General features: G+C 36.8%; 2 protein-coding genes across 2 annotated transcripts; one reads left to right on the top strand and one right to left on the bottom strand.

Annotated features, from left to right (window-relative positions):
* Positions 1-34,389: 34,389 nt before the first annotated feature.
* LOC140981208 (chloride channel protein CLC-f-like) lies at positions 34,390-43,593 on the top strand. The gene is made up of 9 exons (XM_073447540.1): positions 34,390-34,896; positions 38,322-38,724; positions 39,022-39,216; positions 40,218-40,672; positions 40,780-40,884; positions 41,499-41,732; positions 41,861-42,067; positions 42,250-42,482; positions 43,255-43,593. The coding sequence occupies exons 1-9, from the start codon at positions 34,507-34,509 to the stop codon at positions 43,328-43,330; spliced, it is 2,298 nt and encodes a 765-aa protein (XP_073303641.1). The 5' UTR covers positions 34,390-34,506; the 3' UTR covers positions 43,331-43,593.
* Positions 43,594-59,656: 16,063 nt separating this feature from the next.
* On the bottom strand, positions 59,657-63,754 carry LOC140981204 (probable WRKY transcription factor 2). Its single transcript, XM_073447527.1, has 6 exons — positions 63,574-63,754; positions 62,452-62,918; positions 62,001-62,189; positions 61,026-61,810; positions 60,775-60,933; positions 59,657-60,367 (listed from the first exon to the last, which is right to left on the bottom strand). The coding sequence occupies exons 2-6, from the start codon at positions 62,875-62,877 to the stop codon at positions 59,800-59,802; spliced, it is 2,127 nt and encodes a 708-aa protein (XP_073303628.1). The 5' UTR covers positions 62,878-62,918; positions 63,574-63,754; the 3' UTR covers positions 59,657-59,799.
* Positions 63,755-72,089: the final 8,335 nt, after the last annotated feature.

The raw sequence follows: 72,089 nt of genomic DNA, 5'->3' as shown, positions 1-72,089 counted from the left end.
TACGCTACATCTAGCCCAATGGTCTTGACCTTGCGGAAATTCGCAAAGATCTCTGAAATGAACGAATGAGTAGCCCATGAATCTATCAAGGCATTCGTAGCTGAACCAGCTATCAAAATTCTCCCTGAAAGATTGGAACACCATGCTGAACCCAATAGTTATAAGAACTAAACTTATAGACATGCGAAGGTCAAAGTTATTCTAACCTAAATTCTCAAAAATAACACTGATTAGAGCATGCAATCCTATCACAAATTCTAAGTTCAAAATCTTAACCCAGACTCCCAAAACATTGAATTTCAAATGCAAACTTGAATCTTTACGATACCTGTCATGAGCATTGTCTCCGGGTTCACCTCCGCTGCATGGAGAGCAAAAACTCTGCCTTGGGTAGGCAGACTCCCCTGAGAGCAATTCTTCAGCAAGTGGTCAGGACTACCACACTTGTAGCACTTCCCTGAGCCATACATACAAGCTCCAGCTTGACGGCGTGTGCAATTAGCACAGACTGGATACTTTGAGGTCCTCGGGACTATCCGTCCCTGCTGCTGCTGTCCTCTGTTTCTGGATGAGCCGTGGAAAGACTTCTTACTCTGATGCTGTTGATGAGGAGGGCAATGCAGCACTTGGACTGGTCGCTTGCCCTGGCATTCTCTCTCAATATCATTCTGATCCTGCTCTGCAGCTAGAGCTCTTGAGACAACGACATCATAGGTAGTAGGGCCAGCCACCCTAACATCACGGTGCAAGATCGGCCGCAGACCATCCAAAAAGTGTCTCATCTTGGCACCAACATCATTGGCAATTAGGGGCACAAAATGGCAACCCCTCTTGAACTTACGGATAAACTCCGTAACAGTCATGCCTCCCTGCCTCAGGGTCATAAACTCCCTGGTCAACCTGGAACGCACCTCGTCAGTAAAATATTTAGAGTAGAATACCTCTGTAAAGCGCGTCCAGCTCGAAGTGGCCAATTCAAGGCTACAGATGCTCCTTCCCACCACAAAAGAGCGTCTCCTCCAAATAGATAGGTCGCACAACGAACCCTATCCTCATCTCCAAGCCTCATGAATTCCATCATAACTTCAAGGGACTTAATCCAGCCCTCGGCAATCATAGGATCTGTCGTCCCTGAGAACTCCTTCGGCCTCATCTTCATGAATCTTTCACAAATAGCCTCGGGCCTCGTCTGCCTGGTTGCCACAGGGTTGTCCCCCGCAAACTGTGCGAAGAACCGAGTCATCCCAGCTAACATCTGGGCGTTCATGTCCGGTGGAAGGGGTGGAGATACATTTCTCTCTTGCCTATGATCCTCACCGTCCCCCTGGCGATGTTCATCACCTCCCGCGCGATCGTGAATGCGTCTAGGAGGCATACTGTTCCATACATAACCCACATGTAACCAACATGCATAATTCTATTATTTCTTTAAATTTAAATAAATGGGTACCGCATAATCAAAAGCTTGGCACAAAACATTTTATGAAAACATGCTGTTAAAATATTTTATGCTTTAAACAAAATGCGTAAACGTAAAACTTACAGACCGAAGACGTGACTTCATGAGCTTCTCGAGATCAGTAGTAGTACAACCCTTTACAAGAACATAGGCTCTGATACCAACAGTAACGGGTCTGTATGTCGTACTCGTAATTTTGCTGAATTATTTAAAATTTTTCTCTTTAAATATATAGCATGCATCATTCATCAAATAAACTGATAAATGGATTTAGTTTTAAAATAACAGCGGAAGTAAATATTGTGTTTCAAAACAACAACTTAAAAATCATTCAACATATTAAAACTGAGTTTCAACATAAAAAGGTGAATAAACTAAAACATGAGGTCCTCGGGTTCCTACTACTGCTGACCCAAGCTAGCTCACTGGTTGTCGCCCTCAGTCTCGACCTCAACAGTACCTACAACAATCAAGTCTAGTGAGTCTAAAGACTCAGTATGCATATATCGTGAATAAAGAGTAAAAATATATCATAAAATTTCGTGTAACGGAGAAATATCGTGTCGTAAAGCGTAAGGTGAAAATCATGTCATGAGTAATTATAAATATGTGCATATCTGAAAATCGTACGTAAAATATTTGCTCAATAGAGTCTTGTCATAAAATATCATGATGAGATTTTTCTGGTAGAGATAATGTTTCTACGCAAGTGGTCTGTAACATAACATGAGCGTCTGATCAGACTAAACCAAAGTATACTGAGCGGTAGAGATCACCACAGCCCTTGGACTGGGTGTCCGTGCCCATACATAATCGTAATCCGGTCGTAAGTCACCGGGTAGAGATATCCCATAAGCGTGAGGTGGCCACAAGACATATCGCATATATCTCTAAAATAAACGTTTTATATTTTATGCACGTAATATAATTATAACCTTGTTTTTCTACCGAATGAGTTGGATCGTTCCCAGGCTTGCTGCAACCTACTTCTAACATGAGAAAACATGCAAATAATCCCAACTTGGCAAAAACTTCATATCCGAACCAAAAACGAGACAGACGCGACCAACAAACTAATTTCCAACCATGACTCCGTACCAACCCGAACCAACATTGAACCATCGTTTAGTCATGATTAAAATACACCTAACACGATGAAATAATATTCATAATAACTGTAATACACAAAAATAGTGAATGGAGGCCAACATTGTAAGACGCTCTTTCGAGAGTCACTTTGGCACATTGCACCGTAAATTCTCGTACGACCTCTAAACTCAACTAAATCATGAACGGACAAAAACATGACTTTTCTAACTCGTTGAGGTACTGTCCAGTCTAAGGCCATAGTGAGAATAAAAAGAATGGCCGAGAAGAGGGCCTGCACGGTTTTCTCTATGTTGCTGTCAAAATGCATTTTGTTCCTTGAATCATGAACATATAGTGGTTTAAAAATGTATATAGGAATTGATTGAATAGGAAATAAACAATATGTACATGCCTGAAATTTGTTTGAAGAAGAAAACAAACAATACGACGAACACGGCGCGGCGGAGTCAGAGTTTCTTTCTTATTTTCCTGCTGCTACTTCACGGTTTTTAGCTGCTGATTTCTTTGAGATTCTCGAAGGTGAGGGTGGGGGAAATGTTAAGAAATGAAGGGGAAGGTTACAAGGATGCTTAATGAGTCAAGAAAAGCATTAAGATGGAAGTTTCATGTGTGTAGTTTGAATGGCAACAGGAAATGTTTTCTTTTCCTTCTAGCTTGAACGAAATGTGGGGGAATTGGCATGCTAGGTTGGTAGGTTGAGGGAAATTAGGTGAATAATGGTGCTTGAATTATCACTAATTGTTGAGTTAAAGGTGAGGGAGATTATTATTCCATGACGGTTATTGAGGGATGATTTGAATGGAGAGTTGCCAAACATATGAATTAATTTATGGAGGTGGCCGAAATTTTCCAACAAATTGCAAGGTAAAATATTGCTTAAATCTTGTATTTTAAATTCTTAAAGTTTTAAACTTCCATTATGTATTTTAATAAATTAGTAAATTAAATTAGGGTAATAATTTTCTTGCATGGCATGGCTTGGTCTATAGAATTAATTATTAAAATGTTAGGTTATAATTTCTTAATATATTAGGCCTAGATTAGTTTACCCCAATTGGTTATACATTTCGATTTAGGCTTTTAATAAAATATTGGACATGGGAGAACTTAATTAATAACTTAACCCCAATCAACTTAATAAATCTTAAAACATTCTTTAACATTAAAATAAATTATTCCTTCGGTTAAATTAAATTTAAGAATATTTTCTTATTATTAATTTTATCTCAATACTCCAATTCCAGTCCGGCCTCGCTTATTTAACCGAAAAGATAAAACTAAACCTCTATGTTAAAATAAATCATGACTTAACAAATTTTAAAATAAATTAAACACTCCATAAATATATAAAAATTTATTTTTAATTTAAATAATAGCAATTATGCATGGCTTATACGTAATCTGACTTATCGGGTTCTACACTGATGATATCCAAAATGATATCCCACTATAGATGGGTGACCTCTATCATCATCAATTAATTGCACTTTGACATATTTATTGATAATATATTTTTTGTTATGCATAAATGTGGTTGGTGCATAAGACTTTAATGCTGACAACGATACAATTTTTTTAACTTTATGAATGTTCACTCTTCAAAGACAATGAAACGCAAGTTGAATGGTTCACTCACCAACAAAAAGAAGCGGCTTCAAATTTTGGACCGTAACAACCCATCATTTCAGCAGTGTAGCTCCCAGTCATCTTCATCCCCTCTTTAATTTCCTAGGCAAAAGTTACCGTGAACTAAGTATGTAATAGTGTTTCGAACCTCACTTTTGTCTTTCATATGACCTTGTAATGTAACGCTATCTATGTATTTTGGATGTTTGGGCAGGTTTATAATATATGTATGTTGTTTTTGTATGCCTTAGTGAATAAAAAGCTACTGCCCCTGTAAGAGGTTCAAAAAAAAGTCGAATGGTTCACCTATTATTGCAGTTACATCGTTATGGGTTTGTTATTATCTAACTTTTTGCAAGATACGTCAATTACTTGTTCGTTATTGTTTCACTAATCCAGCTTGTTATTTTGTCAACCCATCAAAGAGTATTTTATTACAGAGTTAATATAAAAAGTTCAATGTAATGAACTTGTTGATAAATTGACGTTTACAAATTATATATATAAACAAAAATGAACACACAAGAAAACACAAAATTGCTAACAAAATACTTACATTTAAGAGTGCATGGCAGGAAATTACAATATTGTGTATTTCAAAAACTATATGGTTTGTTCACCATAAGACATTCACAATCACAATATTGTTCAGTTGCAAAACATTAATGCCTGCAAACCTTACCATAATACTCTGTCGTACTAAGCCGCGGCAAAAACCACATGATCATTCACCATGTCACATTGCCAAAATGATATCTCACACTAACAACAAATCATACTGATTTCAGAATCCAGATTACCAACGAAATTCTAGCCGCATCTAGTAGGCTAAAGAAGAGATCTAAGTTGCTGGGATTGTTGACTAACGTCGATGCAACAACTCTTTCATTCATAGTTAGCTTTTCAATTCTCTCCAAAGCTTCAAACACTTTCTTTCTTCGATTCGAGCCTCCTTCATCAACAGGCTTCATATGCTTCATAAGCTTCGAAAGAGTGTCATTGGTCTTATCTGCGAAATTATTAATGGCCTGAACGATTGTTTCTTCACCCTGTGATTATGCATTCCTCTTTTTTCAATTAGCAGTTTAGTACCAGTACCATTCATCACAGATTGGTTGGCCACAGACATAGATTCACCAATACCCTCTATGTCATGAAAGATATCTTCCATTATGTCGTCCATTTGAGGAGGAATGTCATTATTCATGTTAAGTACACCTTGCACAACATCTGTGAATCTCTCTGCATGTTCTCCCGTTGCACGATCACTTCCAAAGATCTCACAACAATCGTGATGATATGGCCACGAATTGTACCACATCGAACGGGCGTTGTTATCAGTCCGTGTTCATATAAATTTAATAATAAATCAGAAATTTCTTAATTACGAGATTGTCAAAATTTTACAAACAATATTAAATCTCACACAACTTATTACCACATAAAAATTTTTGAAAATATTTAAATCAAGATCAACAAAACCTTCAAATAGGAATCCCAAGTATCGTCAGTGGCCTCAATCATTTTTTGTGTTTCATTCCATTCGATCTCACTTCGGCTTAGCATCGCGACCAGACTACCATATATTTTCTTCCACACATGTATTTTAGAATTTTGGTGTGGCATGACTTGTATATCAGTAGATGAAAATGATTTCTTCATAGCACCTTCAGGAAAACAAAGTATCCAGCTTTGAACTCATTCTCACTTTTAAAATCACGCTGGATGGAGTCTTTCAGTGCTTCAATCAAGACTTCCTCCTCACAAGTACTCCACTCATGCCTACCTTTGTCCGTTTTATTGTTTTTCCACCAACGGTATTGTTAGATGCTCCAATATCCATTGCTCCTGTGTAGTACAAATGTGTTCCCTGAAATGTAAACATGATTGTGTGGGGAAAAAAACAAGTACTTAATATTTATGTGAAATGAATAAATAGAACAACACAACTGCAGTAACCAAAAATAATAAAGAAATCAGTAGTTTTAAACATTCCAAAAAATAGAAAACAATATAAGTTAACATCCTAAACAAATACACAAGGTTTCTCTCATACGTCAGCACATGGTCAAGATATTAAAGTAGATTACAAGCTGCCGAGAATTCATTAATCAATTCTGATACAATGACATCGCTAAATTATCTCTCCAAATGTCCCAAGCAGGTAATGACTCGATATTTTTGATGAACTCAGATTCAATGTCTTCATTAGAAGTATTAGTTCCATCGTCAACTTCCTCCATTGGATCTTCTAGCATTTCAGAACAAATGAAGTTGTGTAGGAGAATGCATGCCATAATCATAGGATTTTAGACTTTTAGGTGGAAGAATGTAGGACTTCGGAGTACAGCCCATCGTTTTTTTAATAGACCAAACGCTCATTCAATAACATTTCGTGCGCGACAATGCTTATAGTTAAAATTTTCCTTATAATTCCTTGGAGTACTGTTGCCAACGGCCCAATCATTTAAATGATAATGCATTCTTTTGTATGGTGTTAAGAATCCCTCGACGTTCCCATAACCATTGTCACATAGATAGTTTCACCATGTCATGTTATTTACTGTGAGTTTAGTATTGATAATAAATAAATAATTATAAAAAACATTAGTTATTAACATTCATAATTTAATTAAGTATGTTTTCAAAATAATGCTTATCACCTCTCGGAATCTTTAAACCATCTTGTCGATTAACAACATCTCACAGAACCCTCGCATCTGCAGCAGAGCCTTCCCATCCCGTTAGAGCGTAAATGAACTTCATCTCAAGGTCACAAGCCCCCAAAACATCAACAGTTGTAGAACCTTTCCTAGTCCTATATTTTACTTTATCCTTGCTAGAAACTTGAACGCTGACATATGTACCATCCAATGCACCGAGGTAGCAATGTTTACAAAGTGTAAATGAAATAGCTTACAAATTATGTGTACAAATCATATATAAATGTGGTTAAGTTGATATGTTGAATAGTAATGTGAAAGAAATAAAATTCCCAATATAATTATAACATACATACCTTGAACCATTTCCATGGTTCTTTTGAGAAATGTTGTCCACCGGAACAGGCTTCACAAGAAATATTGTGTGTAGCTTAAGAATAGCTTTGAGTACCGCATGGTAATAAGTGCTTACACTATGGCCACTTCGTAGATAATCATGTCCAATAATTATATTCTTCTTATGATGAGTCAATATCAACAAAAACATCGCGACCTTTTCCTCAACACAAATATATCTAGAATCTACAACACCACTGACATGTCTAACCAGATGGCCAAGGCTCATTGGATGGTTAATACTGTCGCTGATGTCCCCGCCGCCGGGTACCACGGTTATACGTTGATGGATCAATCGAATAGAGCTGATACGAAAGTCACAACTAATAAACGAAATTCAATTAAAGAAAATGGACAAGTATATGATGATATGTTGAGACATGTTTTGGCACGTTATGCCTTATTACATATTTTTACGTTTATATTTTTAAGATCATGAAATGTAAGTTGATTACAGTACTTTTCAATGTTGCATGTTATGTGTATGTACTTGTTATAACGTTTCTTACTAGGTGTGAATGATGCAGGTGAGCATATTGATGAGGTGATTGAAGGTTCCGAGAACTGAGTAGGCGGGGCTGGATGTGCGCACGCTAACCCGATGATCTTATTTTTCCGCACATCATGTTTACGAGTTAGGAGAGATTATGGATGTTTTCATACTCTGTAATTTTATATGTTGATAGTTGTCAGGATTTTTTAATGTTTGACTTTTGAATCACGATGCTCAACCGTCTAGGGTTTGATGTTTTGGAGTAATTTCAACATCAGTATTTTTACCAGCTTTGGAATCCTCTTATTTTAAAATGTGTGTTTTACAGCATTTATTGCATGCATGCTTATAAATGTTTATTTCAAAATTTAGCTTTTAAAAAAATTAGTAGTAGACGTTTCAAAATATATATAAAAGAATATCTAAAACATCATTTAACGATAAAGTTTAGATTTAACATATAATTATTAATCATCAATAATTGGAGCTGGTCAGATTGGGTATTCAAAAATCCAACGGTTTATCCAGCAAGAAAAAGTTAGGTATGTTACCAAATTCAAACTCTCTACCAACTTGCAGACACACCCGCAACTTTTTTTTTATATGAATCACCTTGCATCGTTTAACCTCCAAAAAATGAAGTGTGGTTTGGATTGAACCAAATATTAGATATATAAGTTCACGTGTATTATAATATGAGGAACACCACCACCTTTTTATTCAACGTGAAAGATGAATATATAATGAGTTGTATAATTACATGTGAATGCAGGTTTTGCGGACATTCTTTCATTTCAGTACATTAAGGTATCAAATCAATGAGTTACATCTATTTTTTATATGCTGTGTGCATGTACATATTAATGAGAAATGAACTAGGCTCATTTGATTTTCCCGCCCTGTCAAAGAGATGAGTTAGGTGGAAATTTCCTAACCCACCTAAATGGTAGGTCGCCCCCTATCTTGCCAAATGTTTGGTTGTAGCAGGTTGCAGTCTGACTCGTTTTGACGATTCTAGTTGGTATGCTGGATCCGAGTACATAATTGTCGTTCCAATAAACTCAAATAGGACTGTACAATTCGTCCATACCACGTAACCAACATGCACTTAAAATTTAAATTACCATGCACATAACCTCCATATCATGCATCATTAAAGTATTAAAAGAATTTTAGCATATAGAATATAAAGCAGTAAAACTCACATACTTGAGGCGTGATTTCTTGAGCTTCTCGGAGTGACAGTATACAACCTTTTGAGGAAAACCTTCGCTCTGTTACCAACTGAAACAACCCTCGCTTCTACTTTTTAACTTTGAATTTCTACTAAATTTTTTTATAAACATTATTTCAAAAATTACTAATTAAAATAACATAACATTCCCATAAACCAAAATGAATTTAACATTTTTTTTCTCAAGTGCATAAAAATCCCTAAATCGTCAATTAACCAAAAATCCTACGTCGACCTTTAACTAGATCAACTAACATCAAAATAAAGCCTGAAAGAATATTTCTAATAAATCATTAACAAAATCTTTTAAATCTTTTAACTATCAAGTTAATGCGGAAATAAATGTCCATCGTGGGTGTCATGTCTGCCTCGATCCAATCAAGTTTCAGCGCCTCCCTCACTATCATCAACTGCAGCATTCAAACCTAGTGAGTCTAATGACTCAGTACGTTCTAAACATGAGTAGCAAATAATACATATACAAGCACATGCATTAAAACATACTTTTATTTAAAATAAGCTTGTAACCATAAATATATCATAAATCGTAAAATCATAGAATCGTAAAGCTGTCAGTCATTTATCATTTTGGTTGAAGTTTGATCCTTGAAAGTGATTAGCCTTTTATCCTCTGGTCGACTGATCAGTCTTAGCTCACCATTGCACATGGGGACGGGCACTAGGCATCGACATAAAAATCGGAAATTCGATCGTTGGGCTCCCTCTGGAGCCTTTTCTCTCACGATATTTCTAAAAATCATATATCTTCTTTTGTCACAATCAATTCACATCTTTCAAAACATTTTTCTATTCTTTTTAATTCATAAAATATCATGACTTTTCAAAACTAGAATTTTTACAGCAAAAATTGTGCAGCTTTACCATAAATCATAAAATATCACATTTCCATCGAAGTCATCATAATATATCATTTAACATGCGTTATGACACTTCGGGACGCTGCCAACCCTTTTCGTACTACTAGGTGTAAATTGACCTTTTTGCCCCTGGACGTATAATTTCTCGATTTTTACTTTTACTTAATTTCATTGACTCTAGACCATCCCGAATAATCATTTAAGATTATTAAATTTTTAATATATTTATTTAGCTTAAATTCGAGGCTTTTGATTTAATTTCCTATTTACTAATTCGTGAAGCGTTTAATTCCCGAATTAATTCAAACTGTTGGAAACTAAATTTCGTTGATTTGACAAACTGAACATTTTTTAAGATCGAACTAACTGATTGAGAAGACTGGCGGTAACTGATCAAAATATGCGAACCGACAGTTGCCTTAACTGAAGATTAATGCGAAGATAATCAAGGGCAACTGAACCAGCTAGACTGAACTACACAGACAACTGACTGATTAGTTGGAGACTGATCAGTTTCAGTTGGAAACTGATCAGTTGCTACAAACAGTTGTAACATTATCAGCTATTGTTTTTCAGCTGATCTTTCAACTGAACATGTCAAGAACAAAGACGTTCAACCGACAAACAGTACAAGCAGACTTCAACATATAGTGAGAGTGCCGTATTTCAGAAAAAGATGCAGTGTACGAATGTTAGAGGAATGTTGACATGGAAAACAACAGATAAATAAAAGATTCAAATTGTATTAATTGTTACCGTTGGAAGGGAAGCCTATAAATAGCAAAGACGAAGCAACAAAACATATTCGACTTACTTGCAATCATTCTGCTGAAATTATACTAAGATTCAAAGTTCACACTTATTGAATTTACTGATAGCAATCATGCTACTTCGAGCTTTCTAGCACAAATCTTTGCTGTTTTAATACTTTATCTTAAAGAGATCAGTTGTGCTAAATCTTTCTCAAGTCCGGTTGAATACTGAAAATTTCATTTGTAAACTAAGAGTTTCAGTTTGGCATTGTTAAGTCCAAGACTGAAGTGGGTCTTTGCAATTGTTTGTATCGATCAAAGTCTTTTAGTAAAAATCATATCCTTGAAAGTGAAATCTCCGAGCATCTATAAAATCTTTGTGTTCTTATTTCAATTTATATTCTATCTTTTTAGTCAGTTTATTTCCGCACACTACTTGTTAACTGACTGATATCGACTGACAAGATTTCCGAGTTTCAGTTTATCACTAAACTGACTCAATATTACAAAAAGCTGTGAAAATCGTTAAATTTTTTTTAAACCCCCCTCTTCTAAACACTCTTTCAGCTCATAACCGATACTATCAAGTGGTATCAGAGCAGTTGAATCTTGTCCTTGAATATCTTTTACACTAAATTGATTACCATGTTTTTTTCAACAAAATTCCTATGTTTCCAGAGAAGACTTCGATGATTGAAAAATCAGAATGCAGGATCATTTAGCTACACAAGACGACGCCATGTGGTACATTATCACTGACGGACCCATGAAAATTTTAAAAGCTAATATAGCTGTTGCCCTAACTGAAGGAGCACCACAACTTATTGAAAATCCCAGAGAAGAATGGACAACTGAAGACAAGAGGAAGGCCAACCTGGACAATGTGGCTAAGGATATCCTATACAAAACGCTGTATAAAGTCACTTTCAGCAAAATCAAAATGTGCAAAATTGCTAAAGAGATATGGGAGAAACTTATCCAGCTATGCGAAGGCAATGAGCAAACCAAGGAGTATAAACTATCAGTTGTTGTTAAAAAATTTGATAATATCAAGATGAAAGTTGGTGAATCCATGCATGAATATCATGAAAGGATCAGTGGCATTGTAAAGGAGCTGAATGCACTTGGAAAGGTGTATTCAATCAAAGAAACGGCACTAAAAGTAGTCAGAGGTCTTTCCAAAGAATGGGATGTCAAGACCATGGCAATACGAGAATCAAAAAACCTTAACAAGGTTGAACTTCATGATTTGTTTGCAGATCTAAAGGCCTACGAGTTTGAACTACAAACCAGAGAAAGAGAACCTTCTACACCAGTTGCCACAACTGCCTTAACTGCTGTCAAACTGGAACCAACTGGTTCAGTTGAAAAATCTGCTGATCAGCTGAGTAATGACGCAATGTCATTGTTTGTCAAAAAGTTTGGAAGATTCATGAGAAGAAGTCAGGGAAATTTCCAAAGACAATACCAGAAGAATCACTCTAAAGAAGAACCTAATGCTTGCTACAACTGTGACAAAACTGGTCTTTTCATTGCTAACTGTCTCAAGCCAAAGAAGACAGCCGAGGCTCAACTGAAAAAGGAAAGAAACCTCATGAGCACAATAGAAGATCAAGAGATGACAAGAAAGCTTACAAAAAGAAGCATGAGGTGCTTCTAGCTAAGGAAAGCAAGTCAAAATGGGCAGAATCTGACAGTGATTCGGAACCTGAAAGCTTGAGCAGCTCCAGTGACGATGATGAAGAAGTCAAGTGTCTGATGGCAGATGACACAGAACTGGAGTCAACTAGTCAACAGGTATTTTATTTTAGCTCAACTGATTTCACACGAGAAGAACTCATTTCCACATTTCACGACATGGTTAATGAGTATCCCAAGCTTGCCTTATCTTTTGAGAAGGCCAGAGCAAAGCAAACTGATCCCAAAGACAATAAAACTGAAACTGATGAATCGGTTGATTTGTTGATCTTAAACGGGAGATTGTTGAACTCAATGCTGAAGGAAGCAAGAATCAGTTAATGATTCAACAGTTGACGCTTGAGAATTCAAAGAAAACTGAGCTGATTAAAGCATAGAATAATTCATCAGCCACGTTAACTGAAATGCAAAGTAAGCAAAAATCAGTTGATGATAAAACTGGCTTAGGGTTCAGCAACCAAGATGAAACATCCACCAGTGATACTCAACCAAAGCTGAACATAAGCAAAGGAAAATACATTCACTTTGTAAAATCAGTTGTGGTACAAGAACAACTTGAGCCAAGTAAACGAGTGGTTCAGCCTACTGTAAATGAGAACAAGGCCAGGAGGTATGATATTGGTTAGAGCCCCCAAACTCCAAATGTTTCATGTAGTTGGTCATCTAAAAGGTACAATAACAAGTTTTCAAATGGCTATTCCTATAACTACAACTCCAAGCCAGTTGAGAAAAGATATCGGCTGAACAACCAGTTGAAAAAGGCTAAAGCTCATATTGTCTCATCTACACACTACACACGAAGCACACACAAGCCAAGGAATACCATTTGGAACACAGCAACTGGAAAGTTAGTTAGACTGATCTAAGTCTGGGTTCCTAAAAGACTAATCAGTTCAGGACCCAAATAGATGTGGGTACCAAAATTATATATTGTATGTGATTGTAGGTGACAGATACACACAAAGAATCAATTTGGTATCTGGACAGTTGATGCTCACGACATATGATAGGGGATGCAAAACTGATATCACAACTGATCAAATATAATGGTCCAAACATCAGTTTCAGAGACAACTCCAAAGGTAAAACTGTGAGTAAGGGTAAGCTTATCCATGGTAATATTACTATCCAAGATGTTTTACTAGTTGAGAATTTGAAGTATAACTCGATTAGCATCAGTCAGTTATGCAACAACAACTTCTCAGTTCAGTTCGACAGACACTTTTGTTCAGTTTGAGACTCAACTGATGAGGTCATACTAACTGGCAATCGTTGTGGAAACACTTACAAAGTCAGTTGGACAGAACAACCTTATGCACCAGTATGTCTTAAAGCTTCCAATTCTTCAAAAACCTGGTTATGGAATAAGAGGTTGAACCATCTAAACTTTAAGTCTATTACCTATCTGAGGAACCATGATCTTGTAACTGGTTTGCCCAAAATAGATTTTTCAAAAGATAAAATTTGTTCAGCATGTCAGTTTGGTAAGAACTGTTACATATGGATTTATTTGGTCCTATACCAGTAATGAGTTTAGGGGGAATGAAATACACTTTGGTGGTCGTGAATGATTTTTCAAGATTTACTTGGGTTATTTTTCTCAAATCCAAATACCAAACTACTGCACAACTGATTAAGCTTTTCAAAAGAATTTTAAATGAAAAATCAGTTGGGATTGATCGAATAAGGTCTGATCGAGGGACTGAATTCATCAATCAAAATCTTTCACAATTTTTAGAAAATATAGAAATCAAGCATGAGCTCTCAGCAGGAAAAACACATCAGCAAAATGATATAGCTGAGAGAAGATATCGAACCCTTAAGGAAGCTGCTAGAACAATGCTTGCCGATTCTGGTATTTAGCAAAAATTTTGGGCAGAAGCAGTAAACACTGCATCTTACACTCAAAACAGATCAATGATTAATAAGAATCATTTGAAAACACCATATGAGATCTGACATGGACGCAAAAGTATGGTTTCATACTTCAAGATATTCGGCTGCAGATGTTTTATTTTTGATAATGACAAAAATCATTTAAAAGACTTTGATACTAAATCTGTAGAGGGAATATCTCTTGGTTATTCTTCAGTTATTAAAGCTTATAGAATTTTTAACAAAAGCACTTTGAATGTTGAAGAGTCTATTCATGTTATTTTTTATGAATCTGTGCTAACTGATAAGCCAACTGATCCAGTTGAACTAGTTGATCGCCTTACAGATATTAGTTTGCAGGATGATAATGAAGAAGAGAATCACATTAATCGAAATATCCTTCAAACACCAGAACCAGAAGTGATGGATCAATCAGTTGAACAGGAAATTGTTACTGATAATCAGTTGGTGGAGCAAAATGAAAATATTCAGTTACCAACCGATACAGCACCAACTGAAACTGAAGAAAACATCAAGTTGCCAACTGAAGCAGTTGACGAAGTGGACACAACAGTTGATGAATACAGATGGAAGAAATCACATCCACCAAAATTTGTGATAGGTAATCCATCTGATCCGGTAAGAACTCGGAATCAAATGCTTAATTTATTTATTCATTCAGCTTTTGTCTCATAACTGGAACCAAAGAAAACTGATGAAGCTCTTGCTAATCCTAACTGGATAAATGCTATACAAGAAGAGTTAAATCAATTTACCCATAACAATGTTTGAAACTTAGTTCCAAGACCAATGTCTAAAACTATTATAGGTACAAAATGGGTATTCGGAAACAAACTGAACGAAGATGGTTCAGTTGTGCGCAACAAAGCAAGACTTGTAGCACAAGAATATAGGCAAGAAGAAGAAATTGACTATGATGAAACTTATGCACTAGTTGCAAGACTGGAAGCAACCAGAACGTTCCTTGCCTATGCATCATTCAAGAAATTTAAAGTCTACCAGATGGACGTGAAGAGTGCATTTCTGAATGGTCAGTTGCAGGAAGAAGTTTATGTTGAACAACCACCAGGTTTTATCAATCATTCTTTTCCTAATCATGTGTATTATTTGAACAAAGCCTTATATAGTCTTAAACAAGCTCCAAGAGCTTGGTATGAAACTTTTTCAAAATTCCTAACTGATCATGATTTTACTGTTGGATCAGTGGACAAGACTTTGTTCAAATTTTATAAGAATGATCACATTTTAATTTTTCAAATTTATGTTGATGATATTATTTTTGGGTCAACTAACCTCAAATTATGCGAGAAATTTGCTAAGTTAATGCAGGAAAAATTTGAGATTAGTATGATGGATGAACTGACATTTTTCCTCGGTCTGAAAGTAAAGCAGCTGGAAACTATTACTTTTATCTGTCAGACCAAATGTAGAGGCCTAAAAATCCTTACTTGAAAATTTGCGGAAAATTTAAAATTTTTCTTTTAAAATAAATGGAGTGCCTCATTCATACCAAAAACTGATAAAATATTTAACGTTCAAAACAGCAGCGGAAGAAATTATTACTTGCCAAAATAACAAGTTAAAGTATTCAATAACTAATAAAATATTTGAGCATCAAAATGGCAAGTGCTGAAACTGAGGTCCTCGGGTGCCACTACTGCCGACTCGAGCTAGCTCACTGGTCCCCGCCCTCGATCCCGACATCATCAGTACCTACAACAATCAAGTCTAGTGAGTCTAAAGACTCAACATGCATATATCGTAAATAACGAGTAAATATAGTAAAATTGCATGGGAGTAAAATTTCATGTCATGAGGCATATCGTAAAATGTCGTGTCATGATTAATTATAATACGTGCATAGCTGAACTGAAAATCATAGTGAAACTGTTTGCTCCTTGGAGCCCTGTACTGAAATAGCATATAATAATTTTCTGTGAGATTATGGTCTACGCAAGTGGTCCCTGAACTGAACTGAACTGAGCTGACCGATACTGGTGACCGGACCGATACTGGGGATCGGATTTACGTCTGATCAGACTACTGCCACAGTACTGGGTGAAACAACTGAACTGACCGGTAACTGGTGACCGGGCCGATACTGGGGACCGGACTTAAGCATGATAGTAAAGTGACCACAAGCAATATCGCATAAATCTCAAAATTTGTATTTTTGCACGTAATATAATTAAATAACTGAATTAAATATCCTGTACCCATTTTACTGCTTGGATTGGATCGCTCCCAGGCTCGCTGCAACCTAAATATGCCATGAAAAATATGCAATAGATTTATGGGACCAAACTATACAATAACCTTCAAAAATGTGACAATTACGCCTACCGACTTCGTATTAAATCATGACTCCGAGCCAACCCGAACCAACACTGAACCATCATGTAGTCATGATTAAAATACGTCTAAAATGATCAAATAATGCTCCTAAAATGGTGAGGGCCGAAATCTAGGTGAATGGAGGCCAAAACATGAAACGCTCTTTCGAGAGTCAATTTGGCACATCGCACCGTAAATTCTCGTACGACCTCAAAAATGATCCGAATCACAAACGGCCAAAAACGTGGCCTTCTTAACTCAATGAGGTACTGTCCAGTCCAAGGCCATAGGCTAAAAGCCAACCAAGAACACGAACGAGCCACCGAACCGACGCAGCAAGTTGCTGTCCAGAAAATTCCAGCAGCTGCGCTTGGTTTCCTTACGTCGTTTTCGAGACTACCGGCCATTGGGGCTTGAACCACCGACCAGAGACTCTTATCAACATCCCAAGGAATGATTCGAATCATGGCTAAGGGCTTTAGACCAGCCACAATTCGAAGTATTCCAGCAACAATCGAAAAGATTCACCCGAGAGCACCTTTGCGCGCGTGAGGGGTGTTTTGCTTCGCTTGCTGTCTCGACTCGTTCCAGTGGCCATTTGATTGACCATGGCACGACCTAGACTTCATGGGGCATGGTGTGAACCGTGGCTAAGGGCCATAGGCCAACCAAGATCCACACCGTTCCACCATACTCGAACCAACACATGCAGTAAAAATCAAAGGGGCCGAGAAGGGGAGGGGCTGTTCTTGCGTTTGATTTAAAAACCGATGCACCATGGACCAAGCCACCAAAATGGCGACTTAGCCACGTCTTATACATGCTAGGGAATTGATCTAACCATGGCTATAGGTCCTTGGGGCAGCCATGATCCGATCCATTCCCTTATGACAGCAACATCAGATTTTTTCGAAACACAAATGGACACAAATGGAGTTGCTGTCATTTTCTTGGTCTCGGCTGACATGGGACTCAAACCACTGGACAAATGTGTTCCTAACATGTCCTAGTACATGCCTAGGATCAGCTTTGGGAGCCTGGAAGTCGAACCAATACCTGCAACAATGAAAACTAGCCAACCCGTGAAGCATCATGAAAACCGAAAAATCTGCATGCTATTTTTCTGAAAATTTCTTTGATGTATTTTCGGTTTTTGACATGGGAAATGATGATCATGTAATGAAAAATAATTGATAATAGGACTTGATTGAAGAGTCAAGGAAGAATATATGCATGCCTGGTTTTGTTTTGATAGAAAACGAAAGAACGAGACGATACAGCGCGGAGGAGGTGGAGTGTTCTTGCTACCTTGTTCTTCACTCGATTTTTCTCTCTTGTTTTTCCCCTAGGACCTCACGACTTTTAGCTCTTAATTTCTCTCAGATTTCGGTGATGGGGAGGGGAAGAAATGGTGGTTAGGGGAATGAGGGAGATAGGTGCAAAATATAGGGAAAAATGCAAGACCAAGTCTACTCTTTTTTGAATTTTGAATTTTGGTTTGATATCAAATATTTGTTGGGTGTTTTGTTAGATGCAAATGACCGAATCCTACATGTTTTACAAGGCTAGGATATTGGTTATTAATTAATTAATTAAGGGTGATTAATAATTAAAAAGTTAGCATGCTAAACTTAACAAAGAATGGGTCAAAGATGATGAGTTGGCAAGGCAATACTTAATCATCTAGGGGGCCGAAATTCAACAATAAAATGAAGGGGAAAATGTTGCTTATTTAGTAAATTTTTATCCCTTAAAAGCCTTACCTATCTTTTAAATAATTTAGTGAATTAACCCCTTAATTATTGGAACTTAAATGAACTAATTTTCTACTCACCTCAAGTAACTTAAATAATTCCTTAAACTCCCTTTTTAACTTAAATGAACTTACTTGCTAGCTAAAATAAATTCTGGAAAAGTTTCGTGAATCTTAAATTTTATCTCTAAACTCCAACTCCAGTCCGGCCTCACTGAAATAACTGAAATGCTAAAAAATTAAACTGCTACGGAAAATAATTAAATTTAAATACTCATGCAATAAAAATCATTTTAATTTAAATAATAGAATTATGCATGGCTTATACGTAGTCTAAGTTACGGGTTCTACAATCCTCCCCCCCTTAAAGAGAATTTCGTCCTCGAAATTAAAACTCACCGAATAACTCGGGGTATCGCCTCCTCTTCTCTGGCTCAGACTCCCATGTTGCTTCCTCCTCTGAATGGTTGAGCCACTTGACTTTCACTCGCTTAACCAGCTTGTTCCGAAGCTTCTTCTCCTGCCTGTCTAGGATCTGCACTGGTCTCTCCTCATAAGATAGGTTTGGAGTAAGTTGCAACGGCTCGAAGTTTAATACATGCGAAGGATTCGCCATGTACTTCCTCAGCATAGAGACGTGAAAGACATTGTGTACTCCGGCCGGATTCGGCGGAAGAGCCACACGATAGGCTAGCGTCCCAACTCTGTCGAGGATCTCAAATGGTCCAATGAATCTCGGACTGAGCTTCCCTTTCTTTCCGAACCTCATGACACCCTTCATGGGTGCCACCTTCACAAAAACATGATTGCCCACTGCAAACTCTAAATCTCTCCTCCGGTGATCGGCATAACTCTTCTGTCGACTCTGAGCAGTCTTCATCCTATCACGGATCCGGGCTACTACATCGACAGTCTGCTGTATAATCTCTGGACCCAACTCTGCTCTCTCTCCTACTTCATCCCAATGAACAGGAGATCTGCACTTGCGACCATATAGTGCTTCATACGGAGCCATTCCTATAGACGACTGAAAGCTGTTGTTATAGGTGAACTCTACCAATGGCAAGTTCGACTCCCAACTCCCTGAGAAGTCAATGACGCAAGCACGGAGAAGATCCTCCAAGATCTGAATAACTCGCTCTGACTGCCCATCTGTCTGCGGATGGAAAGCTGTGCTAAACAGCAACTTCGTACCCATGGTCGAATGCAAACTCTTCCAAAACGAGGAAGTAAATCGGGGATCTCTGTCAGACACGATAGAAACTGGAATGCCGTGAAGTCGGACTATCTCTCGGATATACAACTCCGCATACTGAACCATAGTGAAAGTCGTCTTAATAGGCAAGAAGTGCGCTGATTTGGTAAGACGATCTACAATCACCCAGATAGCATTCGATCCTCTGGCTGACTTCGGCAATCCTGTCACAAAATCCATGGTAACGTTCTCCCACTTCCACTCGGGAATAGGAAGAGGCTTGAGCAAACCTGCTGGTCTCTGATGCTCGGCCTTCACTAACTGGCAAGTCAGACACTCGGATACAAATCGTCTGATGTCTTTCTTCATCCCAGGCCACCAATACAATAGCTGTAGATCTTTGTACATCTTCGTACTCCCTGGATGAATAGAGTACGGCGACATATGGGCCTCTGATAAGATGTCTGCTCGGATAGAATCACTGCTAGGAACCCATATCCTGTCTCGGTATCTCAGTATGCCGTCGCTGACTGAATACAAAACACTGCCCTTGGCCTCATCTCTCTGCTTCCACTTGGCCAACTGCTCATCTGCTGCCTGACCACTGCGAATACGGTCAAGAAGGGAAGACTGAATGGTCAAGGTAGATAGACGGGGAACTCTACCTCGAGGATAAGTCTCAAGATCAAACCTCTGCATCTCAAACTGAAGAGGTCTCGAAACTGCCAAATGAGCCATCACTGCAACTTTTCTGCTCAGTGCATCTGCAACTACATTAGCCTTACCCGGGTGGTAGCTAATGTCACAATCGTAGTCTTTCACAAGCTCCAACCAACGCCTCTGACGCATGTTCAGCTCCTTCTGCGTAAAGAAATACTTGAGGCTCTTGTGGTCGGTAAAGATCTGGCACTTCTCTCCATACAGATAGTGCCTCCAAATCTTCAAGGCAAAAACTACGGCGGCCAACTCTAAATCATGGGTAGGGTAGTTCTTCTCATGAGTTTTCAGCTGTCTAGAAGCATAAGCTATCACCTTCCCATGCTGCATCAATACGGCGCCAAGACCGAGCTTCGAAGCATCGGTATACAGAACAAACTCACCGGGCCCTGACGGCATGGCCAAAACTGGTGCTGAGATAAGAGCTTGCTTCAAAGTGTCGAAGCTCTTCTGACACTCCTCGCTCCAAACAAATTTCACATTCTTCTTTGTCAGTGCTGTGAGTGGAACTGCAATCGAGGAGAATCCCTTGATGAACTTCCGGTAATATCCTGCTAGGCCAAGAAAACTGCGGATCTCGGATGCATTCTGAGGCACTACCCAATCTCTGACTGCTGCAACTTTCGCTGGGTCCACCTCAATGCCACTGCTAGAAACAATGTGGCCTAAGAACGCCACCTTCTCCAACCAGAATTCGCATTTACTGAACTTTGCGAATAGTTTGTGCTTCTGCAATGTCTGCAACACTGTAGTCAGATGCCTGCTGTGATCCTCCCGATTCTTGGAGTAGACGAGGATGTCGTCTATGAATACTATCACGAACTGATCGAGGTACGGCTGAAATACGCGATTCATGAGATCCATGAAGATCGCTGGCGCATTCGTCAAACCGAACGGCATCACAAGGAACTCGTAGTGGCCATAACGAGTCCTGAAAGCTGTCTTCGAAACATCAGCATCTCTCACTCTCAACTGGTGATAACCGGAACGCAGATCTATCTTAGAGAAAATCGAAGCTCCCTGCAACTGGTCAAACAGATCCTCAATCCTCGGAAGTGGGTATTTATTCTTCACTGTAACCCTGTTCAACTCCCGATAGTCAATACAAAGCCTCATCGAGCCATCCTTCTTCTTAACAAACAAGACTGGCGCGCCCCAAGGTGAGAAACTAGGGCGAATGAACTCCTTGTCAAGAAGTTCCTGAATCTGCTTCTTAAGCTCTGCCATCTCTGTCGGGGCTAGTCGATACGGCGCTTTTGAGATCGGAGCCGTACCTGGCATAAGCTCGATGGAAAACTCCACCTCTCTCTCAGGTGGAACACCAGAGACGTCCTCAGGGAAAACGTCTACGAAGTCTCTAACAATCGGAACATCTGAGGCTGACTGACTGGGTGCCTCGGGGACAGATATAAAAGTTGCTAAAAATGCCCGACACCCTCTATGCATGAGCTTTCTAGCCTGAACATATGGAATAATGCGCGGTAAAGGAAAGTACCTGTCCGGCTCAAATAAGAACTGAGTCATCCCAGGCGGTCGAACTAGAATGGATCTCCGCTGAAAGTCGATCAAAACTCTGTTCCGCGATAGCCAGTCCATCCCCAGAATGATGTCAAACTCTGGCATCGGCAATAAGATGAGATCCGCATAAACAAGATTTCCATGCAGCTCAAGGTCTATGTCTCGGATCACGCTGGTGGCGGTTATCTCCTCTCCCGAAGGCAATGACACCGAATAGGCTACATCTAGCCCGATGGTCTTAACTTTGAGAAAGTTTGCAAAGACCTCTGAAATAAATGAGTGGGTAGCCCCTGAATCTATCAGGGCTTTGGTAGCTGAGCCAGCTATGAAAATTCTCCCTGAAAGTTCGGAACACTAAGCTGAACCCAAATAATCACAAGAGCTAAGCTTATAGACATGCAAAGGTCACAGTTCTTCTAACTAAATCCCGAAAATAATACTGAGTAGAGCATGCAATCCTATCGCAATTCTAAGTTCAAAATCTTAATCCCGATTCCCAAAACATTGGAATGCAAATGTAACTTAAAGCTGTAAGGTACCTGTCATCAGCATGGTGTCAGGGTTCGTCTCCGCAGCATGGAGAGCAAAAACTCTGCCTTGGGTAGGCAGATTCTTCCGGGGGCACTGCCGTAGCATGTGGTCCGTGCTGCCACACTTAAAACATTTCCCTGAGCCAAACATGCATGCTCCCGGATGACGGCGTGAGCACTTGGGACAGACTGGGTGCTCAAAGGTCCTCGGGACGACACGTCCCTGCTGCTGCTGCTGCTGCTGCTCCTGCTGAGGTCCTCCTCTGTTCCTGGGCGGGCCGTGATACGGCCTCTTATGCTGATGCTGGTGCTGCTGAGGAGGAGGACGGCGGTGTGGTATCTGAACTGGTCGCTTTCCCAAGCGATCCCTCTCTATATCTCGCTGGTCCTGCTCTGCGGCCAGAGCTCTGGAGACGGCGACCTCGTAAGTAGTAGGGTCAGACACCCTAACATCACGGCGCAAGATCGGCCGTAAACCCACCAAGAAATGCATCAACTTGGCTTTAGCATCGTTCGCGATCAAGGGCACAAAGTGACAACCCCTCTCGAACTTACGGATGAACTCCGTAACCGTCAGATCCCCCTGTCTAAGGCTCATAAACTCCGTGGTCAATCGGGTGCGCACCTCATCCGTAAAATACTTGGAGTAGAATACCTCCGTGAAACGTGTCCATGACAGGGTAGCCAAGTTAAGGGCTACTGAAGCTCCTTCCCACCATAAGCGGGCATCTCCTCCGAACAGATAAGAGGCACAACGAACTCGATCTGCATCTCCAAGCTCCATGAACTCGAAAATAACCTCGAGGGACTTGATCCAGCCCTCGGCAACCATGGGGTCCGTCGTCCCAGAAAACTCCTTTGGACGCATCTTCATGAATCTCTCGTATACTGCCTCAGGCTCTGTCGGCCTGGTCGCCACAGCATTGTTCTCCGCAAACTGCGCGAAGAACCGAGTCATCCCAGCTAGCATCTGGGCATTCATGTCCGGTGGTGGTGGAGGTGGTAAGTCTCTCTCCTGCCTCTGCTCCTCCCTGTCCTCCTGGCGAGGCTCCTCATTTATAGTGCGCTCGAGAATGCGTCTAGGGGGCATACTGTTCCATACATAACCCATACGTAACTAACATGCATAATTCCATAATTTATTTAAATTTAAGTACTTAACAACAACATAAATCTGGAATTAAAACATTTCATGTAAACATGCTGTTAAATAATTCATGCTTTAAATAAAATGCGTAACTGTAAAACTTACAGACCGACGACGTGACTTCATGAGCTTCTCGCGGTCAGTAGTAGTGCAACCCTTTACAGAACCATTGCTCTGATACCAGATGTAGAGGCCTAAAAATCCTTACTTGAAAATTTGCGGAAAATTTAAAATTTTTCTTTTAAAATAAATGGAGTGCCTCATTCATACCAAAAACTGATAAAATATTTAACGTTCAAAACAGCAGCGGAAGAAATTATTACTTGCCAAAATAACAAGTTAAAGTATTCAATAACTAATAAAATATTTGAGCATCAAAATGGCAAGTGCTGAAACTGAGGTCCTCGGGTGCCACTACTGCCGACTCGAGCTAGCTCACTGGTCCCCGCCCTCGATCCCGACATCATCAGTACCTACAACAATCAAGTCTAGTGAGTCTAAAGACTCAACATGCATATATCGTAAATAACGAGTAAATATAGTAAAATTGCATGGGAGTAAAATTTCATGTCATGAGGCATATCGTAAAATGTCGTGTCATGATTAATTATAATACGTGCATAGCTGAACTGAAAATCATAGTGAAACTGTTTGCTCCTTGGAGCCCTGTACTGAAATAGCATATAATAATTTTCTGTGAGATTATGGTCTACGCAAGTGGTCCCTGAACTGAACTGAACTGAGCTGACCGATACTGGTGACCGGACCGATACTGGGGATCGGATTTACGTCTGATCAGACTACTGCCACAGTACTGGGTGAAACAACTGAACTGACCGGTAACTGGTGACCGGGCCGATACTGGGGACCGGACTTAAGCATGATAGTAAAGTGACCACAAGCAATATCGCATAAATCTCAAAATTTGTATTTTTGCACGTAATATAATTAAATAACTGAATTAAATATCCTGTACCCATTTTACTGCTTGGATTGGATCGCTCCCAGGCTCGCTGCAACCTAAATATGCCATGAAAAATATGCAATAGATTTATGGGACCAAACTATACAATAACCTTAAAAAATGTGACAATTACGCCTACCGACTTCGTATTAAATCATGACTCCGAGCCAACCCGAACCAACACTGAACCATCATGTAGTCATGATTAAAATACGTCTAAAATGATCAAATAATGCTCCTAAAATGGTGAGGGCCGAAATCTAGGTGAATGGAGGCCAAAACATGAAACGCTCTTTCGAGAGTCAATTTGGCACATCGCACCGTAAATTCTCGTACGACCTCAAAAATGATCCGAATCACGAACGGCCAAAAACGTGGCCTTCTTAACTCAATGAGGTACTGTCCAGTCCAAGGCCATAGGCTAAAAGCCAACCAAGAACACGAACGAGCCACCGAACCGACGCAGCAAGTTGCTGTCCAGAAAATTCCAGCAGCTGCGCTTGGTTTCCTTACGTCGTTTTCGAGACTACCGGCCATTGGGGCTTGAACCACCGACCAGAGACTCTTATCAACATCCCAAGGAATGATTCGAATCATGGCTAAGGGCTTTAGACCAGCCACAATTCGAAGTATTCCAGCAACAATCGAAAAGATTCACCCTAGAGCACCTTTGCGCGCGTGAGGGGTGTTTTGCTTCGCTTGCTGTCTCGACTCGTTCCAGTGGCCATTTGATTGACCATGGCACGACCTAGACTTCATGGGGCATGGTGTGAACCGTGGCTAAGGGCCATAGGCCAACCAAGATCCACACCGTTCCACCATACTCGAACCAACACATGCAGTAAAAATCAAAGGGGCCGAGAAGGGGAGGGGCTGTTCTTGCGTTTGATTTAAAAACCGATGCACCATGGACCAAGCCACCAAAATGGCGACTTAGCCACGTCTTATACATGCTAGGGAATTGATCTAACCATGGCTATAGGTCCTTGGGGCAGCCATGATCCGATCCATTCCCTTATGACAGCAACATCAGATTTTTTCGAAACACAAATGGACACAAATGGAGTTGCTGTCATTTTCTTGGTCTCGGCTGACATGGGACTCAAACCACTGGACAAATGTGTTCCTAACATGTCCTAGTACATGCCTAGGATCAGCTTTGGGAGCCTGGAAGTCGAACCAATACCTGCAACAATGAAAACTAGCCAACCCGTGAAGCATCATGAAAACCGAAAAATCTGCATGCCATTTTTCTGAAAATTTCTTTGATGTATTTTCGGTTTTTGACATGGGAAATGATGATCATGTAATGAAAAATAATTGATAATAGGACTTGATTGAAGAGTCAAGGAAGAATATATGCATGCCTGGTTTTGTTTTGATAGAAAACGAAAGAACGAGACGATACAGCGCGGAGGAGGTGGAGTGTTCTTGCTACCTTGTTCTTCACTCGATTTTTCTCTCTTGTTTTTCCCCTAGGACCTCACGACTTTTAGCTCTTAATTTCTCTCAGATTTCGGTGATGGGGAGGGGAAGAAATGGTGGTTAGGGGAATGAGGGAGATAGGTGCAAAATATAGGGAAAAATGCAAGACCAAGTCTACTTTTTTTTTGAATTTTGAATTTTGGTTTGATATCAAATATTTGTTGGGTGTTTTGTTAGATGCAAATGACCGAATCCTACATGTTTTACAAGGCTAGGATATTGGTTATTAATTAATTAATTAAGGGTGATTAATAATTAAAAAGTTAGCATGCTAAACTTAACAAAGAATGGGTCAAAGATGATGAGTTGGCAAGGCAATACTTAATCATCTAGGGGGCCGAAATTCAACAATAAAATGAAGGGGAAAATGTTGCTTATTTAGTAAATTTTTATCCCTTAAAAGCCTTACCTATCTTTTAAATAATTTAGTGAATTAACCCCTTAATTATTGGAACTTAAATGAACTAATTTTCTACTCACCTCAAGTAACTTAAATAATTCCTTAAACTCCCTTTTTAACTTAAATGAACTTACTTGCTAGCTAAAATAAATTCTGGAAAAGTTTCGTGAATCTTAAATTTTATCTCTAAACTCCAACTCCAGTCCGGCCTCACTGAAATAACTGAAATGCTAAAAAATTAAACTGCTACGGAAAATAATTAAATTTAAATACTCATGCAATAAAAATAATTTTAATTTAAATAATAGAATTATGCATGGCTTATACGTAGTCTAAGTTACGGGTTCTACACCAAATATACAAAGGAACTGCTGAAGAAATTTGGCATGAAAACATGTTCAGCTGCAAGTACTCCCACGAGTTCATCGATTAAACTAGACAAAGATGAAGGGGGAATATCAGTTGAGACGACACTTTACAGAAGTTTAATAGGTTCATTATTGTACCTAACTGCTAGTCGTCCTGATATAGCAATCGCTATTTGTATGTGTACTAGATTTCAGGCAGATCCTAAGCAATCGCATTTTACTGCTGCCAAAAGCATTTTAAAATATCTTAAAGACACACAAAATGTGGGATTATGCTAAAGATTCTTCTTTCAATTTAGTTTGATATTCAAATGCAGATTATGCAGGATGTAAGCTAGATCGAAAAAGACCCACTTGATCTTGTTAGTTTCTAGGAGACCGACTGATCTCATGGTTCAGCAAGAAGAAAACATCATAGATACTTCCACAACTGAAGCAAAATACATTGCTGCTGGAAGCTGATGTGCCCAACTGTTCTGGATTCTACAACAACTGAAAGATTATGGAATCGATGCAAAAGAATCTCCCATATTTTGTAATAATACCAGCACAATTACGATCACATACAATCCAGTTCTTCACTCAAGGACTAAGCACATTGATATCAGGCATCACTTCATCAGAGATCATGCTTTAAAAAAAGCAATAAGACTGGAATACGTGCCAACTGAACTACAAGTTGGTGACATTTTCACCAAACCATTACCAGAGACTAAGTTTTCTCACTTTCGCAATATACTTGGTTTAATTGACTTATCTTAATTATGTCAGTTTATTGTTGATATGTTAGTTGTTGTTCACTTTTAGTTAGTTAGTCATATATCAGTTTTATTGTTGTTATATCAGTTGATGTTCACTTTTAGCAGTTAGTCTCTTATCAGTTATTATCCATTCAGTTAGTTAACTATTTATCAACTGATGTAAGTTAATCTTGCACATAAATAAAGAGACAACAATGGATTGTAACATCATTTATCTTGAATAAAATCGAAACCAAGTTACACGATTCATTTCCCTTGCAACGTCATCTTGCCAGAGGGATATCCAATTAAAAATATCAAAACAATTTAGTCTTCTAAAGGCGTCTGAAGAGGAGATCTTCTCAAGCATATTCCACTCCTTTCTCAGCATCACATGCAACAGAACTTGATCAGTGGCAAGCTTTGAAACATGGCTGACTTCAAAATGCCGCTTGTATTTCCTTGCAACAGCCTTTTGTCTGCCAGTAGGAACCATTCTGTTAAGATAAACGATCTGGAGTTGTTGCACCTTGATCCAAGAGGACATGACTTTCAACCAGACATATTCTTCTATGGTTTTCTTCAAACTCTCCAATCGAGGGAGTGTTGATGCAGAAACAGGGAAGTTGGAACTGCTTGAACGAGACATTTGTGCTGATTTGTTGTCATCTAATGTCTTTACTCTTATTTATAGTCAAGCTGATATTGGAAAATAGAAGAAGACGAAGAGACTCTCGTCAACTGAAAGCTTTTGACTTATCCAGACTGAGTGTTGATGCAGTGTCATTTGCTGCTCTTACGCTGGAAAAATTTCAAGCTATGACTGCTATAATGGCTGAGAAAAGACTGAACTGGAGAAACATCATCTTCAATATTTTGAAAAATATGTTTCAGTCTTCCATGCAATCCAAGGGATTTGCTGTTCAGCTCAGCTATCTGCTGAAATCAAAGGGGATGATGGGTGATGATTCTGAGAGATCATCCAAGTTCAAGGTCTTTAATGCCAAGAATGTCCTGCCACCAAAAACCAAACTGGACATCTCTCCTGTCAAATTCTTGAAAGTGAAGAAAGAAATCGGGATGTAGGAGACTCAGAAAGCCAAGAAACTACCTCAGAAGAAGACAATCAAGCGTAAACTGATTGTCAGTGACTTAATCTGAGAAGACTCCTTCTCCAAAGATACCCAGGCAGTTGAGGACACCAAAAATCAGACCAGTAGCTGAACTGGTCACTGTTCCAACTGAGAGGCTGATGCAACTTGTAGCTGAACAGCCGATCATGGCCATACCGTTAAGGACTGTGGCAACCAAAACTGCAACTAAGGTTCAATTACCTCCTTCAGCTGCTCAACAACAAAAGAAGTCTATCACCAAATCTGGTGATAAGAAGAAATCTGCTGGAGTTCAAGCTCCACTAATCTCTACCTTTTGCCAGACCCAAGGGGGTAGTGAGCAGAGAAAATATTGATGCAACTTCTTCAGGGCTGAACATCCCTCATACTCTGACTGACACCAAGAGAAAGGGTAAGTTGACAGAAGAGCCCGACCCACTAATGTGATTCAAACTCACATTGATCTTATCTGGACCGAGATCATTGAGTTTTCTGAGAATAAGCTGCAAGCATATGACAAATGGGTCCGATTCAGAACTGATGTGTTTACCAAGCAGTTAGAGAAGAAGTCGGTTCTGAAGAAATTTATCAAACTGGAGACTATTGTTCTGAAGTTGGTCAAAGCTTCTTCGATTCGTCAAGCCTTGCAAAGGAAGAAATATTTCTTTGAACAAATCCGTGCCAAGAAGCTAAATCAGATGATTGTTCAGCTAAGGCAAAACTATGATCCTACCAGTCCAACTGCCTTTAATGACAAAGCAGTTCATGATCAGCTGGACTCGGATCTCATTTCACTACAGATGGCGATTAAACAGTGGGAACTCGACCAAGAACTGACCATTCCAGCATGTTCTCATGATCGCTCATCAGAAGAAAAAGCTGAACCTTCAGTGCAACCTTAAAAGCCATCCCAGGAACCATTTACTGAATCTTCTGAACAAGTAACTGTTCTTTTGACCAAGGTTGCGCAACCAACTACTTCTGCTCCTCAATCTTCAACTGTAGAAATTCAGCTTTACACTGAAGCTCATTTATCATTGACGAATATCGACGAAGTTATACAATCAGTCGCCACTGATATTCAGCTGAATATTTTATCTACAGTCGTCACTGAAGAGCCAAAGGGAACAGAACAACCATCCGAAGAGGCCATTTTGATTTGAACTGAAGAGGCAGTTCAGTCGTCTGCCACGACTGAACAAGTAGCAATCGACAAGCCAGTTCAGTCAACCATCATGACTGAACAGGAGGTGCTCGTAACAACTGAAGAAGTGCCAGTTGATGAACAAAGCCTAACTGAACAACCAATCGCACAGACTGTGTTGATGCAAACTGAAGAAGTAGTTCAGTCGAAGTCGTAACTCAAAATGCTAGTCATCAACTGAAAGGCCAATTATTATATCAGCTGATGAGCTTTTTGAAGAGCCATCTACTATCTCAGCTAATCCTCAAACTGAAGAACCTTCCAATACTGCTGCTGATCCAAATCCTTCTTCTCCTCCACAGCTTCAGGAAGAAATAACAGAATATGTTCCAGAAACAGATAGAATTGAATCAACTGACAGAGCATTGGTGATTTTTTATCAACAAAATAGGGAAGAGGCACCAGAAATCTCTGGAGCCATGTCTCCTGGAATTCATATAAAAACTGAATCAATGTTCGAAGAGATTCAGGCTATTCAAAACAGTCTTGTCAGTATGATGATTTCTCTTTCTGACATCAAATCAACTCAACTGGCGCATACAATGAAGATTGATACCATGAAAGAAAACACATTCAAGAGTCTACAAAAGATCACATCAGATGTTACGAACTTGTTCTTCCATATAGATCAAAAAAGACAGAGCATCAGTTGAAGCACATTTCAACACTCAGGAGATATTCAAGAAACGATTCGATTATTTGCAGAATTTTTTCACCAAGCGAATGGATATAACGCAAGATCTTCTGATGAATGTCATTTCTAACATCAGCTCAGAAGTTCGAACATTATCCAAAAAGATGGAGGCGTTTGACAAAAAAGAGGAAGAAGAAGCTCAGCAAGCTCAACAGAAGGAATCTAAAAAGAGACCAAGTCAACCAACTAATCAACCATCAGCTGATAAAAGAGCTAAGAAATAGAAGATCGGTTAGAAGACAGTCTCTACACTTATTCAGTCGAAGATTATGGCAGATTTTGAGTTATTTTATTCAGTTACAAGATTCTTTATTCTTTTATTCTTTGTAAGAATCTGTACATTGGAAGAGTTGTCAATAAAGAAATTATTTTATCTACAAAGTATTCAGTTAATCAGTTCACTTATTTTAAGTTTTGTCAAACACCTAAAAGGGAAAAAATTTTGGAAACTAAATTTCGATTATTTGACAAACTGAACGTTTATTAAGATCGAACTAACTGATCGAGAAGACTGGCGGTAACTGATCAAAATATGCAAACTGGCAATTGCCTTAACTGAAGATTAATGCGAAGATAATCAAGGACAACTGAACCAGCTGGACTGAACTACACAGACAACTAACTGATCAGTTGGAAACCGATCAGTTGCTACAAACAGTTGTAAGCTTATCAGCTATTGTTTTTCAGCTGATCTTTCAACTGAACATGTCAAGAATAAAGACGTTCAACCGACAAACAGTACAAGCAGAATGCAACTTATAGTGGGAGTGCCACATTTCATATGAAGCTACAGTGTACGTATGTCAGAGGAATGTTGACATGGTAAATAACGGATAAATAAAAGATTCAAATTGTATTAATTGTTATCGTTGGAAGGAAAGCCTATAAATCGCAAAGATGAAGCAACAAAACATATCCGACTTACTTGCAATCATTCTGCCGAAATTATACTAAGATTCAAAGCTCACACTTATTATATTTACTGTTAGCAATAGGCTACTTCGAACTTTCTAGCACAAATCTTTACTGTTGTAATACTTGATCTTAAAGAGATCAGTTGTGCTAAATATTTCTCAAATCCGGTTGAATACTGAGAATTTCATTTGTAAACTAAGAGTTTCAGTTTGGTAGTGTTAAGTCCAAGACTGAAGTGGGTCTTTGCAATTGTTTGTATCGATCAAAGTCTTTTAATAAAAATCCTATCCTTGTGATAGAAGGGGTGACGTAGGAGTGATTGAAATCTCCGAACATCCATAAAATCTTTGTGTTCTTATTTTAGTTTATATTCTATCTTTCAGTCAGTTTATTTCCGCACACTACATGTTAACTAACTGATATCGACTGACAAGATTCCCGAGTTTCAGTTTATCACTAAACTGACTCAATATTACAAAAAGCTATGAAAATCATTAAGTGTTTATTCAACTCCCTTCTAAACACTCTTTCAGCTCATAAACCGATCCTATCACAAACTTTAATATTTTTTTCCCAAATTTTAAACATATAATTTTTATTCTCGTGAACCATGAATCGACCTTCATGGACCATGGTTCGACTCTTTTCTTTTCCTAACCCTAAATTCGAATCCTAGCTCACCCCAAATGAGCCACGACTCAATTTTCTCGGACCATGGTCGAGCCACTTTGGCCCAGACCAGGCCCTGACCTTACTAGACCTTCACCGGACACCCTGGACTCTCCCTGACCCACGCACCAAGCCCCTTGATGAAGGAACCAGCCGCGCGAGTTCCCTATTAGCTTCCTTGCCTCCTTAGGTCTCTACTCGAACTACGACTCTTGTGCTTACTTAACCATCGACTCCATCTAACCCTAGCCAACCCTGGACCACCCTCTAGACCCCCTGGACCAGCCAGCCCCAACTGATCCACACCTCTTTTCCGAAGACACAACAGCCGCGATCATGCATGGAGGAGTCCTTGTACATGTGGACTCTTCTCCCTAGCTGCTGCCACGTCCAGCCCCTCACAGACTCTTCCTAATCTCCCTACCAAGCCACGCACAAGCCCTGACCCAAGCCCCATATGTTTCCTCCCTTTACCCGATCCCTAGGACCCATGGAAAACACTCGAGCGTAAATATTTAATAATAAAATATTTAGCATAAATATTTAACCACGTGCAACCCTATTTCTTACCTTCTAGATCTCGTTTTCACCTTAAATCGTCCTCGTTCTATCTATAAAATGTACCAAGTTGGCAGCGTACCCCTTGGAAATCATAACATTTAATAAACAAGCGTAAAATCGTAAAAACGTTTGAAATAATCGTTCTATCGTTAAACCAATCGATCGTAAATATTTTTCATGTAAAATTAATCAAAACATGCATAATATTGTTTGAATGATGCAGGAAAAGATTTAGAAGCATGCATTTGCGTTTTAAAACGCTCGAAAATACGATCGTCGGCGTGGGGATTGAAGAAGAACGAACGGGCGACTCCTTGTTTTCTTCCCTTATGATTTTCGAAATTTAATGTGTGTATTGTGTGCGTTTTTGGCTGAATGAGGTGCAAAAAGACCTAGGTTTTCTATTTTATATATTTTAATTTGCATGATAATGGGTTTGGGTTTTGGGCCTTTAAGTTTAGGAGCAATTGGGCCTATTCATCGTAGGTAAATTGGACACAATAACACCTATTTTTGTGAAAAATAAAAATTTATAAAAATTAATTTTCAAAAATAATGCATTTGATATTTTAAAAGTATCTCGTTCGCCCAAAACCGGCTTCTCGGATAAAATCGAGATCGTCTCGTAAAATTATTTGAACTCTATCATTTTTAAAAAAATTTAATCATATTTAATCATATTAATAAGCCTTGAAAATATTTATTTTATCTTGGTCATCCCCGGTCTCCTTTCTCCATCCTATTATCGAATATTCGGATAAAATCCTTCAATTTCATGAAATCATGCATTTTTAACATTTAAGCATGTAAAATATATCTATTAATATTTAAAATCAATTAAGAAAAAATAAATATGCAATTTAAATCATGTATGCGGTTTACGTGAGTTGGATTAAATTATTATATAATCAATATCTTAATTATATAAATTAATGGCAATCGCTTTCTCGTAGTGGTGTACACTTGTTATAAATTTGTCATGCGCATTCAAGTCTATCACTAGAATTTGATTAATTTCAGGGTTTAGAATTTGGGTGGTCAAACAATTTTCTACATTTGATTAATTTAATTCAATTAATAAAGTGTTGGTATGAGTATTAGTAGTAAATTCAAGGGGAATCTCATTAGTCATTACATTAGGTGTTTGACTAGATCTGATCTACTTGTAGTTAATTTAATTTCATTTTTTGGCTGAGTTTTCATAACTTAATCTCTAAATTGAATCATTGTTCCAAACTGTAATAACATATGAGCTTTTATAGTTAACTTAATTTGATATTGATTAGTTGCATTTTTTTTAAAATATCTATTTAGTTGTTCCGTTCTTTTGTTTTACACTGATTTAATTAATTATTTAAATGATTGAAATTAATTTTTTAAGGAAAAAAACTTGTGTGAGGCGGTCTCACAGGTCGTATTTTGTGAGACGGATTTCTTATTTGGGTTATTCATGAAAAAGTTATACTTTTTATGCTAAGAGTATTATTTTTTATTGTAAATATCGGTAGAGTTGACCCGTCTCACAGATAAAGATTCGTGAGACCTTCTTATAAGAGACATACTTATTTTTTATTTATTTGATACAAAAATTTGTATGAAAGTTGTCTTAAAATAAATTTTGTGATATTGATTTGTGTGAAAAATATAAATTTTAATGTGGAAAATATTATTAATTTTTATAAATATAATCGATTGAAATTTGTTTTTTTTTTTATTAATGTCAAAAATATTATTATAATTATTTTATAAATATATTCGATTGAAATTTGTCTTCTTTACTGTTTGTCCGTATATCACCGACAAAAACAACTTTTTTAACGCATTTATATATCTAATAATCATAATCATGTATAAACCACATGTTTAAAAATAGAATAATCCCGGTATATGACGTGAAAAGCCAGCAAGATTTCTTCTCACAAATCCCAAACCCCCCGGGTTTATGCATCTAATTCCTTCGATTAATGCTCTTATGAATGTGGGGGAGGTGCAGATATGTCATCGGGAGCCGAATTCGACGATCGAATAGTGTTACTGCGCTCCAATTCACCGGCATCCGATGAAGATTTGGAGCGAGGAGGCAGCCAATCGCCGCTCAGGAAGAATGTTGCGACTAATAATAAAGGGTGCCTTCCATCTGATCTATCGAAGCGGTTGGATCGTGGGTTTTCGGGCTCGGGTCGTAGGTTGAGCGTGAAGCTCCGATTCGATAGGGAACATCAATCTCCTTCCTCCCCTTCGACTTCTAATCCTTGTGTTAGTGCCAATGCCGCTGCCGCCGATGATTTTCTTGGTGATAGCGCGCCGCCGGAATGGGCGCTTCTGCTAATCGGGTGCCTCCTAGGTGTTGCTACTGGGCTTTGCGTCGCCGCTTTTAACCGTGGGGTTAGTTCATCGGATCAAGGTTTTTAAAAATGTTTTCTTCTGAATGCTTTGGCGTTTTTTATGTTCGAAAACTCAGGATTTTGTTTTCTGTTGTAGTTGGATTGATTGACAAAGCTTTTTTGTTTATTATCACATATTGTGCTTCCAACCTTGAATTACTTCGTAGCTAATGCTAGTAAAGAGCTGCGAGGACTTGAAATGCAGTTAGGCTTGCAGAAATGGGTGGTCGTTTATGTGTTAGTCATGGATTATTGGCCAGGACAAGGAATAACATGGTAAACGAGGAGCTTCCAATTAGTCTAATTTGTACGCAAATTAATTGGCACATGTACTGACAAACTTAGAACTTCACTTAGTGATTCACAGCCTTTTCACAAGGTGTAATTTAATTCTAAGTCTTCCAGTGGATCTAATATTGATTGTACAATGAAATTTTTAGCTACCTCTTACTTTTTTTAGGGTTATGGATAATATTTTGGACAAAATAGGAAATGTTGATTTACTTTTATGGTGCTTTTTTTGTGGATCAATCAAAACACGTAACCTAAGTTTTTTTGTCTATTTATTTATTTTTTTTGTCGCTGCTTCAATCGAAGAATTAAGAGTCAACCTGTAACTCTTCTAATGTGGTTTTTGTAGTCATTGTGCTGTAGTTATTCCACTTTGATATGAACTTTGGAAGCATTGCCTAGATATCCGATTTGCTTAATCTCTGAAATAATGATGTGTATTTATTCATGGATTCACCTATCAGTTTTTATGGTAAAGTTGCACTCTATGGCATGCTCATGAAGTTTGATGCGGCCGACATGTTACGATATTATTTTTGTAACGTACCATACTTTCATACTTAAAATTTGCGGAAAAATTAAAAATTTTCTTAAACATAAAATAACCCTCAAAGTTTGCCATAAAATATCTCAACCAAGTCCCCCATAAGACACGATTGTTCAAAATAACTACAATAAAATTTGCTAACAAAAGGTTTGCACAAAGTGTTTCCATCAGAATGTGAAATCAGAGTAATTTAACTTTTGCATAAAACTTAAACATGGCGGTCCTCGGGTTTAGCCTCCCACTCAGTCCAAGCCTGCTCCTCGGTCGCCACCTCCTGTCTCCTCATCAACATACTCACCTGCATCGATCAAGTCTAGTGAGTCTAAAGACTCAACACATATAAACTGGAAGTAGCGAATACTACGTAATAAAACCACATGCAACTTCAAAAGAGAACATACATACTGAAAACTTGAACGCNAACCTCGATCTAACCCGTTCATAATTTAACGGGCGGATTGGTCCCCGTTCATAATTTAACGCTTTCCAATCCTAAACATAATTTGGTCACAAGACATTTAGCATATCTCAAAAACTAAAAATATTTTCTTGCACGTCATACATACTTACTTGGCGTTGAGGGATTCGTTGGATTTCACTTGGGGCCGCTGCTGCACATACTAAATGAATTTCAACACTAATTTGCATAAATTAGACGTAGGTACTCGAGCTCACCACCGAAGTGCATAAATAGCTTATGTCATTCTAGATCACTCGGGACTTGACCTCGTTTAATCATACTAACCATGACATTAAACCCCGAAACAAACTCTAAGGTGTCGTGTGAACATTTCCCAACCATAAAAGACCTGAACTCACTATTAGAACTTGAAAAGGAGAAAGAACGAAAATATTTTTACAGATGGGGCGGCGCTCGGGCGGTAAAACTTTACCGCTCGAGCGCCAGGTCTACTGGAAAGAACACTCAGACAGAAAGGTTGGCGCTCGGGCGGTAAAAAGTTGCCGCTCGGGCGCCGAGCAAACTGGACTCCGCGACTCAGAAACTTGTACTCTCCAATTTCGATTATACATACAGGGAACAACGCCTCGAGACTCATCTTAGGACACTATGATCCAAACTCGACTCCATAAAAATGTCCAAAACGTTCCCAAAGAAGCGACGCACCACACGCAACGCGATAACTCTCATAACTCGAATTTTGACACCAAAATAGTTTTCACGAGTAGTCGTTATCCCAAATGCTTAACGACGCGAACCAAAACGTCAATGACCATCCCAACATCATTAACAACATATCTAACGCAGCAGCGATCACCAGTCAATCCCCAACGAAGCCTGCAACCACAAAACTTTAAGATCGCATCAATAACATAATTTTTCAGAAAAACGCAGTTTGAGCAGTCTCACGAAAAACGCCATAACTCCCTCAATATTTATCCAAATATTTCAAATTTTATATCAAATCGAAGATATCGAAAAGTTCTACGATTTTCATGTTGAAAGTTTTCTCAGATTCACGACGGAAAAATCGCAGTATTTAAAAAAAACAGTAAAAACGAGTTTTCAGATCTAAAATCTATTTCAAAACTGATCCAAATCATTTTCCGCTCAAACGACGAACGTAACACATATATTTTACGCATAAAACAACGCAACACATAATATGACATGATCGATGCAGCAAAAGAAAGATTATACGTGCCTTTGATATTTAAAAATACCGAAATGACGATACCGAAGCGGAGATAGAAGCGAGGTTGATCCGGGACGAACGTGGTGCGATTTTCTTTGAAGAAAATTCGACAAAAATTTGCTGGAATCGAAGGGGATGGGGCGGCTGCAAGAACTTGTAGAACCCTAGGTTTTCTTTTCCAAAAGATGAATGGATGGATGAGTATGTGTTTGTGTGTGTTGTGTGATACGTGTATGTGTGTGTGTAGAATGTGTGCGCGTGTGTTAGAATTATGTAGGGAGTGATTTTTGCTTAGTTAAACCATTAACCATGCTAATCAATATACTAATTAAAATGTTACTCAATTAACCAATTAATTAAAATACTATCCCTACTAACCTTTAAATAAAATCCCCTAATTAAAAATAACACAAACCAAATGCTAACTTTAAAAGTTTTAAACTCTTAAATCACTAAATAAATAAATTAGACTTTAAAATACTAATAACTTAATAAATTGGTTAAAATGCCCCATTCATAATTTAAAATAAAATACCACGTTTAAAATCGCCAAAATCGTCACTGGTCTCTTTTCCTCACTTCCGCCTCGAATAATCGCCTGAAACATGAAACTCGAAAGACATTTTAACGTGCATCACAATAAACATGACTAATTTAAAATAATACATTTAAATAAATTATGCATGGCTAAGAAAATCATTTTAAATTAAATAACTGATTTAACAAATAAATAATGCATGGGTTTTACGCGTACGAATTTGGGCTCTACAATTTTGCACTTCCTTAACTAATCAAATTAAGATATTCAGACTTCCTAATGTGGTTCTTGCCTTTTTGGAAGTTTAACAATGTCTCCAAAATGTTTTATGAGTTACAACCTTTATTGTGTTGAAGCAAGAAAGATTCGGAAGACATAAGATTTGCTTAATTTAGGTCCATGTAATACATGAATGGGCATGGGCTGGTACCCCATATGAAGGTGCCGCTTGGCTTCGGCTACAGAGGCTAGCTGATACATGGCATCGGATACTTTTGATTCCAGTCTCAGGTGGAGTTGTTGTGGGTGTTCTACATGGCCTCCTTGAGATATTGGATCAAATAATGCAGTCCACTTCTTTGCAACGACAAGGCTTTGACATTTTTGCTGCAATATTCCCCACGGTGAAAGCTATCCAGGCTGCTGTAACTTTAGGTACTGGTTGTTCTTTAGGGCCAGAAGGGCCTAGCGTCGATATTGGAAAATCATGCGCCAATGGATTCTCAATGACCATGGAGAATAATAGAGAACGGAGGATCGCTCTGGTTGCTGCTGGTGCAGCTGCGGGAATTGCTTCAGGTAGTCGTCTATTTTTGTTGATGCTTATTACTTCAATATTGGTATATGGCATATGCTTTAGCAAGTCTTTTAGATTATGGATTGTTTTCTTTCCCCCCCTTCATTGTCTTCGGTGGGAGGTGGAGGTCGGGGAAGAAACAGAAAGAGGGTTTTTTCATGAAGGTTTCGTTATTTTCTCATTACTGCTATATCAGCACTATGGATGGATACATTTTCAAGAATTTTTTTTCATATATATCAATTTATTCCTCTTATTTTCTTATAAATCTTTGCGATAATGTTCCTATTGCACTTCAGGTTTCAACGCTGCAGTTGCTGGATGTTTCTTTGCCATTGAAACCGTTCTGAGGCCTCTCCGTGCTGAAAACTCTCCTCCGTTTACAACTGCAATGATAATCTTGGCATCTGTTATATCGTCTACTGTTTCAAATGCCGTGCTTGGTGAGAAACAGGCTTTCACAGTGCCCACGTATGATTTGAAATCTGCTGCTGGTATTTTATCTGATTCTCGTTTGTTAAAACTGAAATCATATTTTAAGGTGTGCTGTCTGATTATCATCATTATTTCAAACATTCTCTGTTCTGTATACGTTAAGTGAGTGGAAAATAGATTTGCAACGCATGATTTAGGGCTTATGTAAATCAATGTAGGTTATCTTCAATTAAACAAACCCATTGTGTTACAAGGTGTAAAATTGCACCCGTGATGTAACGCTTATATGGATCAATCTGATTTGGTTCATAGTTTTTTTTATATAGGAAACGATGATTTGTGCTCGAGTGTTCTGGGGCTTTAAACGCAAAAAAAAAATGAAACATTAGATGTTAAATATTGAAATCATCACCATTTTCAACTTCCAAATATCAAAATTTAAAATGCTAGGACAAAGGGTAGAGGCCACGTGGGGCAGAGACAACCTGATGTTAGGATTTCCTTTGCTTTTTTTAAAATAAAAAAAATAGAGGAGAAATCACACTTTTAAATGATGAAATCTCTTCTGTCAGAGTTTTTTTAAAAAAGGGTATTTTTCTCTGAAGGGCGGTTCGCACGCTTCATGGATGTTGTGCGCTTTGGAGCAATCTTAAGCGTGCACTTTCGTGCGCTTTTGACAACTATGATTTGGTTACTGGAATTACTATGGTCCTGAGTGATTTCAGCAATATTATATTCTCTGTAGAACGGTCATCCATTGGACGTGTTTGAAATGAAATAGAATAGCTGCATATTACTTATGTAAGACAGATGTACTAGCATATTTTATTAAAAACCTAATGAAGAAGTTGGCACATTTTTTGAACAAATACAAAAATTTGACTAATTATACTGTTGAACACAATGAACTCATTTTTCTGCTTTATATTCCACTGAACATTCTCAACTTTGGATCTGTGACACAAACTTGGTCAGAAGTTTGTGCATTTAACTTAATTGTTGTATTTCGCTGAATGAGGGTGTGCATCTAACCATTATATTTGTGATTTCCTTGTCTCAGAGCTTCCTTTGTACCTTATATTGGGAATGCTATGTGGAGTAGTAAGTGTAGCTTTCACTCGCTTGGTATCTTGGTTCACCAAGGCCTTCCAATTAATCAAAGAAAAATTCGGGATCCCAGATGTAGTATGTCCTGCTTTGGGAGGTTTAGGAGCTGGGCTAATAGCTCTCAAGTATCCTGGGATATTGTATTGGGGTTTCACTAATGTTGGTGAGATTTTACACACGGGAAAGACTGCATCAGCGCCTGGAATCTGGCTTCTAGCTCAATTAGCTGCAGCTAAAGTTGTGGCCACTGCTCTATGTAAAGGGTCTGGCCTTGTTGGTGGCCTATATGCTCCAAGTTTAATGATTGGTGCTGCAGTGGGTGCTGTATTCGGGGGCTTTGCTGGAGAGCTAATCAATCCAGCAATTCCGGGAAATGCTGCCATTGCTGAGCCACAGGCATATGCATTGGTAATTTTCCTGTGCTTTAAGCTTACTCATAATTATTTTAACTTTTTCTTAGTTCCGTTTTGATTTTATTGTTGACGATATCTATTCTGCTTCCTGGTGTAATTCAGGTGGGGATGGCTGCAACATTAGCATCTGTTTGTTCGGTACCCTTGACTTCTGTTCTTCTTCTCTTTGAGCTGACCAAAGATTACAGAATATTACTTCCTCTCATGGTGGGTCTTGATCTGAGAACTCTCTCTCTTCGTCATGTTTGAAATCTGATGGTCCTGCTGTGGTTAGGTTGACTTAAAATGTAATTATTGATCATATGTTGATTCTTTAAACGAGTGCTTTTCTTTTTAGTTTAAAATATGTGAATAGGAGGATTAGGTTTATGTGCTGTGGCAACAAAATCTTCTACAACTCAGCCGGTGAAGTAGGCTCACTTGACATATGATATATGTTTCACGCATGATTTTGGGGAATGTAATTATTTATCAGAATTGTCTTACATTTTGTGGCCGATTTTGGGTTGTCCCTATTGACAACATAAACTGCGGCATTGGAGCAGAATATTGCAAGATACTGTGCTAGAATGAGTTTTTGGTGTTCTCTTCCACTAATTAGTTGCGTCATTTTAGCAGCTTCATCTCCAAGATAACAATTGTATTGTTATAGATAGCATATTATTAAAATCTCTACTTTCTTTCGCCAATATCATGAGCAGCACAGACTCTTAAGATGTCTTGAGCCTATTTACATGGCTTCATGATGGGATTTTGATTAAATTTCAAAAATGAACTGGTGAATTGGTTATTTAATCAACTTGTTTGATGTTTTGCAACAGGGGGCCGTTGGATTAGCTATATGGGTCCCCTCTGTGACAGCTCAACCAAAACAAAATGAGGTATCTGATACAAGGCATTCTCCCCGAGGTTATGCGGTTCTTTCACCAGTTGAAGACAAAAACGAGGACATATGGAGACAAAATGGAGAAGGGGATGATATAGAACTCTCGGTTATTGGTAACTCTAGTAGCCATCAGTCAACAGATATTGAAATGTTACTGGAGAATTTGAAGGTCCGTCTTCCGTCCTTCATGGTGGAAACTTAGTGGGAAAAGAAGCCAATTTTAGCATTATATTATTCTCATTATCTGTTGTGTGTTAGCAAAACAAAAATAATGTTGTAATTTACTGCTATAATCAGGTATCTCAGGCCATGTCAAACAACTATTTGAAGGTTTCTCCGATGCAAACTCTCAGAGAGGCACTAAACTGTATGACTGATGGTCAACAGAACTGCGTCCTTGTCGTTGACGCTGAAGATTATTTGGAAGGAATTTTAACATATGGTGACATCAAACGGTGCTTTTACATAAAATCTAGTGTCAATTCCAACTGGAGTGCATCAGATGTATGTTTTTCATTTTTTCCCCTTAATTATTTATCTCAATGGCAATGAGAACTCTATTATATACTCGGTCCATATCCAATATATGTGTCTATAAAATAATTTGTTGGTCCTCATTCACTTGCAATATCTTTGATATGGAAGATATGTCACACACGTTTCAGCAATGATGAATTCCTTTGCAGGCAAACACGTTTACTGTGTCCTCAATGTGCACTCGTGGAATAAGTTATCGTGGACGGGAGCGTGGGCTTTTGGTTTGCTATCCAGATACGGATCTGGAAATTGCTAAGCAGATTATGGAGGCTAAAGGAATCAAACAACTGCCTGTTGTTAGGCGGGCTGGAGATGCTCAAAGAGAAACAAAGCGCCGAATTGAGGCTATTCTGTTTTACGATTCAATATGGCATTGTCTCAGGTACTTACTATTTTTTTTATCATTCCGATGAATGTTTGTGCATTATATTCCGCAGGCAATATACTATATCTTCTCCTTTGTACATGAATGAATGAATTGGACCATATAAAGCCTACTCCATCCTTAAACAAGTAAATAAATGCCTCGAGTGCATAAAATCATATTATAAAATTAGCTACTGCGTGTGATGATAATTCAATGCATGTTGGAGTTGGGAACAAAACTTAGTATTTTACAATTATTCATAGCCCAGTCAAGTATTATATCTCTGAAGATTATGTTGTAGAATGTGACGGATTTGGTTTTAAGCTTTCTTTTCTGGTAAGGGTAACCTTCTTATGCTTACACGGATTAGTTCATCTTTCCGTTCCGTGGGGCTCTTTCGGACTTCAGTATGACAATGTTAAACAATAAATTTCAATTCACATAATAATGTCGGGGTAGTTAATGAAATGTTGTATATTTTTAGTTTTTTAACGATTGGGTGCTTTAAAGATAAACATAGTGAACGTGTTATTCCATGATATGAGGATCTAGTATTTTTGAGAAATTATGAAAATTTTAATTAAGAATTCTGTTTGTGTTGGTTAATGTGAATGGCGTGAAATTTAAAACGAGATAGTAATTCTTGATTTCAGAAGCAAAATCTCCGAAGTTCTTTTTTTTTCCTTTTAATTTAAAGAATGATTGGAGAATGAGTTTATTTGAGAATGATGGTTCATTTGAAAACGTTTCTAAGATGCTTGTTTCTTCCTGCTTCTGGTTTTTTTAGAGATGAATTAAACCGCCGAAAATCGATCGACCAGCAGAAAGACGACTTGGGGACGATCACAACGGGTCATCAATGATTACACGAACCAAACCCTTGATGTCACAGCATAGAGGTGAATTTCTTCTGCAGAAATCGTTTGTGCACTGGGATTCATATAATACTACAGAGGAAATATATTTCTCATTCCCACATTTTTTAGGTAGATTGCATGGTTATATTCTCTAATACCCCTACACTCCCCATTAAATGTAATCTAGCTCCACAATTATTGTACATGTCGATTATTACTGCCTTTATAACTCAATTAATTGAGTTTTTATGCAAGAAAAATTTAAGATATATAGAGATTTACGCTGTGTTTGTTTGTGGATTGTGCCGTTCTTCAAGTAAATTCATGCTACCATCATGATTATGTAACGTAAACAAAGACTTGGTTCTCCTCCTAAAAAAATGTCTTTTCTTGGTATATTAAAAATATTTTTTCTAGGTATATTTTTAATCTATGTATTTTAAAAACATAATCATTTGGGAAATACTTGGATTTGGGATTTTTTTAAAAAAAAATAAGTACTTGGATTTGGGATTTTTTTAAAATAATTTGGCTAAATCTCTTTAACTGTTTTGTACAATAATAATTTTTTAAAACACGCTCAGCTAAAATTTCCAAGTTCGGCTAAGATCTTAGGATATTTACATTTCCCATATCATGAAATTTTTTTTTCCGCTCCTTTTAGCCTTATCTCCCTCAAGGGGAGTGAGTCTTCTTCCTGTGTTTGGAAGTCAAGTAGAGAGTCTATCTATTTTACATATTTCCCAAATTTGTGTTCGAGAATTGAGAAGACATTTCCCTAGTAATTAGCTTTTTCAATTGGGAGATATGGAGGAGTCTTCTGTTAGAATCTTTTCAGTGTACGATGTTATGAATTATCTTATAAAACTGATATTGTGGAATCATATCTACATGGTATTCGGCTCAGTAAATAGTTCATTCGAGATCGTTCGTTATGCTTATCGGCTTGAGCTCGGTCTTGAGCTCAACAATTTTATCGAGCCCGAGCTTAAGGATGATCGGCTCGTAAGCTCTCAAGCCCGAGCTCGAACGGCCTCAAACCTAATCCGAGCCATTTTTGGGTCATGAATTGTCTCACGTTGCTATTTTATTGAAATATAAGTTATTGAAATCTTATAAAATGATAATCATACCCCTTAAATTCTCATATATTAGTTGTTTTTTAATTAAAAATACTCGATGAGCTCTAAAACGATCTTGTTTAATGAGCTCGAAAACTAGCAGTTTAACGAGCAGAAGTCGTGTCAGGCTCGTTAAACATGATAGATGAGCTATTAACGACCCGAATTCGAGCCTAATAATAAAAGCTTGAATCGAGCTCGAGCCTATATATATCTTAAACGAGTGAGCTCGAGCCTATTACTGTTAAGCTAGACTCATATACATCCATATGCACAATGGTGCTCTTTGCACTAGTTTTTTCCTACAAAAAGTTTTAGTAAAGAGCTTGGACTATAATGAGGATCTGAATTTTTTGTTTTTGGGTTTGAGTTATTTTAATTTATGGAGCTGCTCTTTGTAGTAAAAGTAGCCTTACATGATAGCCAGGCTGTTGCGACTTTTTTGGATTTTGAATATTTTATATCTTAGTAATTTTGACAACTGATTGTTGTATTTCAGTAATATTAAAGGTACAATTAATATATCACACAACGATATTTAAACGATTATATCGTGAGATTTTACTATTATCTTATTAGATCTTGTATTAAATTTATCCTGAGATTTTAATAAATAAGATTTTTGTATTGACTATAAATACACAACTCTTGAATCTTTTTGGTAGGAAAATAACTGGATATAATATATACATGCATTATTTTACACAATATGATTATTGAAGATTATATGAATGCAATAGCCGGTTAGATGATGAAAGAAATCCTCATTGAAGGATCGTTTCGGGCACCCTTGAAGGTGCTTCAAACACAATGTTCTCCATGAGCTTCAATAGCTCGTGTTCTAAAAATGTTTACATCGATGAATTAAATCGAGTTTGATTATAAATCAAGCGGAAAACACTCGAAGTAATCCATCGTTAAGAAAAACTTATAAATTTTATATACTGTGCAACTGAATAACTGAAAGTAAAGGGCATCAGTTCTAGCACATTTCAGTTCAGTTATGGTAAAAACTGAACTGACGGATGTTCTAAATGATCTAATCAGTTTGAAAACAATAGTTAAACAGTTAAATAACACATGATATGTTTATGGATGTTCGGAGACTTCAACTGCTCTTACGTCACCCCTTCTACCTCCTTGGGTAGGATACACTAGAAGACTTTGATCTATACAATGTCTTGTACAAACTCACTCAGCTTAGGACTTACTCTACTGCCTAACTGAACTCCTAGCCTAAACTGAAGGCAACACCTTCCAGTCAACACTTGTTTAACTTCTGTGTGTCAAAGACTACATACATAAGTTTATTGTCTTTGTGTAAGACTCACTCAGCTATTCAATAAGCTCAACTCTCTGACTTATGTGAGTGATTGTGTGTGCGTGTGCGAGAAATGAACAATGAATATCACACGAAGATGTTCTCACACACTGAGGGAAATAAGGCTTCTATACTAAGCTGATAACACGTTAAAGTGTTTCCTCTCTTCTTCACACACACTTGTTCTTCTTATTGGTCTTCACCGATCTTTAATTTATAGGCGGGAAACTGATCGTACAGTGAGACTTAATAATTGTATTCGTTGCAGCTTCAATGCGTTCCTTGAAATTTGTGTCTCGACTTTTCCGACATCTATCTTGGAATATTTTGTCTTTAAGTGTTGCTACAACGTCCATTATTGTACCTTGATCGTACAGTTTCTTTTGTATCATTGTGCGTAGATGGAATCCACTTAGGTAAGCTTGTCTTGATCTACAACTAATTGATTCCTAACTGATGCTCATAACTGGTCATCTGAACTGATCTTCAGTTGGGCTGGTGAAACCAGTTGACTCGTCAGTTGAACTGATTTCACTCTTTCAGTTGAACTGATCAGCTGGACTCTTCATCAGTTGAGCACTTCATCAGCACCGGGCTTTTGAAGGTCTTCTGCTGAACTGCATGTCTGTTGGACAATCAGTTGAACTGTTCTTTGATACTTCAGTTGGATTAATTCAGTTTGGGCAATCAGTTGGCACTTTCAGTTAGCGTCTCGATAGCTTCAGTTTTGGCTTGGTAACTGATCAGTTCGAAGCCTGATCAGTTTCAGCATCATGGGCACTTCGATAAATCATTAGCACCAAAATAACAAGTTTTGTTAACATCAAAATCAAGATTGCGAACATGAAATGTTCTAACACTCATGTACAGATATTTTGAGGCTCCATGCAAGAATTCCAAGATTCCCTTCAAAGAAATAAAGAGAGATGTGATAGTCAAGTAAGTAAACAACTTCGAGCCGACTTGGTTCTGCACATCTGAGCATATCACAACATCGATTAGTAAAGGAATAATTGATTAATGTTGAAAATATTAATATCTCATATTTGATATTATGAATTATTTGTAATTATTTCTCACTTTGTATTCCATCTTTTTAAATTTATATAAATTTTCAATTATATTTTTTTGAAAATTATAATTTTCACTAAATGAAAATGATATTTATTCATTTTATGAAATATAAGTAATTTACATTAAATATAAATTATATATTAATTATGTATATGTATATATATGGAATGTATAAATTGATAGTGTGAATAAAATGTCAAATGAGTCGACCTGCCCAGCTCCGCCTCGCCTTGGGCCATTGATAGAGGTCATATTTACATGTTTTAATGCATTGTGTGAGTCGTAGTTTGCATCGTTTTGGGTTGTATGGAGTCTGCATTCGGTCTATTTCACCTTATTTATTACATATGATCACCGCTTACTGAGTTGTATTAATATGCAGAAAAACAACGGAAAATGGAGAAAAGTCAACATGAGTTGAAGCTAGGGACCGAAGACCTCACGCTAGGGTGGTAATGCTTGATCGCCCCAGCGCGAGTGCAACAAGAGAAGATGCCGAGCAGAACACCTCGCGCTAGGGCGGTGAAGTTTGACTGCCCCAGCGCGAGAGGCTGAAGAAAAAAAACATAAGACTTCGCGCTAGGGCGGTAAAGTTTGACCGCCCCAGCGCGAGAGGCATTGGAAGTGACCAACATTACAGAAGACCTCGCGCTGGGGCGGTCAAGTTAAAAAAGGAAATTTTCCAATTTTGGGTTATTTTCAACATGGAAAGAAGAGGGGCTAAAACAAAAGACCTAGGACAAAAATTCAGAGAGAATTCAGCAGCCAAGGAGCCCAGAGAAGGAGAGAAAAGCTTGGAGAAAGTGCGCGGATTGAAGATTTCGAGATTTCCGGGCATCGTTCTTCGTAGATTTCGTCACGTCTAGTATTTCTTATTTAGAATTTATCGTTTAAACATTGTTTTGCTCCTTTTCACTATGAATTCTAGTAGCTAAACTTTCAATATTTGTTGGGATTTAAGGGGATCCTACCTCGAACCTTGATTTAATTAGTTCACGTGTTGATTGTTGATTTATTCTTGAATATGTCATTGTTTTTCATGAAGTTATTAAAGCGTAGCTAACTTTAATAATCATATCATATCGCGAGTGAGTTCGAGAGAATAGCTTGTCATAAGAACGAGTAGCATAGTCCGTGGATCTACAATTTACATAGACATATGAAATTGGATACATGTTGATAGTTATAGCCCTAAGGGTCGAAAACTAGGGGATTTCATAGATCGACATGCAATTCACCTTTGATAAATAATTAAAGAAATTTAATTACTTCATTGAGTAGAATTAGTTTGGCATAGCTCGAGAGGACATGTCAATTGTGTAGGAAATCCTGTCAAAAGCGTAAATAATTGTCGAGCGAATTAAGTAAATAACGAGGGGTAGATGAACCGAGATTCCCAACAAATTCATTTCTCATTGAAATTTAATTAATCGGTCTAGCTTATATATTTCAGCATTTAATTCTTGAACTTGTTCATTGAGTTTTTATTTAATTTTAGTAGTCATAAACAATCATTCAAATTTCGTTGCTAAAGGTTTGCTAACGGGAAATAATAATTGTAAAATACAGTCTCCAGTAGAACGATACTCGTACTCTCGTACATCATACTATTACTTGACATCGTGCACTTGTGATTATTTCGAACTTGGATATTATAAATTTTTATTACGGATTTTACAATGTAAGTTTAGCTTGATCAGCCATCAACAAACGGGGCAGGTTGTCAACTTGGCGAGTTGGGAAAAATCCCAACCCAATCAAACCCGAAACTATTTGCGAGTTAGACATGCCAATATAGGGGGCATTTTGTAGTCAGGTATCCGACCCGATCGGATCTGTTAGTTGGCAAAAAAATCAAGTTTGGGTACTATCTGAACCCTATTAATAAATGTCGGGTTGGTATTGGGTAGTATTTTTACAACCTGAAAAAAGTCGAGTACCTGACATATAATATTATTTTAAATTTATATGTATTTCTAATATATTATTATATTATACATGAATTATATTTTAAAATTAAGGAACATGATCCTTAATTTTAAACCGGTCCTCTCATCCACACTTCATATCCTCTCCACTTCTCCTTCTCGTCTCATTTTATAGCTCCTCTCGCTCTTGCTCCACAGGCTATCGCAGCTCCTTGCAGGCGCCACTGACCCAAGTATTCGATTCCATGAAGAAATGATATAGCGCCCTAACCTGAGCCACATAAATTATCATTAATAGCATGCAATAAAATAATTTAAACCATAAACAAAACCTTTAAACAATGGAAACGTTAATCCAAAGCATAACATAAAACAACTGTGATTCCCCTGTTGTACCAGAGGTAAAAACCTGAATATCAATAGTTTACAACCATATCGAAAATATGTAAAATATCTGGAATCAAACCACTAAGTAACAATGGATAAACCTCATATAAGCCAGACTTTGATCCTTATTAACCGTGCCATGATCATCTGACCCATCCAACCCAAGATATATCTAATGGAATAGAATGCTCAAGATTAAAGTAAGGATGTGAGTGATAAATCGCCAAGTACGTACAATATGACTATACAAATATATATGTGCATGCACTAACCATGAGTTGTACCAAGGATCAAACTGTTATCTCTTGCTCATACTGAGGCATCTAGTGTAACTAGATATCCGGAATCAAACCAATAAGTAACAGCAGATAAACCTCCTATAAGCCAGACTTTGATCCTTACTAACCGCTGCCATGATCATTTGACCCGTCCAACTCAAGACATGTATCATGGAATAGAGTGTCCAATATGAAAGTAAAGATGTGAGTGATAAATCGCCAAGTACATACATAATGACTATACAAACATATATGTGCATGCACGAACCATAAGATTGTATCAAGGATCAAACTGGTATCTCTTGCTCATACTAAGGCACCTAGTGCCCAGCATGCTGGGCAGCCAAGACAGTTGCTGGCTCACACACTCTAACTGGACGTGAACCTAAAATGTCCTGGATAATCATAGCACGTTGGTCCATGGAAACATTGGGTGGTTCACGGTACCTGACGTCTAAGAAACAGGGTTGATTGACCTCATTCGATAAAGGCTAACTCAAAAGATACATGCTCAACATGATATGTGAATGCCGCATAAATATCATGATAGATAAAACATTCATAATATGACAAGTAAATGCAACACATAAGTATGCATACTCAGCTGCATATCTCAGTCAGTACTTATGTACCTTAGAACTGTCCTGGGTGTATTGGATGTCTACGCTCTATCCTAGAAATCATAACCAACACCAGGTTTACTTTAAATACTTTCTTATAACATGATTACTATCCCCTAAGTATAACTAAATCCCTCAGCTCATACCTTTGTCTGTAGTCAGCCATTTGAGGATGATAGCCTCATATCTCAATCTTCAAGTCACCGCCTACTCCACAATCTTTGAGCAAACCTTATGGATTCAAAGAACTATTGGGATAGCTTAGAATGCACTGCAAATCGAGATGAAATCTTGCAAATGATGTAAAAATATGAATCCCAAATGCTCTATTTACAAGCGGAGTTCGGAAGCTCCGATCTCACCATGCAGTGACATGTAGCCGTCGTCTTGACACATCAACAGACGCATGACTTTGAAAGGTCCGATCCTTGGTTTGGAAGGTCTGAACTCTGACGTGTCGATGTTCATTTGACATGATACTTCGAAAGCTCCGACCTGCCTTCAGATGTTGCATTCTAGATTCGAAAGTTCTGATCATGTTCAATGTTTCCAAACTGTTTTATGGTGATTCAAACTAGATTTTGAATAAATACTTCCATTGGCTTAAGTAATGATGCAATATTACAATAACATTATATAACTTTCAATTATGGTAGTTCATCCGAATACACCTCTTTGCTCTTGCGCTTCTAATCAACCATGAAATTTTGGAAGATTTACCTTTACTCCTTCAGCTAGGTCCTTTAGGGGTGTCAATATCAGACACGATCCACCAACTCGACACGGTTCAACCCGAAAAAAACCAGGTTTGGGTTTGAGATTTTCAAGTTCTGGTCAGATCGGGTTTGACCCGATAGCTGACCTGAAAAAAATGATCGGGCAGGGTTGGGTTCGGGTCAACCCGATTTGACCCGAAAATTTATTTTTTTTTTAAAACAAATAATTAATAAATATTGTCTACATTTTTATATATTATATGTCTGAAAAAATATTTATTGTATATTTATATCATAAATTTTCATAATTTAATATTTATTTTGAAAATTTTTAAACAATTGTTTATTTGATTTAGTAAATATATTTTATTTTTCTACAATTAGACTTTCAAATTTAAATTATATATATGAGGGAGATTTTGTTATTAAGTGTTTAAATTAAAATATTATTATTATTATTATTTATTTTATTTTTTGAATTTTATTTAATTTTCTTTTTAAAAAATTCAAAATCGGGTTAATCGATTTGATTCGGGTTGGGGTTGAGAGTTTTCGGGTCGGGTCGGGTCGGGTTCGGGTAGGGCAATTTTTTAAGTACTATTGCTCAAACCAATCCAACCCACCCAACCTACCCGAATTGACACCCTTAAGGTCCTGCAATTTAATTTTGATCATTTGTTATGCTTTATGTGGTTAAGAAATTTTCATTATAATATCCAAGGTCTACAAAATTCCTTCGATTTCTTAGGTGGTTAACCACTTATATTCACATTTGGTTGGTTCTCATTATATAGTTAAGGGTAGCTAATGTAGTCAACCTTTCTTAGTACATGTGGGTAATGAATGTGTGAAATGCATAATTATCTATTGGTATTCATACAAAAATATTACATGACAGAAAGTACTTGCAAACTTCATATCGTTCCTGGCCTACTCCTGTTTGAGTGCAAATACTTGGTCTTAACCCTGTGGATACTATTGAGATTTCCCATGATGTGATATTTGGGTCCTTGGATGAACAAATGCCTCTGACTGTCTCTTTTTGTAAGATTTTTCCATGGATCCCACTCCGGACTAATTACCTCTATTGGGGCATTCATTATTCAAGTGATCAAAACATTTTCACTTATAACATTCTCCGCTGGCTTTGCAACATTCCTCGGACATATGAGTCCATCCACAATTCCTGCACCGATCCTCTTGTCGGCCAATAACTTGAACTTTTCTCGATCTTGAGGATTACAACAAACTGGATCTCTTAAAAGACTATCCTCTTGGTCCCAATAGACTAGAACCCCGACTAGTTTGGATAGCATTATTCCTTGCTATACTAATCTCTACTTGCCTGCAATGGTTCACTAGTACCTCATACAAATTAGAATTATCATTCACTACTAGTTGATCATAAATTTCTTTATTCAGGCCATTTAAAAACATGGAATACTTGGCTTTAGAATTCTCGAAAACGTGCGGCGCATAGGATAAGAGGTCGATGAATCGCCTTTAATACTATTTGATATTCGAGTCTCCTTAATACAGATTCAGAAGTTCCATCTCCTTTTCGTGTAGAAGAGTTAGTGGAAAGTAGTTAGTCATGAAGGCCTTGCGGAAACACTCCCAACAGAATGCTCCATGCTGGTGAACTACTATAGTCTTCGTGGATTTCCAACATTTCATTGTTTTCCCATGAATCATGAAATCAGTCATTTCCCATTTATCCTATTTGTTATACCGAAAAACACGAAAACCCTGCTCCATCAGTTTCAGCTATACCCCGACCACATCTGAGCTCTCTCACCATGAAGTGTAGGTCTAACCTTCACAAAACCATAATATTAAGACGGTCTCGATGGCGTCTCTTGTCCTGATATTTGTGGCGATGATCCTTGTGACACTCACTCGAACTCTCATGGCGAACATAGATAGATTCATCCTCATGTTGATCACGTCTAGCTATGCCATGACCGTTCTTTTCTCCACAACTTCCTCTTCACGACTTTTGAAAGGAAACTTATGTCAAAGTATTGTATACTTCCCAAAATATTTTTCATGATCCGATACCACCTAAATGTAACGTCCTTACACGAGCTACCTACATTATATGTACTAACATCCAATTAAATAACTTAAATCATAAACAAAAACTTTAAATAATGGAAACAATAATATAATCCAAAACATGAAATAAAACAACTGTGATGTCCCCATTGTACCAGCAATAAAAACCTAAATTTCAATAGTTTACACCATATCGAAAGTCTGCAAAAGATTCGAAATCGAACCACTAAGCAACAATAAATAAATCTCCTGGAATCCATTGCTAGGATCAGTTAATATTGATGAAGTGTTTAGAAAAGAGGTTGAATAAATACTTCGATTTTTGAAAATTTTCAAATATGAATCATTTCTTTTAGGAACTGATCATGAAATCTTGTTTGTCAATATCGATCAGTTAACTAATAGTTTGTGGAAACAAACTGAAAGATATATTGAATATTGTGGCTAAAGTATAGTGATAACTGAATGAATAAAAGCTGGACACAAAGAGTTTTATAAATGTTCAGAGACTTCAACTGCTCTTATGTCACTTCTTCTATCTCAATGATAGAAATTCACTGAAAGCCTTTGATTGATCACAATGAATTGTAATAACACACTTCAATTGGACATAAACAATGTCAAACTGAAACTCTTATTTTTTCTTTTCACTTAAAAGTTGATAACTGAATAGCTCAGATCAGTAGTCTGAATGCTACGAATAAATCAATAAAGTATGAGCTAGGATTTGTCATTTGTAAATCGAAAGTGAATCGCAACTGCTTTGATCTATTAGTTGTTGTTCTTCTGTAATCGTTAACATTTTCTACAACTGAACTCATCAGTTATATATAGTCTTAGATTCCAACGGTCACATTGAATACATTTAATGATTAATATTCATTGAATAGTCTTTGTTAGGATCGATTGGGTAAGTGAAAGTGTTTAGAAGGGGGGGCTGAATAAACACTTTACGATTTTCAAATCTTTTTGATGGGGTTAATCAGTTTAGTGATAAACTGAATTCGATAATCTTGTTGTCAATGTCAATCAGTTAACTTATAGTGCGAAATAAACTGAAAGACAGATTGAATATGTAGAGCCCAAATTCGTACACGTAAAACCCATGCATTATTTATTTGTTAAATCAGTTATTTAATTTAAAATGATTTTCTTAGCCAGGCATAATTTATTTAAATGTATTATTTTAAATTAGTCATGTTTATTGTGATGCACGTTAAAATGTCTTTCGAGTTTCATGATTCAGGCGATTATTCGAGGCGGAAGTGAGGAAAAGAGACCAGTGACGATTTTGGCGATTTTAAACGTGGTATTTTATTTTAAGTTATGAATGGGGCATTTTAACCAATTTATTAAGTTATTAGTATTTTAAAGTCTAATTTATTTATTTAGTGATTTAAGAGTTTAAAACTTTTACAGTTAGCATTTGGTTTGTGTTATTTTTAATTAGGGGATTTTATTTAAAGGTTAGTAGGGATAGTATTTTAATTAATTGGTTAATTGAGTAACATTTTAATTAGTATATTGATTAGCATGGTTAATGGTTTAATTAAGTAAAAATCACTCCCTACATAATTCTAACACACGCGCACACACTCTACACACACACATACACGTATCACACAACACACACAAACACATACTCATCCATCCATTCATATTTTGGAAAAGAAAACCTAGGGTTCTAAAAGTTCTTGCAGCCACCCCATCCCCTTCAATTCCAGCAAAGTTTTGTCGAATTTTCTTCAAAGAAAATCGCACCACGTTCGTCCCGGATCAACCTCGCTTCTATCTCCGCTTCGGTATCGTCATTTCGGTATTTTTAAATATCAAAGGCANATAGTATTTTAATTAATTGGTTAATTGAGTAACATTTTAATTAGTATATTGATTAGCATGGTTAATGGTTTAATTAAGCAAAAATCACTCCCTACATAATTCTAACACACGCACACACACTCTACACACACACATACACGTATCACACAACACACACAAACACATACTCATCCATCCATTCATATTTTGGAAAAGAAAACCTAGGGTTCTACAAGTTCTTGCAGCCACCCCATCCCCTTCAATTCCAGCAAAGTTTTGTCGAATTTTCTTCAAAGAAAATCGCACCACGTTCGTCCCGGATCAACCTCGCTTCTATCTCCGCTTCGGTATCGTCATTTCGGTATTTTTAAATATCAAAGGCACGTATAATCTTTCTTTTGCTGCATCGATCATGTCATATTATGTGTTGCGTTGTTTTATGCGTAAAATATATGTGTTACGTTCTTCGTTTGAGAGGAAAATGATTTGGATCAGTTTTGAAATAGATTTTAGATCTGAAAACTCGTTTTTACTGGATTTTTTTAAATACTGCGATTTTTTCGTCGTGAATCTGAGAAAACTTTCAACATGAAAATCGTAGAACTTTTTGATACCTTCGATTTGATATAAAATTCGAAATATTTGGATAAATATTGAGTGAGTTATGGCATTTTTCGTGAGACTGCTCAAACTGCGTTTTTCTGAAAAATTATGTTATTGATGCGTTCTTGAAGTTTTGTGGTTGCAGGCTTCGTTGGGGATTGACGGGTGATCGCTGCTACGTTAGGTATGTTGTTAATGATGTTGGGATGGTCATTGACGTTTTGGTTCGCGTCGTTAGGCATTTGGGAGAACGAGTAGTCGTGAAAACTATTTTGGTGTCAAAATTCGAGTTATGAGAGTTATCGCGTTGCGTGTGGTGCGTCGCTTCTTTGGGAAAGTTTGGGACATTTTTATGGAGTCGAGTTTGGATCATAGTGTCCTAGGATGAGTCTCGAGGCGTTGTTCACCGTATGTGTAATCGGAATTGGAGAGTACAAGTTTCTGAGTCGCGGAGTCCAGTTGCTCGGCGCCCGAGCGGTAATTTTTTACCGCCCGAGCGCCACCCTTTCTGTCCGAGTGTTCTTTCCAGTAGACCTGGCGCTCGAGCGGTAAAGGTTTACCGCCCGAGCGCGGCCTCATCTGTAAAAATATTTTCGTTCTTTCTCCTTTTCAAGTTCTAATAGTGAGTTCAGGTCTTTTATGGTTGGGAAATGTTCACACGACACCTTAGAGTTTGTTTCGGGGTTTAATGTCATGGTTAGTATGATTAAACGAGGTCAAGTCCCGAGTGATCTAGAATTACATGAGCTATTTATGCACTTCGGTGGTGAGCTCGAGTACCTACGTCTAATTTATGAAAATTAGTGTTGAAATTCATTTAGTATGTGCAGCAGCGGCCCAAAGTGAAATCCAACGAATCCCTCAACACCAAGTAAGTATGTATGACGTGCAAGAAAATATTTTTAGTTTTTGAGATATGCTAAATGTCTTGTGACCAAATTATGTTTAGGATTGGAAAGCGTTAAATTATGAACGGGGACCAATCCGCCCGTTAAATTATGAACGAGTTAGATCGAGGTTGGAAAGCGTTAAATTATGAACGGGGACCAACCAGCCCGTTAAATTATGAACGGGGATCTCCTGTATGTGGCAGTGGATACGTCCCTGTCAGCCCAGTACTGTGGTTTAGTCTGATAAGGCGAATTATGTTATGGGTCACTTGCTTTGAAACATTCTCTACGCAAAAAATGATGAAGCTATGTATGTTCAACTATGCAGCACGTTTATGAAAAGTTTAAGTTATGGCACGTCTAAGTATGTATGTACGTATGTTCAAGTTTTAATACGCACGTTCAAGTTTTCAGTATGTATGTTCTATTTTGAAGTTGCATGTGGTTTTATTACGTAGTATTCGCTACTTCCAGTTTATATGTGTTGAGTCTTTAGACTCACTAGACTTGATCGATGCAGGTGAGTATGTTGATGAGGATACAGGAGGTGGCGACCGAGGAGCAGGCTTGGACTGAGTGGGAGGCTAAACCCGAGGACCGCCATGTTTAAGTTTTATGCAAAAGTTAAATTACTCTGATTTCACATTCTGATGGAAACACTTTGTGCAAACCTTGTGTTAGCAAATTTTATTGTAGTTATTTTGAACAATCATGTCTTATGGGGGACTGGGTTGAGATATTTTATGGCAAACTTTGAGGGTTATTTTATGTTTAAGAAAATTTTTAATTTTTCCGTAAATTTTAAGTATGAAAGTACGGTACGTTACAGAATACTTGAGAAATAAAGAACACAAAGATTTATGGATGTTCGGAGACTTCAAATGATCCTACGTCACTCTTTCTATCTCAAGGATATGATTTTGACTAAAAGACTTTGATTGATTACAGAAGTTGTAATAACCCACTTCAGTTTGGTCTTAAACACTGCCAAACTGAAACTCTGAGTATCTTTACAATTTTATCAGTACGCAATTGATATATTTTTCTAAGCACAAATGATTTAAAAAGATCGAATATAGTTACAATAATTGCTTGTGCTAGTGCTCGAAATATAGCCTGAAAGCTATGAATATATCTGATAAAGCGTGAGCTTTTTGTAACTGAGAATGATTTCCTTGTTCTTGTTTTTGCTAACTCGGTAACTATTTTTTTCTCTTCTCAGCTGATTTTCTCGGCTATTTATAGGCTTTACTCCCAACGATAATATTGAATGCGTTTAAAAATCATATATCCGTTGATTTTTCCTGAGTAGACACGTCATCATTCTTCTAACAATCGTACACTGTGGCATTCTGATATACGGTGCTCCCACTACAAGTCGCAGTCTACTCTTGTACAAATTGTCGTTTGTTGGCTACACTCTTTAACTGATGACGTGTCAAGCTGATTTATCAGTTGACTCTATAGCCGATTCGATGAGCTAACTGTGTAACTGATCAGTCTTAACTGATAATTCAGTTCGTTACATAGATTCAGTTAGCTTTAATTAGTTCAGTTGCATTCGATTGTTTTGCGCATTAATTATCAGTCGGGCAACTTCAGTTCAAGTCATTTCAGTTCAGTTACGTTCAGTTAAATTGATTAGTTCTGTAATCTTCGAACGCTCAATTTGTCAAACTCCGAAATTCTGATTCCAACAATTTCCCCCTTTTTGGTGTTTGACAAAACTTAGAATTCAAGAATTGATATGAACTGAACCTTGTAGATAAAATAATCTTTCATATGCAAATAATCTTTTACTATACAGATTCGTACAAAGAATGATAGAATTAAATAAAAGAATGAAAGAATGTCTTCTAACTGATACTCTGCCAAATCAAAGAATAAACGAATAGAGAATGTCTTCTTACTGATCTTTATTTCTTAGCTCTTTTATCAGCTTGTTCTTGATCAATTGGTTGACTCTGTCTCTTCTCTTATTGCTGTTGCTGCTCTACCTTCCCTTTTTTGTCAACACCACCAACTTGATTGGATAAAATGCGGACTTCTGAAGTGACTTGGGATATAAATTTTAACATTTGCTCATGTATCAAATCCATTCTCTTTGTCATGCTTGTTTGTATGAAATCAATTCGATTGATAAGCATGTCTTGAGTTTGGAAAAGAGCTGGTACTGTCACTCTGTCTTTTTTCAACTGATCTACTAGGAGAAATAAGGAAGTTATATCTTTTGTTGTTTGTGTGTTAGATCCTCATTTCAAATCTGAGAATGTTGCTTTTGTTCTTTTTGAGTATGTATGGAGAAGAGAAAGGAGGAAAATGAGAGGTGATCTAAAGATCTATGGGATATCTTTATATGATGAGTATCGAAGGAGAACTTCAAAAGAATTTCAATCTAATTCATCTGCTTCAAATAGTAAAACATTTGACATGTCAAGTTCTGGAAGCGCACATAAAAAAAAACCTTAATTTAACAAGAATACTTGAGGCACATAGCCATATGTGGAATTATGGATGCTGAGTCAGAGTTTGGAATAATATCTTCGTGAAGAAATAGAGTCTGGAAATGAAAATTTTGATACGTTGCTTTGGTGGAAAGTTAGCAAGCCTAGATTTTCTTTTCTTCCTGAAATGGCTCGTGATGTGTTAGCAATTCCTATTTCTACCGTGACGTCAGAAAGTACATTTAGTACTTGAGGACGTGTTCTTGATCCATTTAGGAGTTCCTTAACTCCTAAATTAGTGCAAGCTCTTGTTTGTGCATATTACAGTAGAAGAAGACTTGGATAAGTTTGAGAAATTTGAAGATGGTAAAAGTTACATATGTTTTTATATTAATGTGACAAATATTGTATTTTTAATGGATAAAACTATTTTTTTTCCAGATTTGGCCAACTGGGAAGAGGTGTTTTTGCATAACTCACGTGTAATTGCATCTAGCAATCAGGTATGATAAAATAAATTAATTTATACTAAATTTTAGTTTTAATATTAGGAATCTATTATTTATAAACTTTCATATTTGATTGTTGATTTATTATTTAGTGGGATATTAACATTTGGGCTTTTTTTTTTTTGAAGATGTTGCATTGATTTAATATTTAGCGAGCAAAATGATATCGTCTTCTTGGATCACCTCCCTTTCTTCATTCGGAATTGCGACGACATCATCAAGCATTATCTTCAGTAGCTTTTTTTTTCTTCATATTTTTGACTTTATTGCTATGATTTGATTTTTGAATATATGTGTTTATGTATCTAAATTAAATGTTTGAATAACTTTAATTTTTTAATAAAATATATTATATATTAAACCGAACAAACTGAACGTATAGATCGGTCCATTATATTACAAAACAAAAACCGAACCAAATTAGAACTGTTTGGTTTCGGATTACATAATTCAAAAACCGAAAACAGGAAAACAAAACAAAAATTAGATAAAATAAAACCGAATCGACCAATAAACACCCCTAGTTTCTGCAAGCAAAATCAGTTCATGAAATCCAGGCTGGACATATCTATTCAGATAAACCAACTTACTGATTTATTTTAAAATAAAACTTAAAAAAAAAAAATAGTGTTCCAAATTTCATTTGTCATGAAAAAATTCGTAAGATAGTAAAGCGTCGAGAAAAGTATAAATTCGATAAAAACAAATTTACATCTGTGGTCCAAGCGGCAATCGACTCATTAGATGCTGATACACTGAGGATGCATTAGGTGGATTCAAACCCGAATCGGTAACAGGCTCCATTTTGGGCTCACCCTTGGCCATCATAAAGCCCAGATTGTTACCCATTGGGCCGACCTGATTTCCCAAATATGCATGAACTGGCAGAACTGGCAGCCTGCCTGGGTTGGGACATAATCCAGCCAGAGCCAAACTGGCAAAACCTGGTTGATTTACACCAAACCCAAAACCCGGACCCGGACCCGGACCTAGTTGCGGGCGGCCGAAGGATCCTACAGAAAGAGTTTTGAATGGGGACGTGCCGGCATGAACTTGAGTAGGCTGGGGCCTGCGTGCAAGACTACTTGAAGTGGCAGCAATTGGAGCTTGTTGGTTAGGATGTGAACCTGAATTAACATGGCTGCTGTTTCTGGCCGCAGGGACGTCGTGATTGTGCTTACCCTCGTACGTAGTTATCACCGACTTCAGGTCGTGAGACGCCCTCTCCACATGCTTACGTACATTGCAGCCGGGGCTCGTGCACTTGTAGTAACTCCTGCACAAATACATATCTCAAAATGAGGCTTTGTACCGTTGCACTTTTGGAAAACTTTCGGTTTCCGATAATTTGAGACAAACCTTTTCTCACCCGCTCAAAGTAACTCAATTATCACAAGCTATTGACAAAAATAAATAATTGACCAACTCGATTATAATATATACCCCCACAAGCTATTGAAAAAATAAATAACCTAAACATCTTTTAGTTGATGGGACATCCAGTCTTCAGAAAACAAAACCAACCATTCATCTTATGCCCCAATTCATTTTTGAAACAAGTTTTCAGAAAACACTCTTAAAACAACAGAAAACGATACCAAACAATACCTAACGTTTTGTTGTGAACTTTTAAACGATCGAATCATAGATTCTAGGTGATTAATGATTTCACAAGAGAATAACCTGGGATTTGGGTTTCCTTTCACGACTTTCTGCCCGTATTTGCGCCATCGATAACCATCATCAAGAATGTCCACCTCACTAGTTGTTTGGACCACGACCCTGGGCTCCCTTATGGCTCTGGTGGCACCACTAACGTCTGAAGCATATGTTTCGATTCTCCTAGAACGAACAACAATAGTCAAAGATGCATTTCAGATAACTGTCATCTCAAGAATTCAAATAAATCACGTAAAAAAGGCGAGAGCCAGAACCTTCTCTTCGATTCTGATTCATCTCCTTCTCCATCATATCCTAAGGACACGCTGCCATGTGTTACACGATCATCATCATCATCATCTTCATTTGAGAAAGTAGACGACCCATCCACGCCATCCCCCAACTCGACTTGGCCAGTTTGAGTATGCAAGATATTAGTTCCAATACCATATTCTGGGCTCAATCCCGTAGATTGTGTAACGTCGAGATTTCCCTTTTGCAGAGTCGACCATATGAGAGCGTCATTGGCACCAGTTCCATGCTGTTCAGAGCCGAGCTGGACATCACCGAGTGGATTTGAAGATCCAAGGGCCAGTCTACGATTGAAGGGAAGTTTCGAGTGGTTGTGAGCACCCTTATAAATTATCTCTGTAATATCGCCTTCCTCAGAACGTTCAACTTTTTTCTTGACCGGACAATTTGGATGTGTGCACTTGTAATAACTCCGAGGATACTCACTTCCCTTTACTTGTTTCTGCCCATACTTCCTCCAATTATAACCATCCTCGGATGGACTCCCTCCAGCATTGGTGTCTCCATTGCTTAGTTGATCTCCATCATCCTCATGTGGTTCATCAAGTGGTGGAGAATGCTTGGCAGCATCGGCAGAATTATAAGTCGGCTCAGATGAGTGATTGCTGAGTCCATTGTCTTCTGCATAGGATATAGGGTAATTTGTTTGCTGAAAAACAGTTCCATTATTCTGAGAGGGAGATTTAGGAGGTTCATCGCGATAAACATCGACACTGGCATAAGGACTCAGAGAACAGGAAGGATTCGCCTGGTAAATCGATGGTAAAAGAAGAACAAATTAACACTCTGGAAGTTTGGTGGTGGAACAAAATCTAAAGATCGACCAAGGCACGGATTTAACAAGTATTTAATAAATGATATTATTTGCGTCATAATACAAGAAATAGACACGTGCTCGTTAAGAACGCATAAAAGGAAGAGGGATAGCAATTAATTACTTTGTTAACGGTATTAAAACAATGGGATAAACCAGATTCTGCCACGGTTTGGAATGCAAATGAAGACGCATTGAAATCTACACATGTATTCCTTTTGCCCATACCACGATCTTCTGTCATCAACGCAGGGTAGAGATTGTTTCCAGTAGAGGCAAATGAAAATTTTCCAGTTGTAGGAGATGGCAAAACCTGCGGACATAACGAGTCCATCAATTGAGAACATGAGGATAAAGCAATCAAACATCATTATGGATATGATTAATGGTCAGACCCAAGAAATTGTGATAGAGTACAGAAGCAAACATAACAAAAGACTTGAACAACGACTAGAATTCTGGTCATAATCGGACAACTAGTAAATCTTCTACTGTAATCAATCAACAAATCTGACTAGAACTCCTATTGATGGAATCTTGATAGTTAGCCAGACACCATAAGAGAAAGAGCTTACCGATAAATTAGAGAGAAAAACGGGAGAATCTAGCAGAGTTGTGGGGCTAAGACCGGGAGGGATTGTCAAATAAGGAGAATGAACTTCTGGGATCTTAGAAAGGTCAGCTGGTCTGATTCTGTCTGTATCCAATCGAGGAACGTTGATGCCAGTCCGAGCTGCCATCCTCTCTACAAGACCTCCACGAGAGCTCATTTGCCGAGCTGCATTTGAGTTGCATGCTTCATCTCCTACAACAGATCGAGCCTGATCCCTATTATCAGAATCTCCTGCAAAAAGGTGTCCACTGTTATTTTCACCGACAGACACAGCAAATGATGATGTTTTGACGTTGTTGCTGATCATTGAGGAGAAATCGCCACTTGGACTTTGGTTTGGAGTCATCCACTCTCCCATTATAGAAGTATGATCGTCAAACCCAACCATTTTTCGTTATCCACGCGAAAACAGACCGCAAAATAAATGAGCTGGTTGCAGAAGTAAAAAACTGAAAGAATTAGATATTCCGAGAAAGCTAGAATTGTCAATAAGATAGTAGCAAATTCCAGAGAATAATAAAGCAGCATAAACAAAAAGAAAAGAGGATACAGAATCCAATGTTTTGCTTGAGAATTCCACCCAACCCCAAGAAAGAAAACCATGTTTTCCCACTTAAGTGACGTGAAAAAAAAAAAAGAATCCCAGAACAACGAAGCAGTGAGTAGGCTCACAAGCATGACTTCAGTACTGCTTTTCTAATCTATTTACGAAAGCAACCAGTGAAATATATATCAATTAATTCGCAGTAAAATTCCCCAGTCATTAACATCAACAGAGAACATATCATTCGCTTAACAATCAATGAGATTTTTTGTCCAGAAACAATCAATCAGACATTTCCGTACTTTAAAGTCCCACTCAAATCCAGTGCATCCGAACTCCGAGCTCAAAACATTGAAAGGGAAAAGAAAAAAAGGTCCTAACAAAAAATAGAGTATGATTAGAACCCAGTAAAATCTCAATCTTTAAAAAGATCGCAAGCACATGATTTAACAAATAAAAAAGGCCCGTTCTTCAAATCTTAAAACCCATCGAGATCTAACAAAATGGGAAACAGAAAACAANAGAGGCAAGTTTTAGTACCTGAATACAACATAGAACAGTCAAAATTAAGATAGACTGGACCTTGTCTCTGACCCCTCCTCAGATTAATCTTCGGTTAACCATTTTTTTAACCACTAAATTAAATCAGAGAAAAGAGAACCATTTTTTTTTCTTCAGAAACGACACCACCCCATCCCACCTCCACCTCCACCTCCAACTCCAACTTCCTCCTCCTGTCGATTTCAATCTTTTTCTCTCACTACAAAAATGGTTCAGCAGCTAGCAAAAAATGCGATCGCTGGTAACATTAAAAAAATAATAAAGATTTTCGCAAACCACTTATGGGACAAAGTGTGGGGGTTTGTTTGGGAGTTATGTATGGTTCTTGGGATCTTTATCGAAACAAAGATACTGTGCATTAGAAGTCTTTCATACTGACAAATATCAGTCTCTATACTTTTAAATAAAACAATTTCTTGTCCAATTTAATTAATTTATTCTTTCTACTTTTCCCAGGGCCTTTTTGGGGAATTTCACATCTTTGACCACCCAATAGGAGTCTGCCATGTGGATCTCGAGATTTGACTGGTAAAGTAATTATGGGTTAGGGGCCATTATTGTATTTTTGATTCAATAATTGGACAACAATATAATTGCAGCCAATTTAATTCTTGGGTAATTAATTTAGTATAGATATAGATAGATAGATATATAGGGGTTAGTGTAACGGCCGAATTATCATTTGATTTTTATAGCCACAATTTTTGCTTCATATTCTAAATTTAAATTCAAATTCTAACGTTTTCCACTTATTTAGGGCTCAAATATCAATTCGGTTAAAATATTTATATCATACTTGCATTGAGAATAAACAGCCTCTCAAACAATAAAATATATAAAAAAAAAAAATTTGCTTCTGATTTCTGAAATTTTAGACTAAATTTTCAGAAATTGAGTTGTTATTTCTTTCTATAATACTATATTACAAAATAATTTGGATACATTCACGTAACAATTACAAACACGTTACTGAAATTTAAAGAATGCGATGAAAAATAACACAAAAACTCATACGAGTTCGACTCACGAGTCAATTTCGTAAGACGAATCTCCAAACCGACATGGTTTATTAAAAAGTATTGTTTTTTATTCTAAAAATATTTTTTTTTTGTAAATATCGAACGAGTCAACTCATCTCACCAATATAAATCTATGAGACTGGCACATAAGACTTACTCAAAAAATAAATATGTGTGTGTACTTGTAATATAAACTTAGTCTAAGTCAAAGGCTCCTAGATTAAGAGTAACCTGATATTCTGGTATTTGGTTAATTTGTGTTTTAAATAATCTTCAACATAAGAGTTAGATTTTTAATGTTTCATTAAAATTAGGTAATATGTGGCTATATGATTACTTTATCTTAACAAGATTCCCCAATTTGGATGTGCAATTTTTTAAAATTTAAGCAAGATTAGAAATCACCATAATATTCCATATTCATGACATATTATGATATAATCATTGTATGATATATTTTATTACAAAAACATGAGTTTTTTAACATATGAATCCAAAATTACCCCCAATCTCATTTTGCAAATGGTATTTGAATTATATATTTAATTTATAGACTTAAAAAACTTGTCATATTTTATTCATCAATATACATGATAAGAGAATATTATTTCAACCAACGTATCGATATGAAATTCTTTTGTGAATCTGTTAGCTTTTCGATTATACAACTATTATATATTATATCTTTTCATTTTCTTATTTCTATTTCAGAGACTCGTCAAAAATCAGTCGAATGCGTTGTTTTTAGAATAATCACATTGACGAATTGATTTCGAAATATGGATTTTTAAACTTGAGTCATAACATGTACAAGAGCAAGATGTTTGATTGTACTATAATTAAAAAAGAAAAAAAGAAAAATATGAAGTTATAAAAAAAAAAAAAAAAAGTAGTAATGAAAAGTAAAAGATTTATTGCAAAGTGAAAAAGTGAACATACGGATGGGGTGAAGGGGACAATGTTGTTAGACGGTTTTGCATGGTACACAACAGCTGGTAGCGTCGGAGCCCCCAAGAAAATACACAAAAATAAAATAAAAACTTAATTTTGCGCTGTCTGTATTTATTTAGATTTTTGTGTGTAAATATATAATTAAAATTTTATTGTAAAATATCTATCAAACACTATGTCTTCTATTGACTTAATATTCAAAATTTTCATGTAGAAGAAAAGAAAAATTCGATCCAAATAATACTACATATTATCGTCTTAGTAATTATATGAAAGATTATGCATATCAATGAAAACAATATAAGGAGATGAAATTCACCATTTTGTTTTTTTAGTGCCGTAAATATGAGATTAGAAAACGAGTGCCTAAATACAAAATACGAAAACTGTTTGTTTAGAAAATAGTTATTCACGTGCATTGTTAATTAAAATTTTTATTTTCAATTTAAATTTTATCAGGAGGCTAAAAATGATAATTTCATTTCTTAGAAACCCAAAAAAAAGTTAAATATTACAATAGCTATGACTTGAAAACGACGGTTTTTTCGAAGTGATATAAATTATTAATATAAACATAAAAGAGTATATCTCTTGTGAGACGATCTCACGAATCTTTATCTGTGATACGGATCAACCCTCCATAATTTGTCAAATTTCAAATTAGTCCATCGATAATAATAAAAAAGATTGTACACATACGCATAACGTGTGCATAGTAACTAATATATATAATGGTCCTGCACCTAACATTATAACTGTCATCAACCACCTAAAAGCATCACTCAACTTCTTCTGCCTTATTTTGGTGTTTTCCTTGTTGGTTGCATTATTCCCTTTCCTTCAAGATTTGGTTACCTTTACCAAGTCCAAGCAGTGACTAACTTGGATATTGGTAAACATTTTGTCGTAACATCAGCTGCATTATCTTCTGATGGTATTTTCTCAACCTTGTATTTTCCACTTGATATTGCTTCTTGGAGGAACTGTAGCTTTATATCAATGTCTTTCGACCTCTCATGAAACATGGGATTCTTCATGAGATGTAAAGCACTTTGGCTATCACAACGGATCACCATTTGTTCTTGATTTAATCCAAGTTCCTTGATGAAACCTTACTGCCAAATTTCTTCCTTTATAATTTCTGTTGCTACGATATATTCGGCCTTTATGATTGATAAAGCAACCACCTTTTGCAAACTTGCCCTCCAACTTATAGCTCCACCATAGGCAGTAAAGATGTACCCCGACAGTGACTTTCTTGAGTCGAGACAACCTGCAAAATCCAAGTCTACGCAATCTCCTTTTTTGAAATGTATTCTCCTGTATAATAGAGTCCAACACTCTTTGATCCAACCAAGTATATTAAAATCCACTTAAGTGCTAACCAATGTTCCTTGCCCGGGTTTGCCATGAACGTACTTACTATACTCAATGCATATGCTAGATCTTGCCTGGTACGTACACACCAGACAGTACATGATGCAACCTACAACATTTTCATATGGTACCTTTTCCATGTACTCCACCTCTTCCTTGACTTTAGGTGACTGGGTGACAGAAAGTTTGAAATACTGGCCTACTGGGGTGCTAACTGGTTTGGCACATGTCATCTCAAATTTTGTAGGTATTTTCTCAACATAACTTTCCTGTGATAGGACAACTCCTTTTGATTCTTGTTACATGTAAAATTAATGCCCAGAATGTTCCTTGCATGTCCCAAGTCCTTCATTTCAAATTCCTCATTTAACCTTGCCCTGAGTTTGTCAATTTCCAGCCTATCCTTGCTTGCAATAAGCATATCATTTACGTAGAGCAGTAGGTAAACTTGATTCATTGATATGCCCCCTTTTAAGTACACTGTACACACAAGTGTCATACTTGGATCTGTCGTATCCAATATTTCCATGAAATTGTCAAAGAGAGTGAACCATTGTCTAGGGGATTGTTTATGTTAGGACATCGTATTCTAGCACTCAAGACGCAGCGAAAGTTTAAAATTTTTTTCTTGGGTATCGTGTATTTAATACCATTCATAGGGCGTTTAGAACTATAGCTTTGCGTTCTCAACGTTAGACTCCTAACTATTCCTGTGTTTAGGCGGATATAGCCTTTCTTGTATATCCCAGCGAACGGCTCTTCTCCTTTGATCGCCTAATTAGGTCCACAATCGAAGATTGTTTTCCTCGCTTGGTTTGCACTAGAAAATCCAAACGATTTATGCGTTGAGACTGTAACCTCCGAATTTCCAAAATCTGGAGACGAAGCGGCACAGCGGTGGAAGATAAAAAAAAGTGGCCGAAATTTTCACAAAAATTTCCTACAAGGTGGCCGTGACTTTGCCTCTTATAAAGATGGGAAGATTTTGTTAATTTTGTGTTTATTGATTCTTAATCAATGTTATGGATTCTTAATCCATAATTAAGCAAATTTAATTTGTTCTTTTGCCAAAATTTTCTTCCTTCTTTCCTCAAGGTGATGGTCGTGACTTTCAAGGGAGAAAGGAAGGAGTTTTTCTTGTGTTTTGTATGAAAAATTATGGTTATTAATTATAAGTCCTAGTGGTGTATATATATAGAGAATCCTAATCTATTTAGAAGTTCATCTCCCACAAGGACTCTAATAATTTCATTATATTCAAACTCCCATATAATTAATATATAATGTATTTATTAACATTTAATAATACATGATATAATAATATCATATACACATATTTTATGTCACTATATAAAATGTATACATGTATATGTATATTAAATTAAATAACTATTATTTAGGCTCCGTTTGGTTTGAAGGATATGATAACTAAAGGATTAGTAATTAGAGTGATTAAAAAATGAGATGTATGGATTAATAGTATGGTGGGATAAATAACATGGTGTTTGTTATGATTTTAAAATGATGGATTGATTTTGTAAATTTTATTGTAATGACCAAAATGCCCCAAGTGTTAATTAAATATATATTCTTAAAATAATTGGATAGATAATTAAATATTTATAATTATAATTTAAATTTATTAAAATTAATTTAAATATATTTATTAGAAATAAATTTGTAAATATGCATTTACTTTAATAATTAAAATAGCAATAATATTTTGAATGTTAATGTTAAATAAAGTTTAGTAATAATTACAATATTATTATTTTTTTAAAATAACTATAAATATTCTTAAAATAATTTGATAGATAATTAAATATTTATAATTATAATTTACATTTATTAAAATTAATTTAAATCATTAAAAAAAAATAAATTAAAATATAATAAATATTTATTTTCATAAAAAATTAATTAACAAGATTGCAAATTTATAAAAATTTAATTTAAGATAGATTTGCATTACAATTTATTTTTTTTAAAATGATTGAAAATAATAAAAATATATGAAATTAATTTATAAAAAAATATAATAAAAATTTAAATATTATATTAATTATTAAATTTTCACTAATTTTAATTTTCATATTATATTGAAGAAAACAATTCAAGGGTATTATGGTCAATATACAATCTTATCATGATTACTATTCAAAAATTATTAATTATCACACCATTTGAGGAGTGATATTTAATCACACAATTAACATGAATAGTGTGGGTTTTTAATTATAATCAAGGGCCTGTAGATTAATAAAAAACGAACCAAACGCAAGATAAAGAGAATGATTATTAAATAATCATTCCCTTATCATGGCTACCAAACATAGCCTTAATTTATAAACTAACTCCTTAGTTAATTTAATTCTAGACTTCTCTAGAATATTATAGGAATTTGTGCATGCTAGTAGTCACCACTACTAGCACAAACATTTAATTAGTAAATTCCAAATTCACTAAATAAATGATTCCTAACTCATTATAACCCTGATCGACGATCCAAGAGCGCCGATGTATCAAGGATACAAGTCTTGTTGATATAATGAAAATCGAAAATTTCGAATATCAAAATTTTCACTTACCAACTGCCAGTTTTAGTGAACTCCTTCACAAAACAGACAGTTTTACTCTCCTTCCTTATTTAGCAATCATGCTAACTTCCATGTCTTCCATCTCATGGAATCATCTCATAAAATCCTTTATAAACTTCATATTTGATCTCCATCAAACTATAGTCGCCAAATTCCAACTCTTTGAAATTTGACTATCTCAACGAGAACACAAAATCTGATGCTTGTGTGACCCACAATGGTTCAAGGATACAGCTAGCTGTGGGTTCACATCTCAATGTGATTCAGAATAACATTTATTCTTATTCGGGTTTATCCTAGTTAACCTCATTCTTTTCATCAACTCCATGATCAAGAATTTCAGAACTCATTTCTGATTGCACCTATCGGATCATGGTAATAGAATCTAATAGCATCGTCCCATGATCCCCTAGGTATCACTAATAGTGCCTGCAAGAACCTTTAGTCATGGTTAGCGTACAGTACGGTCCTTTCAACACATGTATCCCAATAGAATCTGCAACCATTGGTATATGATAATTGCATATGAATTCGATAACGATGCGATTTATCTTTTAGTACTAATAGTGGCATGGTATATGAAACTAGGAAAACACATTTCCCTAAAATACACTTCTTGCTCTGGCTAGAGACTCCTTACACTATTAACTCATCAGATCACATAGGATATCTTCACCCGTAGGCGAACGGTGGATCCCCGACTACAATGCATTTGCTCATATGTATTTCAAAACTATACCCAACCTCTCCACCTGATGACCCTCAATGGAGTCGGTAAACGGATCAAAGTGCATGCTAGTACGTATAGCCTCTACATTGTCCCAGGTCAAAGGACTGATGGTTTACAACCATAACTGCGGACTATTCCATTCAATAAGTAAGAACAAATTGGATAGTCCGAGGGAAGGTTGTTCAGTGCATCATCATATGATCACTCATATTGGTGAATGGACATCTCTATGTCCTTGCCAATGAAACATGACGTTTACATCACATATGCTAGTCTCGAGCTCGGGCGATCTTTATCCTTGTTTCAGGTTGCTGAATTGATTAGGAACCTCTTTAAAATATACGGTACATTTCCTAATGAGTTTCATGGTCTTACGTTGAGGGGCAGACCTTTTGGTACCTATTGTATATTTAAGGACTTTATCTATGCAGCTTGCATGAGTATACAGATAAAGCATAATGTCATAATCGAGTAAAATCGTAAAATATTATTAAAATAAAGATTGTTTTACATTAGAGTCAATAAAAGTTTGAGCCACAAGTTGGTTTGCTGGGCACCTACTCTAACCGTTTCAACCCATAGAGTGAATTTTTTAATAGGCATACTTGGTTTAAACCTCTTTGTACAAAACCATCAGGTTGCCTCATATAGATGGTCTCTTGCAACTCAACGTGTAGAAACATTTTCTTAACATAATTTAAAATCATAAATCATAACTAGTGCGGGAAACTAGCGTCGGTCCTCGGGCATGTGCACCTTCAGTCCAGCAAAGTCAACCATCAAGACCTCCATTAACATATTTATAATCAATAGCACTTGCATCAATTACACCTAGTGAGTCTAAAGACTCAACACACCATAATCTTGATAACAAGTACTACATATACAGATCACATGCACCGTAAAAATACTTGTACTTAAAATATCGTTTTCATGAAGATGCGTAAACTTTAAACATGAACATTTTCGTAAACATTTTCGTGATGCATAAAATTTAAATATAAACCTGTTCGTAAACATTTTCATAAACGTTTTCATAAACTTTTGCATAAACGTTTTCATATCATCATAAATATATTCATATTCATATCATCATCAACATATACGTATTCATAGTATCATCAACATATACATATTCTTTTTTTCTTTCGTTGAATTCATATCGTTAATTGTGACTTTCGTGTTCATCTACGTCTACGAGTTGGGTGATGGATCCATCTACATGTAACCACAGTATTGGGCGGCAGGGACATCAGCAATACTCTCACCGGTCAGCTGAGCCTTGGCCTTACGTATTAACATATCAACGTATACATATTCGTACCCAAGAAAACACGATCGTCGGGCTCCCACTGGGACCATAACCCTCACGATATCTCCAACATATCATCGTATTAGTCACAATTACTTCACCTCCTTCAACGTTTCATATTCTCATCACTTTATAAAATTTAAACATGCATATTACGTTTTTCTTTTAAACCAAGCATGCAACATATCTTTTAACGTTTTCGTTTTATCATAAAAACCCATCAATATAATAAATCATAACATATTAAATCATAAAATACATAAACATTTTAATATAAACCTTTTATCATATAAAAACCTGTAAACATTTAAAATCAACATTTAAAATAAATGTTTTAACATGTTAAACCATAAACATTTAAAATAACATTTTAACATATTAAAAACACACACACATTAAAAATAAACATATTAAAATCATAAAATTCATAAACATACATAACCATTGAAAATAATCATATTAGCGTATAAATCAGCATTCAGAACACTGCCAAGACGTTTATTAATTTT

The sequence above is a fragment of the Primulina huaijiensis genome, chromosome 1 (genome assembly GCF_012295235.1).
Source record: "Primulina huaijiensis isolate GDHJ02 chromosome 1, ASM1229523v2, whole genome shotgun sequence".
Classification (NCBI taxonomy): Eukaryota; Viridiplantae; Streptophyta; class Magnoliopsida; order Lamiales; family Gesneriaceae; genus Primulina; species Primulina huaijiensis.
The sequence above is the reverse complement of the archived record's forward strand: the minus strand, read 5'-3'. Positions and strand labels throughout refer to the sequence as shown.

Bases quoted from the DNA above. Each gene is read 5' to 3' on its own strand.
- LOC140981208 (XM_073447540.1), top strand. From the start codon at position 34,507: ATGTCATCGGGAGCCGAATTCGACGATCGAATAGTGTTACTGCGCTCC. The intron at 40,673-40,779 runs GTAATTTTCCTG...GGTGTAATTCAG, and splicing joins AGCCACAGGCATATGCATTG to GTGGGGATGGCTGCAACATT. The intron at 40,885-41,498 runs GTGGGTCTTGAT...GTTTTGCAACAG, and splicing joins GAATATTACTTCCTCTCATG to GGGGCCGTTGGATTAGCTAT.
- LOC140981204 (XM_073447527.1), bottom strand. From the start codon at position 62,877: ATGGTTGGGTTTGACGATCATACTTCTATAATGGGAGAGTGGATGACT. The intron at 62,190-62,451 runs GTAAGCTCTTTC...TTATGTCCGCAG, and splicing joins TTTTTCTCTCTAATTTATCG to GTTTTGCCATCTCCTACAAC. The intron at 60,368-60,774 runs GTTATTCTCTTG...GTATTTGTGCAG, and splicing joins AAAGGAAACCCAAATCCCAG to GAGTTACTACAAGTGCACGA.